Source organism: Salmo salar, chromosome 12, assembly GCF_965601325.2.
Source record: "Salmo salar chromosome 12, fSalSal1, whole genome shotgun sequence".
Classification (NCBI taxonomy): Eukaryota; Metazoa; Chordata; class Actinopteri; order Salmoniformes; family Salmonidae; genus Salmo; species Salmo salar.
The window spans coordinates 9,299,857-9,360,426 of NC_138302.1; the positions used below are offsets into that span (position 1 = coordinate 9,299,857).

General features: G+C 43.7%; 3 protein-coding genes across 6 annotated transcripts; all 3 read left to right on the plus strand.

The window, feature by feature from the left end:
- Positions 1-3,124: 3,124 nt before the first annotated feature.
- Positions 3,125-12,576, plus strand: LOC123725399 (uncharacterized). Its single transcript, XM_082958403.1, has 5 exons — positions 3,125-3,170; positions 3,734-3,832; positions 5,580-5,918; positions 8,982-9,194; positions 10,042-12,576. Exons 1-5 carry the CDS (start codon positions 3,125-3,127, stop codon positions 11,124-11,126), a joined length of 1,782 nt encoding a protein of 593 aa, XP_082814529.1. The 3' UTR covers positions 11,127-12,576.
- A 619-nt stretch (positions 12,577-13,195) lies between these two features.
- On the plus strand, positions 13,196-25,189 carry LOC123725400 (uncharacterized). 2 transcript variants are annotated; one of them, XM_045690615.1, is made up of 10 exons: positions 13,196-13,272; positions 13,691-13,888; positions 14,469-14,525; positions 15,541-15,597; positions 15,746-15,991; positions 16,990-17,076; positions 17,509-17,592; positions 23,296-23,432; positions 23,590-23,823; positions 24,021-25,189. In XM_045690615.1, the coding sequence occupies exons 2-10, from the start codon at positions 13,702-13,704 to the stop codon at positions 24,456-24,458; spliced, it is 1,527 nt and encodes a 508-aa protein (XP_045546571.1). In that variant the 5' UTR covers positions 13,196-13,272; positions 13,691-13,701; the 3' UTR covers positions 24,459-25,189. The 2 variants fall into 2 exon arrangements, with proteins under 2 accessions (XP_045546571.1, XP_045546573.1); XM_045690617.1 differs by having other exon boundaries at positions 13,197-13,272; positions 13,731-13,888.
- A 9,638-nt stretch (positions 25,190-34,827) lies between these two features.
- LOC106595424 (vascular cell adhesion protein 1) lies at positions 34,828-42,909 on the plus strand. Of its 3 annotated transcripts, none has more exons than XM_045690620.2 (6): positions 34,828-35,164; positions 36,940-37,108; positions 37,286-37,338; positions 37,440-37,787; positions 38,100-38,366; positions 41,861-42,909. In XM_045690620.2, exons 1-6 carry the CDS (start codon positions 35,107-35,109, stop codon positions 41,929-41,931), a joined length of 966 nt encoding a protein of 321 aa, XP_045546576.1. In that variant the 5' UTR covers positions 34,828-35,106; the 3' UTR covers positions 41,932-42,909. The 3 variants fall into 3 exon arrangements, with proteins under 3 accessions (XP_045546576.1, XP_045546574.1, XP_045546577.1); XM_045690618.2 differs by having other exon boundaries at positions 34,833-35,164; positions 37,259-37,338; XM_045690621.2 differs by lacking the exon at positions 34,828-35,164 and adding an exon at positions 35,840-35,857 and having other exon boundaries at positions 37,259-37,338.
- Positions 42,910-60,570: the final 17,661 nt, after the last annotated feature.

Consider the following 60,570-nt stretch of genomic DNA (forward strand, 5'->3'; position numbering starts at 1 on the left):
CAGAACTACACTCTCTTCTACCATTGTCTTAAATATATTTAATGGTCTCGTTGCAAAAGCTAAATTGTCGCAAGGGAACTTTTATTTATTTATTTTATTTCACCTTTATTTAACCCGGGTAGCAAAGATTATAGCAAACACCACTGAAACGGAATTGGTGCTCGCTAGCTTTGCAAATTCAGCTATTGTTGGAAGCCAGCCAATATGAAACAAACTATTAAAATTACAAAAGGTTGCAGCATATGTTGTGTAAATGGTGAACTCATACAGCTGTCAACTCTTGTCATTTTAATCCGTTTCACATTTGCTAGATACCTTTTAGATTGAAGCCCAAATAGAATGATAGAAGATAAGATGATAGAAGCCCATCTCCTACTGTAAATAACCTACACACGGGTGTGTGTGTGTGTGTGTAGCCAGCCAGGTAGGAAAATGGCAGAAAAATAAAAGACAGACATCAGAGTATTTTTCAATACACCAAAACGCAAAGTAAGAACCCTAGTAGCATAATATCTCAAAGACTAGTTGATAAAATGTTCATAAGAAAGAAATTTAATTCTAATGGAAATGTTTCACAATGATGTCATTAGGCAGAGCAGGCAACAGATGGCACACAGACAGCAGAGTTGGGGACAGATATGCAGGGACAGACTGGCAGAGACAGGGAGTTTCAGGTAAGTTTGTTGAGTCTTTGTTTGGCAACATTATGAAAGGTTCTAAAATTTTTTGACTTGTAAAATAGGAACATAATTGGAAAATGCCATGGATACCCCCACTCTCAACTTAAACTGGTGACTGAACTAAGATTTGGTAAAGGCAATGGTATTGCTGTTGTGATTAGTTGTGTAGTTTTGGGTACCGGTAGTTAAGAGTAAGAGTATGGCAAACACCTTATTTCTTTGGTTCCTCAATATACATTTACCATATTACAATGTAGGCTATGTGTTACAGCACTACTTTTGGTGTCCCCCTCAGGAATTGCTCGTGAGAAAATTTCATGTAATTGTCCCCTCCAAAGTTGATATCAGATTTTTGCCCCTGTTCTTATGTACCATACGGTCAAACTGCTCCCACAACAGCTCAATAGGGTTGAGATCCGGTGACTGTGCTGGCCACTCCGTTATAGACAGAATACCAGCTGACTGCTTCTTCCCTAAATAGTTATTGCATAGTTTGGAGCTGTGCTTTGGGTAATTGTCCTGTTGTTGGAGGAAATTGGCTCCAATTAAGCGCCGTCCACAGGGTATGGCATGGTGTTGCAATATTGAGTGATAACCTTCCTTCTTCAAGATCCCTTTAACCCTGTACAAATCTCCCACTTTACCACCACCAAAGCACCCCCAGACCATCACATTGCCTCCACCATGCTTCACAGATAGCGTCAAGAACTCCTCCAGCATCTTTTCATTTTTCTGCGTCTCACAAATGTTCTCCTTTGTGATCCGAATATCTCAAACTTAGATTTGTCTGTCCATAACACTTTTTTTTTCCAATTTTCCTCTGTCCAGTGTCTGTGTTCTTTTGCCCATCTTAATCATTTATTTTTATTGGTCAGTCTGAGATATGGCTTTTTCTTTGCAACTCTGCCTAGAAGGCCAGCATCCCGAGTCGCCTCTTCACTGTTGATGTTGAGACTGGTGTTTTGCGAGTACTATTTAATGAAGCTGCCAGTAGAGGACTTGTGAGGCGTCTGTTTCTCTACCTAGACACTCTAATGTACTTGTCCTCTTGCTCAGTTGTGCACCGGGGCCTCCCACTCCTCTTTCTATTTTGGTTAGAGACAGTTTGTGCTGTTCTGTGAAGGGAGTAGTGCACAGTGTTGTACGAGATCTTCAGTTTCTTGGCAATTTCTCACATGGAAAAGCCTTCATTTCTCGGAACAAGAATAGACTGACGAGTTTCAGAAGAAAGTTCTTTGTTTCTGGCCATTTTGAGCCTGTTATCAAACCCACAAATGCTGATGCTCCAGATACTCAACTAGTCTAAAGAAGGCCAGTTTTATTGCCTCTTTAAATAGCACAACCGTTTTCAGCTGTGCTAACATAATTGCAAAAGGGTTTTCTAATGATCAATTAGCCTTTTTAAAATGATAAACTTGGATTAGCTAACACAGCGTTCCAAGGGAACACAGGAGTGATGGTTGCTGATATGGGCCTCTGTACGCCTATGAAGATATCCCATTACAAATCAGCCGTTTCCAGCTACAATAGTCATTTACAACATTAACAATGTCTACACTGTATTTCTGATACATTTTAATGGATAAATATTTTTTGCTTTTCTTTCAAAAACAAGTACCTTTCTAAGTGATCCCAAACTGTTGAACGGTAGTGTGTATGCATATTATATATGTTTTTCTGTTCGTTTATTTCATTTCTGAGCAACACTTAGATTTACATTTTTTGATTCAGACACTTTTTTTCTAAATAGAAAAAAAGCATCCAGTCCACTTCATACCATGTCTGAACTGGGTTCTGGCTGCAGTGTTCAGACCATGTCTGAACTGGGTTCTGGCTGCAGTGTTCGTACCATGTCTGAACTGGGTTCTGGCTGCCGTGTTCATACCATGTCTTAACTGGGTTCTGGCTGCAGTGTTGCAGCCCAGACAAGCTCACAACAGGGTCCAGAGATGGCATCAGTGAAGCTGGAAGACTGCAGTCAAACACTGGAACTCAATGTGATTGTCAAAGAGGAGGAGGAGGAGAGAGAAATCGAGGAGGAGGAGGAAGGCGGGGGGGGGGGAGGAGGAGGAGGAGGAGGAAGAAGAGGAGGAGGAAGATAATGACATTGACTCTGGTGAGTCCAGGTTGGCTACACCAGTATTTTGGTTACATCATAGTCCTTACAGTCCAGATCTAGGTTCAGAAAGTATTTAAAAACGTTCAAATACTTTCAGTGTTTGCTTGAGCCTACCTGAAGTGTCACCTAGTTAAGCGGGTTGATGGTCATTTTTGAGACTATTCTGTTGGTTCAAATGGACCATGCACATATTGATTCCAATCAAGCACAGACTGATTTTAAATTCGAATTGAACCCATGTCTACTATTGTCTAGTGTGGCACACACAGCATGTGTAGTCCAAAAATAACCCCTAAGGCCCTGTTTTGACGTTGTTCAAGTAGATATGGAAGAAGAGGAGGACCAGGGAGAAAGAGGTGCAGCTAACCCAGGTAATACATTACAATAGAAAGAGAACTAACCCAGGTAACACATTACAATAGAAAGAGAATAGAGTAAAGCCTATTATTATTATTATTACTATTATTACTATTACTATTATTACTATTATTATTATCATTATTATTATTATTACTTTTACTATTATTACTATTACTATTATTATTAGTATTAGTATTATTACTATATTATTATTACTATTATTATTATTATTATTACTTTTACTATTACTATTACTATTATTATTATCATTATTATTATTATTACTTTTACTATTATTACTATTACTATTATTATTAGTATTAGTATTATTACTATATTATTATTACTATTATTATTATTATTATTACTTTTACTATTACTATTACTATTATTACTATTATTATTATTACTATTATTATTACTATTATTATTATTACTATTATTACTAGTATTATTATTACTATTATTATTACTATTATTATTACTACTACTACTATTATTATTATGTGAAGATCTATTATAAAGTGTTTTAATGAACATTGTGTTCCAGTCTTATTGGTTTGATGTTTTACAGGGCTTGTTATTGTTAAAAGAGAAGAGGAGGAGGAGGAGGAGAGGGACAGAGAGAAGAAGGATGAAGCGGAGGAGGAAGGTGTGGATAGGACCAAGCCAGGTAATCACTGATCAGAACATGCATCCAGAGGAGGGGGTGGGGGGTGGAGAGGAGGAGGAAGGTATAGATGGAACCAAGCCAGGTATTTATTTAAACACATGAAACTACCAATTCATATACACATTAATATACAATAAACACATTAAACTACCCATTAATATACAATAAACACATTCAACTACCCATTCATATACACATTCATATACAATAAATCCATTAAACTACCCATTCATATACATATTAATATACAATAAACACATTAAACTCCACATTCATATACACATTAATATGCAATGTGCTGTACCCACACACTTCAAGATGTGCAACTGGATGTGCAACTGGGTCCTGTACTTTGACGGGCCGCCCCTAGGTAACAACATTTCCACCTCGCTGATCCTCAACACTGGGGCACCACAAGGGTGCGTTCTCAGCCCTCTCCTGTACTCCCTGTTCACCCATGACTGCGTGGCCATGCACGCCTCCAACTCAATCATCAAGTTTGCAGACGACACTACAGTGGTAGGCTTGATTACCAACAACGACGAGACGGCCTACAGGGAGGAGGTGAGGCCCTCGGAGTGTGGTGTCAGGAAAATAACCTCACACTCAATGTCAACAAAACAAAGGAGATGATCGTGTACTTCAGGAAACTGCAGAGGGAGCACCCCCCTTTCCACATTGACAGGACAGCAGTGGAGAAAGTGGAAAGTTAAGTTCCTCGGCGTACACATCACGGACAAACTGAAATGGTCCACCCACACAGACAGCGTGGTGAAGAAGGCGCAACAGCACCTCTTCAACCTCAGGAGGCTGAAGAAATTTGCCTTGTCACCTAAAACCCCCACAAACTTCTACAGATGTACAATCGAGAGCATCCTGTCGGGCTGTATCACAGCCTGGTACGGCAGCTGCTCCTCCCATAACCAGAAGGCTCTCCAGAGGGTAGTGAGGTCTGCACAACACATCACCGGGGGCAAACTACCTGCCCTCCAGCACACCTACAGCACCCGATGTCACAGGAAGGCCAAAAAGATCATCAAGGACAACAACCACCCGAGCCACTGCCTGTTCACCCCGCTATCATCCAGAAGGCGAGGTCAGTACAGGTGCATCAAAGCTGGGACTGAGAGACTGAAAAACAGCTTCTATCTCAAGGCCAGCAGACTGTTAAACAGCCATCACTAACATGGAGAGACTGCTACCAACATACAGACTCAAATCACTGACCACTTTAATAAATTGATTTAATAATGTTATCACTAGTCACTTTAAATAATGCCACTTTTATATGTTTACATATCCTACATTACTCATCTCATATGTATATACTGTATTTCATGCCATCTATTGCATCTTTCCTATGCCGCACGGCCATCGCGCATCCATATATTTATATATACATATTCTTATTCTATCCCCTTACATTGTGTGTGTGTATAAGGTAGTCGTTGTGAATTTGTTAGATTACTTGTTAGATATTACTGCACTGTCGTAACTAGAAGCACAAGCATTTCGCTACACTCGCATTGACATCTGCTAACCATGTGTATGTGACAAATAAAATGTGATTTTATTTAAACACATTCAACTACCCATTCATATACACATTAATATACAATAAACCCATTAAAAGACCCATTCATATACATTTATATACACGTTATTATACACAACAATACACGAAAAGAAAAACAAAATTATAAAAAAGACATTCAGTAAAACGGTCCCCCTAACAACCATCTGAAAGGCCCTAGAGGGTCCCCTAACAACCGTCTGAAAGGCCCTAGAGGGTCCCCTAACAACCGTCTGAAAGGCCCTAGAGGGTCCCCTAACAACCGTCTGAAAGGCCCTAGAGGGTCCCCTAACAACCATCTGAAAGGCCCTAGAGGGTCCCCTAACAACCGTCTGAAAGGCCCTAGAGGGTCCCCTAACAACCATCTGAAAGGCCCTAGAGGGTCCCCTAACAACCATCTGAAAGGCCCTAGAGGGTCCCCTAACAACCATCTGAAAGGCCCTAGAGGGTCCCCTAACAACCGTCTGAAAGGCCCTAGAGGGTCCCCTAACAACCGTCTGAAAGGCCCTAGAGGCACCAATTCCTACAATTTTAAAGTGCATTGTAGATCATTCCACACTGAAGTGCAAAAAAACTGAAAGCAGATCTACCCAACTCAGGGGATATCGAAGGGATCTCCAGAGAGTAGCCATCTCTGAGCCCGGGTCCGGTAGCCCGTACATCTATAGGTTAACAATTAGGTAAGGTACGGCGGAAATGTATGCAATAGGCTTTTTTATAGACAAAAGAGCACAATGCATCGATCTACGAGACTTCAAGGTGGGCCAGCCTGCATTCTGATACAAAATGCAATGTGTGCTGAACCTATCGGCCGTAATAAATTGCAACGCATCATGATAAACCACATCCAATGACTTCAATACAGTGGCAGCTGCATTCAGATAGACAATATCCGCCATAGTCAATATACCTGGAATGAATGTTGACTAAATGATTTGTTTTCTGCTATTAAATGAAAGACAGGACCAGTTCCTATAGAAGAAGCAGGTTTTTTTTTAAAAACTTTTTTAATTTATTTTTTAATATTATTAATTAACTAATTCATCAACATACTTTTTGAAAAGATCGCTTTTCATCCATCCAGATGGACAGACATGTATAGGCGGGGACACGATCAGTGAGAGCACCATCCAAAGTACTTATGCATAAATCATCATATATCATTTTGTCGTGATTTGGAAAATGTACATATACTTGGTTTTACCTGCATTAAGTTTCAGTTCAACAAAGGCTTTCTGTAGAGCAATGGAGACAGATTGAAGCTCTGACAGAGCCTGGTCAGCTACGTAGGCAACAGCATACACCACAGTGTCATCTGCGTACAAGTGAAAGATAAAATTTTAAGATAGTGAGAGAAAATAAAACGGACCAAGAATGGATCCCTCCGGGAAACCCTTTATGTCCAGAACCTGATTTAACACCATCAGTAAATACACACTGTGTTCTGAGGGGTATCCTACGAAGCAAGCAACTCTAGGTTTTCTAAAGCTAACCGGGCTTCAGTTAGCTTGACATCCCATCTTAGGCTTCATCCGTACTACGACGGCGGATATTTCTCACCTGCCTGCCGCTAACTCCACCAGGCGAACATGGCTTGTCGAATTCTTCATTGAGACAATGCTGAAACGTCAATCCGTGGGCAAATCAGTGCCATGTTCAAATTAGAGACGAAAATCATAATGAAGGAAAAGTTATCTTGGAGATTCAGCAGGCTGAGGTGTGAAATAAGCTTTTAGAAGTATCTTCTTCATTGTTTTACTTTGCTGTGTTTATTGTTATTGTTAAAATAATTATATAATAATAAATGTTTATTTTAGTTTCTAAATGCATTGTGTCATTACTAAATCATGTGATGGGTATTTTTTTTTAATTGTAAGGATAGAGTTGGCCTGCTTGGGAACAGGTTAGTTCTGAAGGATTCATTCAGGATAGAGTTGGCCTGCCCGGGAGCAGGTTAGTTCTGAAGGATTCATTCAGGATAGAGTTGGCCTGCTTGGGACCAGGTTAGTTCTGCTTGGGACCAGGTTAGTTCTGAAGGATTCATTCAGGATAGAGTTGGCCTGCTTGGGAGCAGGTTAGTTCTGAAGGATTCGCTGCCATAGAACTGACTAAAAGGTGAGCCACATTCATACGACTGGTTATCCTTTTAAATCATTTTCAAACCAGCTACATGCAGCCTGGTCCAGGCTTCAGAATAAGTCGTGTAGTATTTAGTAGTATTTATTGGGACCCCCAATTTGGAAATAAAACGAAACAAATAAAATACATGATATACATAAAATATACATAAAACGACATAACACTACATAATCTCCTGCCTCTGCCTCACGCTTCAGAAACAGGAGATGCCTCCTGTCCTATGAGCCGTTCCGGCTTGTACAAGCCAAGGCTTGTGGAAGGCTACTTACCTACATACAGTGCTTTCGCAAAGTATTCAGACCACTTGACTTTTCCCACATTTTGTTACGCTACAGCTTTATTCTAAAATAGATTAAACAAATGAAAAAATCCTCATCAATCTACACACAACACCCCATAATGACGAAGCGAAAACAGGTTTTCAGAAATGTTTGCAAATGTATTAAAAATGAAAACAGAGACCCTTTGCTATGAGACTCGACATTGAGCTCAGGTGCATCCTGATTCCATTGATCAACCTTGAGATGTTTCTACAACTAGATTGGAGTCCACCTGTGGTAAATTAAATTGATTGGACATGATTTGGATAGGCACACGCCTGTCTATATAAGGTCTCACAGTTGACAGTGCATGTCAGAGCAAAAACCAAGCCATGAGGTCAAAAGAATGGTCCTTAGAGCTGTCAGGACTGTGTCACGACACAGATATGGGGAAGGGTTTCCTAGAGCTGGCCACCTGGCCAAACTGAGCAATCGGGGGAGACTGGCCTTGGTCAGGGAGGTGACCAAGAACCCGATGGTCACTCTGACAGAGCTCCAGAGTTCCTCTGTGGAGATGGGAGAACCTTCCACAAGGACAACCATCTCTGCAGCACTCCACCAATCAGGCCTTTATGGTAGAGTAGCCAGACAGAAGCCACTTCTCAGTAAAAGGTACATGACATCCAAAAGGCACCTAAAGGACTCAGACCATAAGAAACAAGATTATCTGGTCTGATGAAACTAAGATTGAACTCTTTGGCCTGAATGCCAAGCGTCACGTCTGGAGGAAACCTGGCACCATCCCTATGGTGAAGCATGGTGGTGGCAGCATCATGCTGTGGGGATGTTTTTCAGCGGCCGGGACTGGGGCGAAGGTTCGCCTTCCAACAGGACAACGACCTTAAGCACACAGCCAAGACAACACAGGAGTGGGTTTGGGACAAGTCTCTGTATGTCCTTGAGTGGCCCAGCCAGAGCCAGATTTGAATATCCCAGTAATCGCTGATCAGAACATACATTTAAGAGGAGGAGGAAGGTGTGGGTAGGACCAACTCAGATCAGAATATACATTTAGGAGAAGTCAACTTCCCTTTCTACCTTTTTAGATACCGATGCATATATAGCATATAAAACAGAAAACAAGTGTTTAACCCCTGTAATGTTGCCATTGAAACAGGAGAGGGTGCCAGCTCTGACCCAGACAGCCTAGGGGACCCTGACACTGAGAGACCATATCTCTGCTACCAGTGTGGCAAGAGGTTCACTGCAGCCAGCAGCTTGAAGATACACATGATGACCCACAGCGGAGAGAAACCCCACCAGTGTTCCATTTGCGGGAAGGCCTTCCTGCGATCCTATGACCTGAGACGACACCAGGTGGTTCACAAAGGTGAGAGAAACACCTATACCCTGATGTTAAACTATTTTATTGACTATGGTACAGGTACACTATTATGTAAAACAATGAATTTGAAGATGATCTCCACTGTATGTTTGTTACCTAGCTATCCAGACAGTTTTTAAAAATAACTGCCAACATTCCATTAAAAAATTGCAGTCAATCTACAGCCATACACTGGCTGAAATCAGTTGTTGATAGGACTTAGACAAGTTGTAAATGCAAGTACTGATATTGTATCGTATAGTAACACTCACTGCTTTCCAAGAGAACACACATTGAGACATTATGGTTTGTTTACATATATTTTAGAGGCAATAATACGGAAAGTGTGTATAAAACCTGTATAAACTGTATTTATAATTATATGACCAATATTTTAGGTAGACTAATTCTATTACCCAATTTCTGATACATCACATGCCTTTTATTTTCCTGCGTCAGTTAAAGCAGGAAATGCATCACCTACTGCCATTCATTCCAATTAGACTGGGTTGGATTTCTCCCTGACCAAGATGGCTGCCATTTTCAGACCATTATGGAACTTTGAGGGTTTACAACACAGCCCCTCTAGTAATTGAGTAGGATCTCTATGGGTACAGGTACATGGTATTGTAGCAAATTTGGGGTGTATCTCCGACCAGGATGCAAACTGTGTCCAGGAGACTGTCAACCCTACAGTGATCTGAACCTCTTGACGAGGATGCTAGGTGTTGGGTTAAGGTCGCTATAGTATTTTACTGTATGTACAGTATACTGTTAAGCATGCAAGGGATGCTGTTCTCTCCTCTCTGTCCTAGCAGCGTCTCTAACCCCTATAATGTTGTCATTGAAACAGGAGAGGGTGCCAGCTCTGACACGGACAGCTCTGAGAAGCTGCACCGCTGCTCCGAGTGCGGAAAGAGGTTCCTCACAAAGACGCGGCTGAACAGACATGCGCTGATTCACAGCGGAGAGAAACCACATCAGTGCTCTGTCTGTGGGAAGTGTTTCTTACGACCCGATGACCTAAGGAGACACATGACCATCCACACCGGAGAGAAAACCAAGCACGTCTGCCATCCGTGTGGGAAGACCTTCACCTTGCTACGGCACCTCAAGATCCACCAGCGAGTCCATACAGGAGAGAAACCATACCACTGCTCCAAGTGCCCAGAGAGTTTCGCCCACCTGTTGGAGTATAGGAAGCACAGACAGACCCACCGTAAGGAGAAACCATACCACTGTGATGACTGTGGCAAGATGTTCTCCCACTTCAGAACCCTCAAGGTTCATCGTCTGATCCACACAGGAGAGAACCTCCACCACTGCTCCTACTGTGGGAAGGGCTTCACGATCAGAGGGAACCTCAACACCCACCTACTGACCCACACTAAGGAGAAACCGCATCAGTGCTCCATCTGCGGACAACGCTTCGCAAGATCCCAGTGCCTGAAAAAACACAAGCTCAAGAAGTTACACATGGAAAAGGTCCTCTACCATATCTGCAACTGCGGTAAGAGCTTCACGGATGTAGAGAAGCTGCAGACGCACGCAAGGACGCACTTGAAGAACCTTGAGAAGAGGTTCTGCTGCTCATACTGCGGCCGGACGTTCGTACGGGCTGGTGACCTTCAAAGCCACCAGAGAACACACACGGGAGAGAAACCGTATGTCTGCACTATATGCGGGACCCGTTTCGCCCAGTCTGGGAACCTGAGAGTGCACCAGATCACGCACACTAAAGAGAGGCCGTACCCTTGTACTGTCTGTGATAAGGGGTTCACCACACCGGGGAGTCTGAAGGTGCACATGAGGCTCCATACAGGGGAGAAGCCTTATGTCTGTAGCCTGTGTGGGAAAGGGTTCCATGTACCCAAATTGCTTAAGAAACACCAGGAGCATCACACAAGCGAGATGACAGCCTCCTTGGACATGACATAGGAAAAGCCTACAATTTGTCTGGAGGACCTTTATTTTGGAAAACACATGTCCTCAATGAGACCAGTGGCCAGTACTTTATTCACTGAGTCCTATCCTTTCTCAATTCATCTTTCCTCGATTATCTCGCATCCTCTCTCCTCACCTCCTCAACTATATTGGAGGAGAATATCTAAAGTCCCTCCCCTCAGACCTTCTCCTCCAATGAGTTTTGAGAAGAAGCTGAGGTGAGAGAATACAAGGACTCGAGGACTGAGGAATTGAGAAAAAAAATCCAGGTTTCAATGGCCAAAGGATTGCTGGTGGTTTCTCTGCTGCTCTCATTAACACTAGCGTCGCTGGGCCTCGGGCACGTACCAGTGGAACGTCTACATTTGAAACAGTCTATAAATCCATTTAAGGACATGGGTTTTCAAAATAAAAGTCATCTGAAATTGTGCTCCAAACGTGCTTTCCAACATCTCACTAATCATGACTGAATTTGTAGTGCTTCATTTAGTGATACAGCCTTCATAAAGCTTCTCTAGATTAACTCCATATATGAAGACAGTAATGATATATAATGTGTTACATCATGTGTTGCCCTCTATAGGTAGCCTAGTGGTTAGAGCCTGGTGGTTAGAGCCTGGTGGTTAGAGCCTGGTGATTAGAGCCTGGTGGTTAGAGCCTGGTGGTTAGAGCCTGGTGGTTAGAGCCTGGTGGTTAGAGCCTGGTGGTTAGAGCCTGGTGGTTAGAGCCTGGTGGTTAGAGCCTGGTGGTTAGAGCCTAGTGGTTAGAGCCTAGTGATTAGAGCATTGGGCCAGTAACTGAAAGGTTGCTGGATCGAATCCCTGAGCTGACAAGGTAAAAATCTGTCATTCTGCCCCTGAGCAAGGCAGTTAACCCACTGTTCCCTGGGCGCCGTGGATGTCGATTATGGCAGCCCCCCGCACCTCTCTGATTCAGAGGGGTTGGGTTAAATGCGGAGGACACATTTCAGTTGAAGGAATTCAGTTGTACAACTGACTAGGTATCCCCCTTTCCATTATAGCCATTATGGTTATTATTTGACCCTGCTGGTCATCTTTGAACGTTTGAACATCTTGAATAACGATCTGTCCTTAATGGTCACATGGACTCTTACATCTCTATCTGGCACAGCCAGAAGAGGTCTGGTCACGCCTCGGTGCCTGGTTCCTCTCTACCCAGCACAGCCAGAAGAGGACTGGCCACCCATCAGAGCCTGCTTCCTCTCTAGGTTTCTTCCTAGGTTTCTGCCTTTCTAGGGAGCTTTTCCTAGTCCCTTTGCTTCTGCCTCTGCATTGCTTGCTGTTTGGGGTTTTAGGCTGGGTATCTGCAGAGCACTTTGTGACACCTGCTGATGTAAAAAGGGCTTTATAACATACATATGATTTGATATGACACGATGTGAACATGTCAGTATATGTCATGACAATAAATGCTAACTATGTGATGTGTTGTTCTTTGTTTGGGGTTCTCTGAGGGGCGGGTTCCCACACGCAGATTAAGCCTAGCCCTAAAAAGACATTCTCAATGGAGAATTTATAGTGGAAGTGCTTTTTAGTCCAGAACTAGGCTTGATCTGTGTCTGGGAAACTGCCCCAGAGACATTTAACATGTGGAGTGTATAAATGCTAAAATAAAATTAATTCATCTTGGTGGCAATTTTGGGGATTATTTCGGTTGTCCAAGATGAGGCCTATCCAGCAGTACAATTATCCTTAAAAATGAAGACATTTAAAAATGTTGCGCTTACCAATTAGTTTAGACACACTCATTTTCTAGAAACGTGTTAGATTTAAATGAAAAGTCATGGAGAAGTCCTGCCTAATTGCGCCTGTAAATCGCTCTGGATAAGAGCATCTGCTAAATGTATCTCCTATTTACACCAATACACATTGAATAGTGTACTGCTCTACCGACTAGTAGGCCGTCATTGTAAATAATAATTTGTTCTTAACTGACTTGCCTAGTTAAATAAAGGTTACATACAAATAAATAATAATAAAACAATCCAGAGTGAGAGAAGCGCAATGACTGCGCATACTTGATGCTCGTGAACAAACCTTTTTCCTCATACAGGCGGAAGTTTACAGTTGGATTCCCCGACCCTCCTCCATGCCAAATAATTGAAGAAAACCTATCCCAGGTAATCTTTATAACGTTGAAATGTGAACCCAACATGCTATATCAGTGTTTAAGCTACTACCCGACGTATCGGCAACGGTAGCGAATGCTAGCCGCTGTGTAGAACGACTACCAGCCAGGGAAGCGTCAAGTCGAGCTAGCTAGGTTGCGTCTATGGCTTTTTTCACGTTCTCCACCTAGTCAGTAGCCACAGCCCATGTATAAGCTACAACATGTGAAGGCTATTCCCGTCTCAGTAACTAGCTAACCTTAACTAGATCAGTGACCGTTGTTGTTTTTGCTCCAATGTTCTGCAAGCAGTGAACTAGCAAGTGTAGACTCATATCTGATACAATAACGATGTTAGATAGCTAGACGTCAGTATGTTTTCTGAATAGATCGATCGATCACATATCGCCAATGTCCTCTTCATATTTAAGACTGTGGCACCATGTCTGATCCGGAATCCCCGGATTCTAGTGATCCAGTCCCGAGAAGCTCCCTGCGAGGTCCAGAGATGGCGTCAGGGAAGCTGGAGGACTGCAGTCAAACACTGGAACTCAGTGTGGCTGTCAAAGATGATGATGGTAATGACGAGGAGGAGGCTGATGAAGAGGATAGCGATGCTGTAGACTATGGTAAGTTCAGGTGTTGAGTCAAGTCAATATTGGGCTACAATAAACTCTACTGTGCTGTGTAGCCTATTCATAGCCTGACTGCCAGTCTGTTTCCCTTATCTTGCCAACTCCTTATGGAGTGTGATTTGACAGGAGCGCAGAAACAGACTGGCAGTCAGGCTAGCTTATTCATAGTGCTGATGGTCTTTCATCATCACTACTGTCTGTTTTCAGTCAGGCTAGTCTATTCATAGTGATGGTACTTTTATCAGTACTACTGTCTGTTTTCAGTCAGGCTAGTCTATTCATAGTGATGGTACTTTCATCAGTACGACTGTCTGTTTTCAGTCAGGCTAGTCTATTCATAGTGATGGTACTTTCATCAGTACGACTGTATGTTTTCAGTCAGGCTAGTCTATTCATAGTGATGGTACTTTCATCAGTACGACTGTATGTTTTCAGTCAGGCTAGTCTATTCATAGTGATGGTACTTTCATCAGTACGACTGTCTGTTTTCAGTCAGGCTAGTCTATTCATAGTGATGGTACTTTCATCATCACTACAGTCTGTTTTCAGTACAGTATCGTGTGTTCTCCACCAGGGCATAACGTTGTGAAAGTGGACATGGATGAGGAGGAAGGAGAAGCAGTGAAGTCGGGTGAGTAGTACAGTAGCTAGCTAGAATGGGTGGGGAGAGAGTCCTCTGGGTAGTAGCAGGACAGTAGCTAGCTAGAATGGGTGGGGAGAGAGTCCTCTGGGTAGTAGCAGGACAGTAGCTAGCTAGAATGGGTGGGGAGAGAGTCCTCTGGGTAGTAGCAGGACAGTAGCTAGCTAGAATGGGTGGGAGAGAGTCCTCTGGGTAGTAGCAGGACAGTAGCTAGCTAGAATGGGTGGGGAGAGAGTCCTCTGGGTAGTAGCAGGACAGTAGCTAGCTAGAATGGGTGGGGAGAGAGTCCTCTGGGTAGTAGCAGGACAGTAGCTAGCTAGAATGGGTGGGGAGAGAGTCCTCTGGGTAGTAGCAGGACAGTAGCTAGCTAGAATGGGTGGGGGAGAGTCCTCTGGGTAGTAGCAGGACAGTAGCTAGCTAGAATGGGTGGGGGAGAGTCCTCTGGGTAGTAGCAGGACAGTAGCTAGCTAGAATGGGTGGGGAGAGAGTCCTCTGGGTAGTAGCAGGACAGTAGCTAGCTAGAATGGGTGGGGAGAGAGTCCTCTGGGTAGTAGCAGGACAGTAGCTAGCTAGAATGGGTGGGGAGAGAGTCCTCTGGGTAGTAGCAGGACAGTAGCTAGCTAGAATGGGTGGGGAGAGAGTCCTCTGGGTAGTAGCAGGACAGTAGCTAGCTAGAATGGGTGGGGAGAGAGTCCTCTGGGTAGTAGCAGGACAGTAGCTAGCTAGAATGGGTGGGAGAGAGTCCTCTGGGTAGTAGCAGGACAGTAGCTAGCTAGAATGGGTGTGGAGAGAGTCCTCTGGGTGCCTAACCTTCTGCACTCATTATTATACACTCCTGGTTACCCATGTCTATATCAAACACTGATTGACAGAAATAATAAACATCAGCAGACACTCAGGCCCCCGGTGGCCTGGTGGCCTGGTTGCCTGGTTGCCTGTGCTGGACTGTTGTAGAGGTTCTGATGGATATTATCTGTTCTATTCATGTGAATCTGTGTTTTAACAGGGCTTTCTATTAAAAGAGATGCAGAGGAGGGAGGTGGCGGGGATGAGACCAACTCAGGTAATCACAGACCACAATAACCATTCATGGGGATGATAAAAGCTTTGGTTGTATCCACTTTGATAGTTTATAGTGTTAGGTAAGAGAACATTGATCTTAAGAGATACACCCGGTCTCCTACAGTATATAACCTGTAGTGTTGTCACAGAAACAGGAGAGGGCGCCAACTCCGACACAGACAGTTTCGATGGGGAGAATGAACAGAGTTTGAACGCTCAGAGTGCAGTGGAGAAGCCACACCCCTGCTCCCAGTGTGGCAAGACCTTCATCACCGTGGGGAGCCTGAAGAGGCACACACAGACCCACAGCGGAGAGAAACCCCATCAGTGCTCCGTCTGCGGGAAATGTTTCTCACGCTCAGACGACATGAAGAGACACCTCACCATCCACACAGGTTATTGTGAACAATGATTATTATATTTCAGTATTTGGCATAGACTATTACAAGATAGAATATAGCTGTAAGCAGCCATGGTGGTGCTCAAGCCTTATTGCACCACAGCGCCAATTTCAGGACAACTTGGATGAGCTACTTCTGTACATCTGACCATGCCTGCCATAACATAACATCACAACTCAACATCCTCCAGACCATGCCTGCCATAGCATCACAACTCAACATCCACCAGACCATGCCTGCCAATTATCACAACTCAACATCCACCAGACCATGCCTGCCGTATCATCACAACTCAACATCCACCAGACCATGCCTGCCGTAGCATCACAACTCAACATCCACCAGATCATGCCTGCCAATTATCACAACTCAACATCCACCAGACCATGCCTGCCAATTATCACAACTCAACATCCACCAGACCATGCCTGCCAATTATCACAACTCAACATCCACCAGACCATGCCTGCCAATTATCACAACTCAACATCCACCAGACCATGCCTGCCAATTATCACAACTCAACATCCACCAGACCATGCCTGCCAATTATCACAACTCAACATCCACCAGACCATGCCTGCCAATTATCACAACTCAACATCCGCCTGCCATAACATCACAACTCAACATCCACCAGATCATGAAGTATGCTTCTGATGGATTTGGGACCATTTTTTAGTGACGTCAACTACTTCTCTAAGTAGAGGTGCTGTGAAGTGTAGAGGTCTTCTCATGTCAATGCTAAATAAATCTGTATCCACACAGGAGAGAGGGTCAGTCACATTTTAAAAGTTGTATGTATTATTATTATTATTATAGTAAGAGATGTGTGGTACATGCTTACCTATCTATTGGGGGGGCTGAATCAAAAATATGTCTAGCAATGGGAAATATCACTTAAAGGTATTATTTTAGATTACAAAATGTTCAAATCGATATATGGGTGCTCTTGATCGACTTATCAGTCAGTACCTGTAACTCATCCCTAGGAGAGAGGGTGAGCCATGTCTGTCACCAGTGTGGGAAGACTTTCACCAGTCTGGGAGGGCTGAAGAAACACCAGATGACCCACACAGGTGTAGTGCTCCTTCTTCCAGGTGTATAGAGGATGATGTCATGGGATGTTGTTGTTGATGATGAGGGGGCAGCAGGTAGCCTAGTGGTTAGAGTGTTGGGCCAGTAACCAAAATGGTTGCTGGATTGAATCCCCGAGCTGACACGGTAAAAATCTGTCGTTCTGCCTCTGAACAAGGCAGTTAACCCACTGTTCCCCGGTAGGCCGTCATTGTAAATAAGAATTTGTTCTTAACTGACTTGTATGTTACCTTTATTTAACTAGGCATTATGTTAATGATAGTATGATGTAATGTATTATAACAGATATTGACATTATAATTGCCTAGAAAAGTTATCAGTCTCTCAAAACTCTCTTTGAGTGGGCCTCAATGTGGTTTTTAAATCTGTTATTTGTGACATTGAAACGTTCTGTTTGTCCGTCTATCTATCAGGAGAGAAGCCGTTCCAGTGTTCAGAGTGTGGGAAAGGTTTCACTGCGCAGGGTAACCTCAAGATCCACCAGCGTATCCACACAGGTCAATTATATAATATATTTAATATAATATATGCCGTTTTACCTCTCAGGTTTATATCTCTCAGAAAGACACTAAACGTTTTGTACCGGCTTTTAACTGAAAATGTGTTTATGTTCATCTTGTATATGTTTTGCATTGGCATCATTGGTATGTGTTCTGTGTAGAGTTCTCATTCTCAGCCCGAACCCGACGGTTTCAGGCTTGCCGTTTTGTGTTAAGGGGGGAGAACCCAATGGAAGTCTGCCTACCTTGTCAGCCCACTACGTTTCTCTCTCAGCCGCAGCAGTTGCCAGGATTCCAGTATTGGCTGGGCCAGAGAAATTTGTGGCCATGATGAAACTTAATTTTTTCGGGATGATTTGAAATGTTTCAAATCGCGATAGGAATAGGCCTGAGTGCACTCGGGAGAATGATGATCCGCGAGACCGCGACAGGCAGAGCATCTTGGTATCAGGAGAAGCCCATATTCCAGTGGTATCTGTTAAAACCTCTCTTGGGTATGTGGGACGTGACCGTCCCACCTGCGGGACACACTCCCAACAGCCAGTGAAATAGCAGGGTGGCAAATTCAAAACAACAAAATCTCATAATTCAAATTTCTCAAACATACGACTATTTTACACCATTTTAAAGATACACCTCTCCTTAATCCAACCACATTGTCCGATTTCAAAAAGGCTTTACAGCGAAAGCAAAACATTAGATTATGTTAGGACAGCACCTAAACAAGAAAAGCCACACAGCCATTTTCCTAGCAAGGAGAGGCGTCACAAAAACCAGAAATACAGCTAAAATTAAGCACTAACCTTTGACGATCTTCATCAGATGACACTCATAGGACATTATGTTACACAATACATGTATGTTTTGTTCGATCAAGTTCATATTTATATCCAAAAACAGCATTTTACATTGGCGCGTGATGTTCAGAAAATGTTTGCCTCCCAAAACTTCCGGTGAATGTGCACATTAATTTACAGAAATACTCATCATAAACGTTGACAAAATATATAACAATTATTTAAAGAATTATAGATACACTACTTCTTAATGCAACCGCTGTGTCAGATTTCAAAATAACTTTACGGAGAAAGCACATTGTTCAATATTCTGAGTACAGAGCTCAGCCATCAATGCAAGCTATACAGCTACCCGCCAAGTCATGGCATCAACAAAACTCTAAATTAGTGTTATAAATCTTTCCTTACCTTTGCTGATCCTCGGCGGAATGCACTCGCAGGACTCCCACAAGAAATGTTTATTTGTTCGGTAAAGTCCATAATTTATGTCCAAATACCTCTGTTTTGTTGGCGCGTCCAGAACACTATTCCAAAGGCACGATGCGGGAGCGCAAATCAATAGACGAAAAGCTCAAAAGTTCCATTACCGTTTCTAGAAACATGTCAAACGATGTTTACAAATCAATCCTTAGGGTGTTTTTAACATAAATAATCGATAATATTCCAACCAGACAATAGCGTATTCATACCAGAAGAAAAAAAAAAAATGCTATCCATGCGTGAATGTGCATGAAGTAACTACATGACCTCAGACAGTCCACTGCTTGAACCGGCTGTTATTCCCTCAAAATTCACCATAGAAGCCTCAAACAACTTTCTAAAGACTGTTGACATCTAGTGGAAGCCTTAGGAAGTGCAAAATGACCCCTAAGTCACTGTAGTTTGGAAAGGGAATACATTTAAAAAAAACTATAGCCTCAGATTTTCAACTTCCTGGTTGGATTTTTCTCAGGTTTTTGCCTCCCATATGAGTTCTGTTATACTCACAGACATCATTTAAACAGTTTTAGAAACATCAGTGTGTTCTCTATCCGAATCTACTAATAATATGCATATTCTAGTTTCTGGGCTCGAGTAGTAGGCAGTTTAATTTGGGTACGTTTTTCATCCGGCCGTGAAAATACTGCCCCCTACCCAAGAGAGGTTAACACTGATACATCCTACCAAAATACACCCTGTGACTGCCCTGCTAAAGAGCCTCGCTGGACCTGGTAAACTATCCGAAGTAGCTAACTATCCAATTGTTTACTAATCAAACATGCGTTGAAAACACAGGGTTTTTAATCAAATAGATGTTTGGCAGAAAAATCGAGAAAAATCAAGGCTCCCTTTTGTTATTTCATTTCAAAATAAAATGCGTGAATGCTGTGCAATGACATGAATGAATGGTTGATTATATTGAAGTTGCGTTAAGACAGATAAAACGGGACGTACTCTCACAGCTCCATGGTGGATAGATTATACATAGAAACCAATTTAGTCAAAATGGATTCAATTGGTTAATTTTCTCACCCATCTACCCATAATGACAAAGTGAAAACATATTTTTCCAAATGTATTGAAAATGAAATGCAGAAATATCTAATTTACATAAGTATTCACACCTTGAGTCAATACATGTTAGAATCACCTTTGGCAGTGATTAGAGCTGCGAGTCTTTCTGGGTAAGTCTCTCAGAGCTTTGCACACCTGGATTGTACAATATTTGCACATTATTATTTTTTAAATTCTTCAAGCTCTGTCAAGTTTGTTGTTGATCATTGCTAGACAGCCGTTTTCAAGCCAATTTAAGTCAAAACTTTAACTGTGTTTTAGGTTATTGTCCTGCTGAAAGGTGAATTTATCTCCCAGTGTCTGTTGGAAAGCACACTGAACCAGTTTTCCTCTGGGATTTTGCCTGTGCTTAGCTCTATTCCTTTTCTTTTTATCCTAAAAAAACTCCCCAGTCCTTGCCGATAACAGGCATACCCATAACATGATACAGCCACCACAATACTTGAAAATATGGAGAGTGGTACTCAGTGATGTGTTGTGTTGGATTTGCCCCAAATATAACGCTTTGTATTCAGGACATAAAGTTCATTTCAGTTTTACTTTAGTGTCTTATTGCAAACAGGATGCATGTTTTAGAATATATTTATTCATTACAGGCTCCCTTCTTTTCACTCTGTCATTTCTCAGTTTTCTCCTTTCACAGCCATTAAACTCTGGAACTGTTTTAAAGTCACCATTGGCCTCATGTTGAAATCCCTGAGTGGTTTCCTTCCTCACAGGCGTCCTTCCTAACTCAGTTGCCGGAATCTTTGTAGTGACTGGGTGTATTGATACACCATCCAAAGCGTAATTGATAGCTTCACAAGGCTCAAAGGGATATTCAATGTAGGCTTTTTTTTACATTTTTACCCATCTACCATCTGCTATACGAGGCATTGGAAAACCTCCCTGGTCTTTGTGGTTGAATTTGTGTTTTAAATTCACTGCTCAACTGAAGGACCTTACAGATAATTGTATTTGTGGGATACAGAGATGAGGTAGTCGTTCAAAAATCATTTTAAACACTATTATTGCACACACATTGAGACTTGTTAAACACATTAACTTGTTTTACTCCTGAACTTATTTAGGCCAAAACAAAGTGTTTAAATACTTATTTACTCAAGACATTTCAGCTTTTCATTTTGTATTAATTTGTAATGTCTAAAAACATAATTCCACTTTGACATTATGGGGTATTGTGTGTAGACCAGTGACACAAAATCTCAATTGAATCTATTTTAAATTCAAGCTGTAACAACATTTTGGAAAAGGTCAAGGGTTGTGAATACTTTCTGAAGGCACTGTACAGACAGCGATTCGGTTGAATAAAATCTCATTGACTGATTATCAGACAAGACACAGGCGTTTGGTTGGGAGGAGGACCGGCTGCTACGCCAGAGAAGAGCAGAATCCACTTGTTAAGCTACACGCTGGCAAAATTTTGTTAAAGCAATGCGGTGGCGCTGTCCTAATCAAGTCGGTGCTGAAATTATCATCTCGGTGACCACACATGACTATTGCTTTAAATTAGTATAACGGTTGGATATGACATTGGGAGTTTCAGTATAAGCAAGTACAGTTGAAGTCGGAAGTTTACATACACCTTAGCCAAATACATTTAAACTCAGTTTTTCACAATTCCTGACATTTAATCCTAGTAAAAAATACCTGTCTTAGGTCAGTTAAGATCACCACTTTATTTTAAAAATGTGAAATGTCAGAATAAGCTTTTATTTCTTTCAACACATTGCCAGTGGGTCAGAAGTTTACATACACTCAATTAGTATTTGGTAGCATTGCCTTTAAATTGTTTAACTTGGGTCAAATGTTTCGGGTAGCCTTCCACAGGCTTCCCACAATAAGTTGGGTGAATTTTGGCATATTCCTCCTGACAGAGCTGGTGTAACTGAGTCAGATTTGTAGGCCTCCTTGCTCGCACACGCTTTTTCAGTTCTGCCCACAAATGTTCTATAGGATTGAGGTTAAGGCTTTGTGATGGCCACTTTGTTGTCCTTGAGCCAATTTGCCACAACTTTGGAAGTATGCTTGGGGTAATTGTCCATTTGGAAGACCCATTTGTGACCAAGCTTTAACTTCCTGACTGATGTCTTGAGATGTTGCTTCAATATATTCACATAATTTTCTTTCCTCATGATGACATCTATTTTGTGAAGTGCACCAGTCCCTCCTGTAGCAAAACACCCCATAACATGATGCTGCCACCCCCGTGCTTCAGGGTTGGGATGGTGTTCTTTGGCTTGCAAGCTCCCCCTTTTTCCTCCAAACATAACAATGGTCATTATGGCCAAACAGTTCTATTTTTGTTTCATCAGAGCAGAGGACATTTCTCCAAAAAGTATGATCTTTGTCCCCATGTGCAGTTGCAAACTGTAGTCTGGATTTTTTATGGCGGTTTTGGAACAGTGGCTTCTTCCTTGCTGAGCGGCCTTTCAGGTAATGTCAATATAGGACTCGTTTTACTGTGGATATAGATAGTTTTGTACCTGTTTCCTCCAGCATCTTCACAAGGTCCTTTTGCTGCTGTTCTGGGATTGATTAGCACTTTTCGCACCAAAGTAAGTTCATCTCTAGGAGACAGAACGCGTCTCCTTCCTGAGGGGTATGAAGGCTGCGTGGTCCCATGGTGTTTATACTTGCATACTATTATTTGTACAGATAAACGTGGTACCCTCAGGCGTTCGGATATTGCTCCCAAGGATGAACCAGCCTTGTGGAGATCTACCATTTTTTTCTGAGGTCTTGGCTGATTTCTTTTGATTTTCCCATGATGTCAAGCAAAGAGGCACTGAGTTTGAAGGTAGGCCTTGAAATACATCCACAGGTACACCTCCAATTGACTCAAATGATGTCAATTAGCCTATCAGAAGCTTCTAAAGCCATGACATTTTCTGGAATTTTCCAAGCTGTTTAAAGGCACAGTCAACTTAGTGTATGTAAACTTCTGACCCACTGGAATTGTGATACAGTGAAATAATCTGTCTGTAAACAATTGTTGTAACATTTACTTGTCATGCACAAAGTAGATGTCCTAACCGACTTGCCAAAACTATAGTTTGTTAACAAGAAATTTGTGGAGTGGTTGAAAAACTAGTTTTAATGACTCCAAACGGTGTATGTAAACTTCCGACTTCGACTGTATTTGATACATGCCTTCAATTGCATTAGCTTATTTTATTGCAATATTATTTTTTAACATTAAGTTTATTATAACTAAGCGCAGAGAGAGAAACTCCCCTATCTGTTTCCTCATCTCCTCACTCCGTTGCTGCCTGCTTCCACCTCGTTGTTCTCAACACCAGTTTAAATCAATATAAACTTTATAAAAAAATAGTTATTCTATTCACAGGGGAGAAACCGTACCAGTGCTCCCAGTGTCAGAAAAGCTTCTCCCGGCTGGCCCACTATAAAGACCACCAGCAGACTCACCGGGAGGAGAAACCGTACCACTGCAATGACTGTGGGAAAAGCTTCTCCTACTTCAAGGTTCGTTGTTGTTTTACTGTCTTAATTTATCTATTTACTCCTCGTCTACTGTTTTTTGTTTTATCTTTCTCACGTTTTATTGATTTATGTATGGGAAGCACTTTGCACTGCATTTTGTTGTAAGTAATGATCTAAATGAAGTTTGATTTGATACAAGTCGCTCAAGTGCCACCAGATGATCCATAAAGGGGAGAACCTTCACCACTGCTCCGTATGCGGTAAAGGGTTCGCCATTCGCGGCAACCTGAAGACCCATCTGCAGACACACACCAAGGAGAAACCACACCAATGCTCCGAGTGCGGGAAACAGTTCTCCCGAGCCCACGACCTGAAGAAACACAAGCTGCTCCACACGGGGCAGAAGACCTACCACATTTGCCAGTGTGGCAAGGTGCGTGTCAATTCAAGTTACATTATGTAGCTTTGTGTACGAACCAACAGATTTCAGATAGAAATGCGAGTTATAGATTTGCCATTCTCTTTGAAAACAAGTCTTATAAGCGGTAGATCCGTTATATGTGCAATATTTCTATGCCTCCCCTCCATTTTTGTTTTTGTGTCTTTTTGTTTATCTGTCTCCAATCTAAGAGCTTCACGGAGCTGGGGAACCTGCGGACCCACCAGAGAACCCACACCGGAGAGAAACCATTCTGCTGTTCCTTCTGCGGCCGAACCTTCTTGCGCGCTGGAGACCTGAAGAGCCACCAGCGGACACACACCGGAGAGAAACCATTCATCTGCACCATATGTGGGACCAGTTTTGCCCAATCTGGCAACCTGAAAGTGCATCAGATCACACACACTAAAGAGAGGCCGTACCCTTGTACTGTCTGTGATAAGGGGTTCACCACACCGGGGAGTCTGAAGCTACACATGAGGACACATACAGGGGAGCGGCCGTTCCTGTGTAGCGCGTGTGGGAAAGGGTTCACGGCGTCAGGGCAGTTGAAGAGGCACCAAGAGTGTCACATGAGAGACACTGTCCAATCATCTCCTAGTGAAGACACGAGGGTGGCTTCAAAATAAGAGCACTGGAAACGTGCCATTGTGTGTCTGAACTGTGATCATGATGGGAGGTTTTACTGCTTCATGATGTCCCTAATGGGACACCATTCACTATGGGCTCTGGTCAAATGGGACACCATTCCCAATGGGCTCTGGTCAAATGGGACACCATTCCCAATGGGCTCTGGTCAAAAGGACTGCACTATAAAGGGAGTAGGGTACCATTCAGGACTGACACTATTTCTCCCTTTTGCAGAACGTCAGTTGTTTACTCTATGAGCTCAATTATGAGCTTTTAAAGTGTCAGAGAATGTGATGTTTGACAAAAAATTGTATTCTGAGTCCTGAATGACACCCAATTTAGTGCACTACGTTTGACCAGGGCCCATAGGGTTCTGGCCAAAAGTAGTGCACTATATAGGGAATAGGGTGCCATTTGGGACCCTATGTGAATGTGATGGTCTTAATGGTAAAAGGTCTGTCATGTCATCTACCCATTAGAATGTACACGATCTGATATTGATCATATAATATGATTCCCAAATGGCACCCCTATTCCCTATATAGTGCACTAATGTTGATCAGAGCCTAAAGTAGTGCACTATATAGGGAATAGGGTGCCATTAGGGACGTAAATAGTGTATACTATACTACAGTACTAATGAACACATTCTCTGGTAAAACACAGTTTACATATTTGTCTCTTTATTATGAGTATTGGATCTCATTTTAATAAATAACATTAAAGTATACTAATGCGTTTCATCCTGTGAAAACTTAGTTTGAAAGAATTAAGTTCCCCTATTGCCCTGCAGGTGGTGCCATTGTGTCACATTCACAATGCAGCCAGTAGTTTCCCCCATCGTCCTGTAGGTGGTGGTATTGGGTCACATTCACAATGCAGCCAGTAGTTTCCCCCATCGTCCTGTAGGTGGTGGTATTGGGTCACATTCACAATGCAGCCAGTAGTTTCCCCCATCGTCCTGTAGGTGGTGGTATTGGGTCACATTCACAATGCAGCCAGTAGTTTCCCCCATCGTCCTGTAGGTGGTGGTATTGGGTCACATTCACAATGCAGCCAGTAGTTTCCCCCATCGTCCTGTAGGTGGTGGTATTGGGTCACATTCACAATGCAGCCAGTAGTTTCCCCCATTGTCCTGTAGGTGGTGGTATTGGGTCACATTCACAATGCAGCCAGTAGTTTCCCCCATCGTCCTGTAGGTGGTGGTATTGGGTCACATTCACAATGCAGCCAGTGAAGTTTGTTGTGTTTTTAGCCCATAGCGCTCTGTAGTGCACTATATTTACATTTGAGTCATTTAGCAGACGCTCTTATCCAGAGCGACTTACAGTAGTGAATGCATACATTTCATTTCATGCATTTTTCTTTTTGTACTGGCCCCCCGTGGGAATCGAACCAGTGTGCCATTTGTTATGTAGACTTAGTGTGAAACTAAAGGGAGGGACTAAGGTGTGTTTCCTACTGATAAGGAACTCTTCCTCAGAGTAAACATGTATTACCCCCTAAAAAACAGGTGGGTTATAACAAAGAATGGACAAAATTAGTCATACCAAAAACTGTAAACAAAATGGGCAGTGTTGGGGAACTTCATGTAATTCAAATAGTAATTTAACTACACGGAACAAAAATATAAACGCAACCATTTCAAAGATTTTACTGAGTTTAAGTTCATATAAGGAAATCAGTCAATTGAAATAAATGAATTAGGTCCTAATCTATGGATTTCACATGATTGGGAATACAGATATGCATCTGTTGGTCACAGATACCTTTAAAAAAAAAGGTAGAGGCATGGATCAGAAAACCAGTCAGTATCTGGAGGGACCACAATTTTCCTCATGCAGTGCGACACATCTCCTTCACATAGGGTTGATCAGGCTGGTGATTGTGGCCTGTGGGATATTGTCCCACTCGTCTTTAATGGCCAGTTGCTGGATATTGGCGGGAGCTGGAACACGCTGTTGTGCCTGTCGATCCAGAGCATCCCAAACATGCTCAATGGGTGACAATGAGTATGCAGGCCATGGAGGAACTGGGACATGTTCAGCTTCCAGGAATTGTGTACAGACCTTTGTGACATGGGGCCGTGCATTATCATGCTGAAACATGAGGTGATGGAGGCAGATGAGTGACACAACAGTGAGCCTCAGGATCTCGTCACGGTATTTCTGTTCATCAAAATTGCCATCGATAAAATGCAATTGTGTTCATTGTCCGTAGCTTATGCCTGCCCATACCATAACTCCACCACCACCATGGTGCACTCAATTCACAACGTTGACATCAGCAAACTGCTCACCCACACGACACCATACGAAAGGTCTGCGGTTATGAGGCCAGTTGGACGTACTGCCAATGTTCCAAAATGACATTGGAGAAAGAACTCTGGTGAACATTCCAACAGTAAACAGGACAATTGCACTCTCCCTCAAAATTTGAGACGTCTGTGGCCTTTTATTGTCCCCAGCACAAGGTGCACCTGTGTAATGATCGTGCTGTTTAATCAGTTACTTGATATGCCACACCTGTCAGGTGAGTGGATTATCTTGGCAAAGGAGAAATGCTCACTAACAGGGATGTAAAACAATGTGTGCACAACATTTAGAGAAATAAGCTTTTTTGTGCATATGGAACATTTCTGGGATATTTTATTTCAGCTTATGAAACCAACACTTTACATGTTGTGTTTATAGTTTTGTTCAGTGTACATTAGCTTGGTAGTTGAACTAAATTCAAATCTAGCGAAAGAACCGTCACCGACTCCTTCCCTGGAGTCTCATATTACAGGAGTTTCCCCCTGAAAACAGACATGTCCGTGGTAAGGACAACTTGGTTGCTGAATGTCAAGGGTGGGCAGTCGATCCGTTTTGTGTTTAGCCTGTGTGTAGCCTTGGCTCGCAATTTATTTTCACTGCACGTTTTGGAGATGAGTTTTGTTTTGGTTGCGATCGTTCCAAGGGGACGAGATTATTAGGGGCGACAGGTAGCCTAGTGGTTAGAGCGTATTTTTATTTATTTTATTATTTTTATTATTATTATTATATATTTTTTGCCATGTTTACCCTGGAGAAGGCGCCGCATTTACGTTGATTATGTTGTGCGATGGAAGTTGTTTTCTGTTGGTGGTGCGCAAACGTGTCCAACAAAAATATAGGATATATTAGTTGTCTCAAGGGGGAAGGTGTTACAGGCTTTGGGTTTTCCATTTATGTTTTGAGGTTGGACTTTTAGCACGTAGGGCGCGCCGATTGGCGTCACCTCGTGTGTGTTACAACCACACCTGTCCTGGCTCGTCCATCTCGTTAGTGGGAAGGTGTTTCACCTGTGCTGGCCCTGGTGATATTTAAAAACGACTGGGCCAGTGGTCTTGAGAGATGTGGAGGGTCAACACCTTTAGTTTGCGCTCCCGCTTTGATATCTAGATAAAGATTCATTTGTCTGATCTGCCCAGTTTGTTTTGCTTCCTGTCTTTCAGTTTGGGTTTTTATTTTGTTTGCCTCTTGGGAAAATTGAGTGTGTGTCTTTTTAGGTTCTAGTTGTTGTTGCTAGTCAACTTTCAGTGGACACCCCCATGAGTGTCTTTCAGAACCCCTCCTGTTTCGTTTTGGTTGTTGTCAGTGACTCTGTTCCCCTTCTGTTTGAGTGATATTCTTTGTTTTTTTTTGCTGGGGAACGTTACAAAATGGGTTTCAGTAGTGTTTTCAGTTAATTACTTTTGGCATGTCGCTAACTACTGGAACTACACAAAATATGGGTGAAGTAGACAATCTCTTCCTTTTATCAGACCTGCCCGAATCCTCACTTGAAACATTCATTTTTGTGTATTAAGCTAAATTACACATTCTGTTAACATTTGACCCCCAAAGTGATCTACTCTTGCAATATGTAGTCTAACATTTCAGATTTAGTTATGGTAATTATGAAGTAGTTTAATGATGTAGTTTCGTGCTTTTTTTCTCTCAAAGTCACTGAGTAAACTTTGTTTCTCAAGGGTAGCTTTAGTGTACAGTAGCCTAACTTCCAGTGTTCAGTAATTGGTAGCTTGGTAAACTATATTTTCAGAGTAGCTTTCCCAAAGCTGAAAATGCGGTCTCTGCTTTGCACTATGCCAGCTTTTCGCAAACTCGGCCCTGGGGTCCCTAAGGGGGGTATTTGGAGTTTTGCCCGCATCAAGCTTTGATTATTTGAATCAGCTGTGTAGTGCTAGGGCAAAAACCAAGGTAACACTTTATTTGGATAGTCCATCTGTAGATGCTCAACAGAATATCAGTAACATTTCCACTATCTACTAGATCTAACGTAACCTTAACCCTTATCCTGACCCTAAACTTACCCCTTACCCTTACCATAACCCTTATCCTGACCCTAAACTTACCCTTACCATAACCCTTATTCTAACCCTAAACTTACCCTTACCATAACCCTTATTCTAACCCTAAACTTACCCTTATTCTAACCCTAACCTTGGCCAGCAGTTGCTTATGAACAGATTGTTTGTTGATAGTATGACCAACTGTAGAGGATCTATAGATAGTGCAGATTTGCTATCCAATAAAGTGTGACCAAAATGATCCCCCTCTGGGGAATGCTGCACACAGCAATATAAGGAGATAGATTGGGGTTGAGGCCTTGTGATAGACTAGTGTCCTGTCCAGGGGGTGTAGTGTACATCAAGCTGCCTCACTACAGAAACAGGAGATGGACTAGTGTCCTGTCCAGGGGGTGTACTGGTACATCAAGCTGCCTCACACTACAGAAACAGGAGATGGACTAGTGTCCTGTCCAGGGGGTGTACTGGTACATCAAGCTGCCTCACTACAGAAACAGGAGATGGACTAGTGTCCTGTCCAGGGGGTGTACTGGTACATCAAGCTGCCTCACTACAGAAACAGGAGATGGACTAGTGTCCTGTCCAGGGGGTGTACTGGTACATCAAGCTGCCTCACTACAGAAACAGGAGATGGACTAGTGTCCTGTCCAGGGGGTGTACTGGTACATCAAGCTGCCTCACTACAGAAACAGGAGATGGACTAGTGTCCTGTCCAGGGGATGTACTGGTACATCAAGCTGCCTCACTTCAGGAACAGGACACAGGCGCCTACTCTATAAGCTGTTCCAGTTCACACAACCCAAGACTAGTGCATGGCTGCTTACTTACTCAGGAAGGGAGAGGTGGGAGGGAAAGAGAGGTGGGAGGGAAAGAGGGGTGGGAGGGAAAGAGGGGTGGGAGAGCGGCATGGAAGGCAGAGAGAGTGGGCAGATATTGTTGGGGAAGGAGTGGCGAGTGAGATTGGAAAAGTTTGAGAAGAGAGGAGGTGGCGGGTGGAGAGTATGAGTGTGGAATATGTGTGTGGCTATTTCTGGGTGTACACAGTTTAAAGTGGTTTCAGATTTCTCATCCTACGTCACACAGGCTCAGAATATAATACTGTGTCCGTGAGAAGCAGGGCTATTGCTCAATGCAAGCCATTTCAATATACACACCGTGTATACACACCACACATCGATGTATAAGCGGAGATGTCGGTCGGAACCAGTACCAGAACCTCGCAGGGCCGCTAAGCAGGGAACTTCAGAATTAAGAGGTTTTAATTCCTATTGGAATCCAGCCAGAGTGGGGATTTAAATCCTATTGGAATCCAGCCAGTGAGGATTTAATTCCTATTGGAATCCAGCCAGAGTGGGGATTTAAATCCTATTGGAATCCAGCCAGAGTGGGGATTTAAATTCTATTGGAATCCAGCCAGAGTGGGGATTTAAATCCTATTGGAATTCAGCCAGAGTGAGGATTTCATTCTTATTGGAATTCAGCCAGAGTGAGGATTTAATTCCTATTGGAATCCAGCCAGTGAGGATTTAATTCCTATTGGAATCCAGCCAGTGAGGATTTAATTCCTATTGGAATCCAGCCAGAGTGAGGATTTAAATCCTATTGCAATCCAGCCAGAGTGGGGATCTACAATACTTCTACATTGTTAGAGTATTGGTACAAAGCAAAAAAAACGCTCTGATCCTGCCTGTTACCAACATGCTCCTCTTAAGAATAAAGCAACACAGTTTATAAAGTTACTCTCCCACTTCATCTATTGTATAGTTCCAGTTCCGTGGTGTTATATCTAGCCTAGCTGTAGAAGAACGCACATCTGCACAGTTTCACATTGTACATCACTCTGTCGTTTAATGACATGTGCCATTCATCCGTAAAGCAGCACACTGTCGTAAACCATAACAACGTACAGTATGACGTACAGCACGTCGTACCATACATAACACGTGGGTTATAACAGTCGGACATAAACTGGTGGATGGAAGCAATGGCTAACGTGTTTTGAGGAAGCTAAACGACGTGTCTTGTTATTAATGTTTGAATCTACTTTTCCAGCTTGCTTTATTTCAACGGCTGGCCTCATTTCATTGTTTAGTGGTTGATGAGCACCCTGGGACGTTTTATCCCTACATTTCCTTCATACAGCTGAGTTTGAAAATGATTATATATATATAGTCGACATGATAACTTTTCAGCTAGCTAGCTAGAAGACGTGGTAAACAATGAAATGAACACACATCAGTCCAATCAAAGTAACCGGAGAAAATACGTCGATGGCTGATGACCTCAAGCCTGATTGGACGGGCACTGACCATGTAACTATGGCAGCACCCGAGAAGTCGCCTGTTTTTGTTTGCTAACTGATATGACACCAGTGGGAGGAAGTGTGATGCCAAATTGTCTGGTATGTTGACAATAAAGATTAAACGCTGCCAGTTCTGTAGTCTTAATGAGACTGACATAAAATCATGTGATACCAAAGAGATTGTTAGGGTTCTATTTTCAAGACAGTGAGCATTTCATCACGATATTGTGACACGAATGAATGGCAGAATTATATGTACATTACATTTACATTTAAGTCATTTAGCAGACGCTCTTATCCAGAGCGACTTACAAATTGGTGCATTCACCTTATGATATCCAGTGGAACAACCACTTTACAATAGTGCATCTAAATCTTTTAAGGGGGGGGGGGGAGGTTAGAAGGATTACTTGATCCTATCCTAGGTATTCCTTAAAGAGGTGGGGTTTCAGGTGTCTCCGGAAGGTGGTGATTGACTCCGCTGTCCTGGCGTCGTGAGGGAGCTTGTTCCACCATTGGGGTGTCAGAGCAGCGAACAGTTTTGACTGGGCTGAGCGGGAACTGTGCTTCCTCAGAGGTAGGGGGGCCAGCAGGCCAGAGGTGGATGAACGCAGTGCCCTTGTTTGGGTGTAGGGCCTAATCAGAGCCTGAAGGTATGGAGGTGCCGTTCCCTTCACAGCTCCGTAGGCAATCACCATGGTCTTGTAGCGGATGCGAGCTTCAACTGGAAGCCAGTGGAGAGAGCGGAGGAGCGGGGTGACGTGAGAGAACTTGGGAAGGTTGAACACCAGACGGGCTGCGGCGTTCTGGATGAGTTGTAGGGGTTTAATGGCACAGGCAGTGAGCCCAGCCAACAGCGAGTTGCAGTAATCCAGACGGGAGATGACAAGTGCCTGGATTAGGACCTGCGCCGCTTCCTGTGTGAGGCAGGGTCGTACTCTGCGAATGTTGTAGAGCATGAACCTACAGGATCGGGTCACCGCCTTGATGTTAGTGGAGAACGACAGGGTGTTGTCCAGGATCACGCCAAGGTTCTTAGCACTCTGGGAGAAGGACACAAGGGTGATGGCCACCTCAACCGTGATGGCGAGATCATGGAACGGGCAGTCCTTCCCCGGGAGGAAGAGCAGCTCCGTCTTGCCGAGGTTCAGCTTGAGGTGGTGATCCGTCATCCACACTGATATGTCTGACAGACATGCAGAGATGCGATTCGCCGCCTGGTTATCAGAAGGGGGAAAGGAGAAGATTAATTGTGTGTCGTCTGCATAGCAATGATAGGAGAGACCATGTGAGGATATGACAGAGCCAAGTGACTTGGTGTATAGCGAGAATAGGAGAGGGCCTAGAACAGAGCCCTGGGGGACACCAGTGGTGAGAGCGCATGGTGCAGAGACAGATTCTCGCCACGCCACCTGGTAGAAGCGACCTGTCAGGTAGGACGCAATCCAAGCGTGGGCCGCGCCGGAGATGCCCAACTCGGAGAGGAGGATCTGATGGTTCACAGTATCAAAGGCAGCAGATAGGTCTAGAAGGATGAGAGCAGAGGAGAGAGAGTTAGCTTTAGCAGTGCGGAGACCCTCCGTGACACAGAGAAGAGCAGTCTCAGTTGAATGCCCAGTCTTGAAACCTGACTGATTAGGATCAAGAAGGTCATTCTGAGAGAGATAGCAGGAGAGCTGGCCAAGGACGGCACGTTCAAGAGTTTTGGAGAGAAAAGAAAGAAGGGATACTGGTCTGTAGTTGTTGACATCGGAGGGATCGAGTGTAGGTTTTTTCAGAAGGGGTGCAACTCTCGCTCTCTTGAAGACGGAAGGGACTTAGCCAGCGGTCAAGGATGAGTTGATGAGCGAGGTGAGGTAGGGGAGAAGGTCTCCGGAAATGGTCTGGAGAAGAGAGGAGGGGATAGGGTCAAGTGTGCAGGTTGTTGGGCGGCCGGCCGTCACAAGACGCGAGATTTCATCTGGAGAGAGAGGGGAGAAAGAGGTCAAAGCACAGGGTAGGCCAGTGTGAGCAGGACCAGCGGTGTCGTTTGACTTAGCAAACGAGGATCGGATGTACTTACTCTTACTCTCTATCCTTTATCCCTCTTGCTCTTTATCTCTCTTACTCTCTATCCTTTCTCTCTTACAATAGCTTATAGGGGGATATACAGGGCTTGAGGTACCGGGACGCATGAGAAAAAAAGTGTCAATCACAAAGTAGCAGCGCAGCAGCGTAAACAGCCAAGTAGCATACTATATATGGTGGTGAAACGGACAGCGCTCTTCAAGTAGCCTACTATATATGGTGGTGAAACGGACAGCGCTCTTCAAGGTGCTGATTCCTTCAAACTATTTTAGATGTCACGCCCGTCATACGCATAGCCAATACCAGGAGTAGTCAAATCTGACCCTACGAGGTCCGGAGCCTGCTGGTTTTCTGTTCTATCTAATTATTGATTGCACACACCAGGTGTCCCAGGTGTAAAGCAGTCCCTGATTAGAGGGGAACAATGAAAAAAAGTACAGTGGAACTGGCTTCAAGATCCAGAGTTGAGTTTGAGGGGCCTGTAGTATCCCAACCTACTCTAGTATAGCTTACACAAGTCCGAATTTCTTATAGCCTAATTCTTGAGACATCAATGTACAGAAACACGTTTAGACGTCACTGCAGAACACGGGCCATATGCATATGAACACATACTCTGCTGTGGACCAAGAAATCAATGTAACAGTAGAACAAATATCACAATATCGGAATATAACTTCAAATAAAATAAATGAATGTAGGCTACAGCAGAACACACATATGAGGATATATAGGCCTCCATATGTTATAATATGAAGCACATTCACCTTAACTTCACAGTACAGAATTGTGTTCCTGTGTTAGTTTTCTAAACCTCCCACAATGACTTCCCCCATGTCAAGTCCATTTAACTCCTGACAGTCAATTTATTGTGGCTGTGACATTTATCCTCTTTGTTAGTCTGTTCGAAAGACTTCATTTTGAGTGTTGACTATAAGCTGGATGTACTCTTTAGCTTTGTCTACAGTGCTTGCTGCCACTAAATGCACCTTGGTTAGGGCATGTTCAATTTCTTGCTCAAAGCCATGAGAGGGCCTGTGACTGTGACGTTTAGCCTCTTGTAAGGCTGTCAGGAAGACTGTATATTTTTTTCTCTCTGTCAGATCTAATCAACTTCCTGCCCTGCAGTTTCACTTCCTCTGTTTAGCTCCCCAGCGACCGGACGAACATGCCCGTTACCATGGAGAGACCGTGAACTTAATTGATCAGGGAATATGAGAATATATTAATAGAATGTGCTTTTCAGGGTTTCAGAGAGAGAAGCACCAATGATACTTTCATTCTGGTTTTGATTGATTAAAGTAACACCTCTAACCTAAACAACACTTGATTATAGACTACTGTCCTTATTTGTCTCTCTCTCTCTGTGTTATCTATCTCTCAGATAGATTGGGCACCAGTGTCAATGATAGAATTATGTTTATGACAATGCAGATGTTGGTTGACTGGTTAATATATCTGCCCTCCCACCTATAGCCTCTATCCTCTCCACCCCGCCCTCTATCCTCTCCACCCCGCCCTCTATCCTCTCCACCCCTGCCCTCTATCCTCTCCACCCCTGCCCTCTATCCTCTCCACCCCTGCCCTCTATCCTCTCCACCCCTGCCCTCTATCCTCTCCACCCCCGCCCTCTATCCTCTCCACCCCCGCCCTCTATCCTCTCCTATTGTCCCATACAATCTATACTCTTATTTATGCTTTGGGCGAGTGCACTGCAGTTCTCCCTCGAGTTCGTGACCCCGACTATGAATACCAGTGCTGTAGATAATAGAAGACAGAGAGAGAGAGAGGCGGAAGAGGAGGGGTCGTTGGGGTGTTTTCCAGTAAAGAATACTTACGTTCAACGGTCTTCTGCAAAGCAGAAGTGCGAGCGCATTTCTTCTTCAACTCGTCTGACAGAATAGCGGAATACTTCACCGAGGGACGTTCGTTGATAGTTAGATGGAAAATGGAGATTGTAATTGGTCTACTTCTTTCATCATTGTCTCTGTATTGTGACTTCATCGGTAAGTTAGACTTCGGTCTAATTCCACAACTCTGTGACAAGTGCGGAATTAAGTTGAGTTTGATAGTTTAGGTATTTTTCTGTTTCGTTACCTTAAATATATTTTAGTACTGTGCATTTGATTAAGTATTGTAGATAACTAATGACTGACAGTGAATGGTTGAATTCTTCCCACCATTGTTCAATGACGTACTAAATTCCATGTGTGTGTACGTGTTAGTGGTGCGCGGGTCAGCTGTTTGTTCACCCGCACCCGCCCGCAACCGCTAATAACCCGTCCACAGCAACCCGACTATATGTGATAAAGTGAAAGTCTGAGGTCTGCACCCAACCCTAACCCGCAAATATAGAAAATATGCTATAGGCTACAGTCAAAGACGGCGTAACGATATTTGACAGGGGGAGTAGGATTTTTTTTAAACCTGATTTAGATATAAATTATAATTTCCGACATTTTGGTAGGCTATTTGTTAGTCAACTAATCTATAATTACATTAATGTAGCTTCTCTTTTGTCATTATATGTTGACCTAGAACACCAAATAAACCCTTGATCAACATAATGTAATAGATCGATAGAATGAACACTTCAATCTAGTTGACATCTGTAAAGTTTTCTGTTTTCTTTCGCAGAGCGAAGACGTTTAGAGACCGGCGAGAAAATACAATAACGCAACTGTCACGGGTGTCATAGGGTAAAGACCAAGACGCAGCGGGAAAATATATACTCATCTTCTTTTTATTTGGTGAAGAAGGAAAACACAAACGAACTAGCCAGTCTTGTCAGGCACACAGCTAAACAAGCACAATCTCCCACAAAAACCCATGAAAAACAAACTCCTAATTATAGGACCATCAATCAGAGGCAACAATAACCAGCTGCCTCCAATTGAAGGTCCAACCCCAATTAACTACACATAGAAATACAAAAGACTAGATAGAACATAGAAAATATACTAACATAGAACATAGACTAACAAACCCCGAACCACATAAACCAAACACCCCTCTACCTAAATACTCAGCCCAAACCACATGAAACAAACACCCCCTGCCACGTCCTGACCAAACTATAATAACAAATAACCCATATTACTGGTCAGGACGTGACAGCAACAACAACAAAAAAACGGGAAAGATTTTCAGTGCAAAATGTCCAAATGACATCAGTTTGACCGGTTGTAAGGAGAAAGAAAGCTGTGAAAATGAAACCCAATGTGTTTCTAATAAGATTGCAGTTCGGCTTCGATGCGTATTTTATGTGGTTGAAATACTATCAGGTTTTATGATGTTTAATGATAAAGATATCACCTCTACAGATGGTATCTAACTGAGCATTGTATTCTCTCAAGATGTAGATCTAAAGAAATCATATTTCTCCACACCTGTTCCCAAGTCCACATTTTGTCTACATTTGGTGTATCATTTTACTGCAAGAAATGTTTAGTTCTGCAAGAGTTAATAGTAAGGCTAAGTGAGAAGTTATAGACCTACCAACAGATTTCCGTTTCCATGTAACCCATCTAAACAGTAAGCTACAGTTCCTTAACATGCCATAGCCCCATTTGAAGTCCCGTCTTGTGACTGTCGGATTTATACAGCGTCTCCTAATCATCAATCTCTTTTACCACTTTACCACTTCTTTTCCAAATATTACTTTTCTGGCCCTCCCTTCTCTTTATTTTCATCTTGCAGATACATGAACGTTAGACAATAATATCGTCCTGTTTTTTTTAATGAAAAGCAATAAAGTTTTAACTTGACCTTTGTCTTCCAGATGCTGAGTGCCTGGTGATCAGTCCTGCCAGGCTGGTGGTGAAGTATGGAGACCCAGCCTCCTCTAACTGCAGCTCAGATACCCCTGTAGAGATGGGCTGGGAAGCCACCCAGGGAGGGACAGGTCTAACAGACAAGGAGGTGAAGTTTCTAAACTGGAGGGTGGACAGGTAAGAGAGGCAGACACAGCTGAGACCTTTAAAACTCGTTAAAAAAGGCTTCAATAGCCTTTAATTAATGGTTTTACTGGTATTTTAGACCATTCTGGCTTCTATTTTTCATTGATTTATTTTAACTGCACTTTAAATATTTCATGACAGTGTGAATGACTGGAATAACAAACCTAGGTGCTACACAGAGGGAGGCCAGTGTCAGAAACAGCTGGACATCACAGTTTATAGTGAGTAACGTCTCTCTCTTATCTTCTCTGGTGTTTCAGAATGTATTCTTAGTATGGCTCTGCACTGTTAAATCACTGTGTGTGTTTCCATTCCTCCACAGAGCTTCCAGACAGCGTCTCCATCAGCTATAGGAAGTACCCGGATCCGATGGTTGAGAAGCATCAGTACCAGCTACAGTGTCTTGTCCAGAACATCGCTCCTATTGAGACACTCAGGGTGACCTTCTACAAAGTCAATACCACTGGTGAACAGACAGAATTAGACACACAACATAAATCCAAGGACAACATCAAGACACCAGAGAATGGGGCCTATACTCTGGACTTCACCCCGAGTAGAGATGATGACGGGGCCCAGTTGTGGTGTTCAGCCATGTTGGATCTGGGACCAGAGGGACCCCAACCTCCTCCTGTGATGGAATCAGACCGCCTCAACATCAACGTGCTCTGTGAGTCCATCTGCTTCTCTGTCTCCACACATTTAGTACAACTGTTAGTTAGATACCAGACGAGTCATGACGTTGACTGATGTTGTTTTCACTTCATATTCTCTCATTAATCAACTTGTTTCTCATCTCTTTCTCTATCTCCTATGAATCTTTCTCCCTCATTCTCACTCTCTCTCTCGTTCTCTCTCCCTCCCCCTCTCAACCTCTCTCATTCTCTTTCTCACACTCATTCCCTCTCCCTTCCTCTCCTTCTCTCTCCATCTCTCTCTGTCTCTCTCTCTCTCTCTCCCTCCTCTCCCCCCTCTCTTCTAGACAAGCCTCTGATCAATATGAGTCCTGGATGTTTCTCCATGAACATCACAGAGGGCGACACCCAATCACTGGCATGTAGTGCAAAGGGTAACCCCGCCCCCTCCTACGATTGGTTGCGCCCCCAATCCGCCCCCGCCCCCAACACCACAGAAGGTAGATCCGTAGTGACCATCACCAACATGGCCAAGTCTCACTCTGGAGAGTACACCTGCATCGCCAGAAATCACCTGGGAAACAGCACCTGTACTGTTAACGTGGAGGTCACAGGTGAGATGGATGGATGGATGATTGGTTGGATGTTTGGTTGGCAGGTAGGTTGACAGATTCGTCCGTCGGTCTCAGTCGGGGGTCGTTCAGGGTCGTTCGGGGGTAGTTCAGGGTCGTTTGAGGGTCGTTCGGGGTCAGTTGGGCGAGAAGATCCATTTTTTTTTAAATTCAACAATAGAATTCACACCTCGTATAATGAAAACCTCTCCCCTGTGTGACCGTGCTCTCCTCGTCATGAAAACCTCTCCCCTATGTGACCGCGCTCTCCTTGTATCATTAAAAATTGTCCCCTGTGTGACCGTGCTCTCCTCGTCATGAAAACCTCCCCTGTGTGACCGCGCTCTCCTTGTATCATTAAAAATTGTCCCCTGTGTGACCGTGCTCTCCTCGTCATGAAAACCTCTCCCCTATGTGACCGCGCTCTCCTTGTATCATTAAAAATTGTCCCCTGTGTGACCGTGCTCTCCTCGTCATGAAAACCTCTCCCGTGTGACCTTGCTCTCCTCGTACAATGGAAACATCTCCCCTGTGTGACCGCGCTCTCCTCGTCATGAAAACCTCTCCCCTATGTGACCGCGCTCTCCTTGTATCATTAAAAATTGTCCCCTGTGTGACCGTGTTCTGCTCATCATGAAAACCTCTCCCCTATGTGACCGCGCTCTCCTTGTATCATTAAAAATTGTCCCCTGTGTGACTGTGCTCTCCTCGTCATGAAAAGCTCATCTCTGGAATTGAGGAGGAGCATCCCAACATGGAAACACTAACGCCGAATAAAAGCCCCATAGCTCCAATGTGATATCAACTTTCACATAATCATTGGTGTTACTCAATACAAGCGTTGTGATTTTGACATTCCAGGTGTGTTTATGTTATTTGAAACCCGACACAGCTCATTACTATACGATGTGTCTATTCTATAGTTGAATTGTGAATAATTCTCCCCCCCACATACAGCTAACATAGGGCAGGGCTCTCCAACTCTGTTCCTGGAGAGCTACCGTCCTGTAGGTTTTAACTCCAACTCTGTTCGTGGAGAGATACCCTCCTGTAGGTTTTAACTCCAACCCTGTTCCTGGAGAGATACCATCCTGTAGGTTTATACTCCAACCCTGTTCCTGGAGAGCTACCCTCCTGTAGGTTTATACTCCAACCCTGTTCCTGGAGAGATACCCTCCTGTAGGTTTATACTCCAACCCTGTTCCTGGAGAGCTATCCTCCTGTAGGTTTATACTCCAACCCTGTTCCTGGAGAGATACCGTCCTGTAGGTTTTAACTCCAGCCCAGTTGTAACTAACCTGGATTCATCTTATCAACCAGCTAATTACTAGAATCAGGTGTGCTAAATTAGGGTTGGCATGAACCTACAGGAGGGTAGCTCTCCAGGAACAGAGTTGGAGATAAAACCTACAGGATGGTAGCTCTCCAGGAACAGGGTTGGAGTTAAAACCTACAGGAGGGTATCTCGTCCAGGAACAGAGTTGGAGATAAAACCTACAGGATGGTAGCTCTCCAGGAACAGGGTTGGAGTATAAACCTACAGGACGGTATCTCTCCAGGAACAGGGTTGGAGATAAAACCTACAGGACGGTAGCTCTCCAGGAACAGAGTTGGAGTATAAACCTACAGGACGGTATCTCTCCAGGAACAGAGTTGGAGTATAAACCTACAGGACGGTAGCTCTCCAGGAACAGGGTTGGAGTATAAACCTACAGGAGGGTATCTCTCCAGGAACAGAGTCTGGAGTATAAACCTACAGGACGGTAGCTCTCCAGGAACAGGGTTGGAGTATAAACCTACAGGAGGGTATCTCTCCAGGAACAGAGTTGGAGTATAAAACCTACAGGAGGGTATCTCTCCAGGAACAGAGTTGGAGAGCCCTAGAGGGAAAATAGAGAAGGTCATGTTAACCTGGAGTTCTGTTCAGTAGACATGAAACAGAAAAAGACACTGATGTAGCCTCTGATAGGGCAGCACTAAACACTGATGTAGTCTCTGAAAGGGCAGCACTAACACTGATGTAGTCTCTGAAAGGGCAGCACTAACACTGATGTAGTCTCTGATAGGGCAGCATTAACACTGATGTAGCCTCTGATAGGGCAGCATAAACACTGATGTAGCCTCTGATAGGGCAGCACTAACACTGATGTTGCCTCTGAAAGGGCAGCACTAACACTGATGTAGTCTCTGAAAGGGCAGCACTAACACTGATGTAGCCTCTGAAAGGGCAGCACTGACACTGATGTAGTCTCTGAAAGGGCAGCACTGACACTGATGTAGCCTCTGAAAGGGCAGCACTAACACTGATGTAGCCTCTGAAAGGGCAGCACTAACACTGATGTAGCCTCTGAAAGGGCAGCACTAACACTGATGTAGTCTCTGAAAGGGCAGCACTGACACTGATGTAGCCTCTGAAAGGGCAGCACTAACACTGATGTAGCCTCTGAAAGGGCAGCACTAACACTGATGTAGCCTCTGAAAGGGCAGCACTAACACTGATGTAGTCTCTGATAGGGCAGCATTAACACTGATGTAGTCTCTGAAAGGGCAGCACTAAACACTGATGTAGTCTCTGAAAGGGCAGCACTAAACACTGATGTAGTCTCTGAAAGGGCAGCACTAAACATTGATGTAGTCTCTGAAAGGGCAGCACTAACACTGATGTAGCCTCTGAAAGGGCAGCACTAACACTGATGTAGTCTCTGATAGGGCATCACTAAACACTGATGTAGCCTCTGATAGGGCAGCACTAACACTGATGTAGCCTCTGAAAGGGCAGCACTAACACTGATGTAGTCTCTGAAAGGGCAGCACTAACACTGATGTAGTCTCTGAAAGGGCAGCACTAACACTGATGTAGTCTCTGAAAGGGCAGCACTAACACTGATGTAGTCTCTGAAAGGGCAGCACTAACACTGATGTAGTCTCTGAAAGGGCAGCACTAACACTGATGTAGCCTCTGAAAGGGCAGCACTAACACTGATGTAGCCTCTGAAAGGGCAGCACTAACACTGATGTAGCCTCTGAAAGGGCAGCACTAACACTGATGTAGCCTCTGAAAGGGCAGCACTAACACTGATGTAGTCTCTGATAGGGCAGCACTAACACTGATGTAGTCTCTGATAGGGCAGTACTAAACACTGATGTAGTCTCTGAAGGATGCAATGCTCATTTCCCCTCTCTATTCCTTTAAACTTTGGGGTGGTTGTCTTGGTAACGGTAGGTAATGTGCAAAAACACTTCAGAGTAAAACAAATCTAATCTGAGTGTCCATGTATATGGAGGATGGGAATTGTATCATTACTGAGATCCACATATGAATGTGGTATAAATCAAAACTCTAAAGGTAGGACTCGTGTCGGACTCGTGTCGTTTTTTTTATGTTTACACATTGGGGGAAAATATCAGATATATATCAGACATGCCAAATTATTGGCATAAGATCAGAATTGGGCTGCCTGTGTAAACGCAGCCTAAACGTATGTTTCCCTCCTCAGGAGCTTCCTGTCAGGCTGCTGGAAGTGCCATGGTGGCTGTGCTGCTCCTCCAGCTGATTCATTGGCTGTAAGACCACTTCCTGAACCCACTGATTGGCTGAATACATGTGATAATTTTTTTACAACTGTGAGTGGGGGCTGTCTGTCCACTTTCTGCTAACTATTGATTCATTATTTTATTGATTGATTGATTTATTGATCGATAACCATGCCTACAATACTTTGATAATATTACCTTGTAACTTTATGATTTTGCCTTATATACAGAACCAGTCAAATGTTTGGACCCACCTACACATTCAATGGTTTTTCTTTATTTGTACTATTTTCTACATTGTAGATAGTGTGCACAGCTCTCATCAAGGCAAAGGGTGGCTACTTTGAAGAATCTAAAATATATTTTGATTTGTTGAACACTTCTTGGTTACTACATGATTCCATATGTGCTATTTCATAGTTTTGATGTCTTCACTATTATTCTACAATGTAGAAAATAGTAAAAATAAAGAAATACCCTGGAATAGTAGGTGTGTCGAAACTTTCGATTGATACTGTATATGTGTGTGTGTGTGTGTGTGTGTATGTATGTATGTATGTATGTGTGTATATATATATATATGAAATGAATTAAATCCATTATATATGTATATGGATTTAATTCATTTTACAAATTGTATTGCCTGCATTTTATTTCACTATCTCTGACCATTCGTGATCTTAGTCAGCTATGACACATAATACTTAATTTCACATTTCCTTATTAAGTTATGGTGTCAGATAAAATACAGTGAACTAGACTTTGTTAATATACAAATGGCGTTGGTCCAGGTGAGGATTTTTTCTGCACTAGTGTGTCAATAGCAGGACATCTTTGACTCTAGATTACACCGACTTAACCTACTTTACATTGTTTGCGAGATCAGACATGATATCATTCTAATCCGAGTGTTCATTTTAGGCAGTTGTTTTCATTTCAGCGCGTCTAATTTGTAAACATTTCAACTGTATTAAATTATAACTTTTTTCAATTCCATAAAACATTAACATGATCTTGTGATGTAAGAGTCGAGACCGTGACGAAGCTTTAGAGTTCTTATCGATTCAACGGTAAAACAATGTGTTCCATTGGTCCCATTTCAGCCATTATTGGGGTCATATGCATATGAACACACACTCTGCTGTGGGGCTTTACAACACATCAATGTAACACACATTCTGCTGTGGGGCTTTACAACACATCAATGTAACACACATTCTGCTGTGGGGCTTTACAACACATCAATGTAACACACATTCTGCTGTGGGGCTTTACAACACATCAATGTAACACACATTCTGCTGTGGGGCTTTACAACACATCAATGTAACACACATTCTGCTGTGGGGCTTTACAACACATCAATGTAACACACATTCTGCTGTGGGGCTTTACAACACATCAATGTAACACACATTCTGCTGTGGGGCTTTACAACACATCAATGTAACACACATTCTGCTGTGGGGCTTTACAACACATCAATGTAACAGTAGAACAAATATCACAATATCGGAATATAACTTCAAATAAAATAAATGAATGTAGGCTACAGCAGAACACACATATGAGGATATATAGGCCTCCATATGTTATAATATGAAGCACATTCACCTTAACTTCACAGTACACAACAAGTTTGTAAAGGAAAAATATAAATCCTACCTTTTTTAGTTTTCAAAACCTCCCACAACGGATCTTCCCAAGTCAAGTCCATTTAACTCCTGACAGTCAATTTGTTGCTCAAAGCCGTTAGAGGGCCTGTGGCTGTCACGTTTAGTCTCTTGTAAGGCTGTTCGAAAGACTGAGTCAATGTTTTCATTTTGAGTGTTAACTATAAGCTGGATGTACTCTTTAGCCTTGTCTATAAGGCTTGCTGCCACTAAATGCACCTTGGTTTGGGCATGTTCAAAACCCCTTTTTTCCTGAGGCATCTGTGTGGACATTAGTGGTACTGTACGTTCCACCCATTCTTCTGTTAGTTTAATCCCTCCAGTCTTTCCTAGACCCCAAACTCCCTACCGTTTTAACATGTTGTACAGCCCAGCTCTGAATTCTCTATGACAAAGCTAGGGGTTATACATTTAATTGTTCTTGAACTGAGCCTCCATCCACATTGTACCTGCTCTGAGCACTTCGTCGCCACCTGGGCGGCGGGAGAAATAACGAGGAAGCAACATGATTTAACTCTGATCGCTTTTATTAGAATGTTTACAGCGCCAACAGTGAAACAGTGAATGAATCATGCCGTGAGAGGAACTGGATCCAGTTCTGGCAGTAGTGACAGTGTAGATGTTTCAGCTGCTGGTCTCGGAGGGAGTAACAAAGGTTTTTCTCTGACTTTTTTGGTAAAAATTCCAAACTAATGACTGCAAGACTTCCAAAGAGATAATCAACATTTTATTGTTTTCTAATCTACTTGGCAATACACCGCTTTATGGTGATTTGGTAACTTGTTTTGGGTTTGCAGAGCCAACGCGGATGGAGTCACTCCTCTTCCTGTTTCTCTCATATGGTAATATACAATACCCTACATAGTGCACTACTTCTGGCCAGGGCTCCGACCAGGGCTCTGACCAAAAGTAGTGCACTATGTAGGAAATAGTGGCATTTGGGGCAAAGACATCATGTCAAGGACATGGCAGCTTTCCCTTAGATGAGCCAACATCCTGGGCTGCAGGTAGTCATTCAGGAGAAAAATCCTGCAGGAATCTTGCAGATAGTCCTCAAATAAATCCTGCAGGATTTTATCCTGAATGACTAACTACAGGATTCCTACAGGAATCGTCCTACAGCAAAATGACCCCACAATCCTGTGGGATATCCTGTAGATTCCTGCAGGTAATTCCACAAGATTTTCAGGGCCATTTTCCTGTAGGACAACTTGCCGGATCCCTTCCTCGTCCTTCATAGAGAATTTACTGTAGGACAATACACATGTTTTCAAAAGAATGGACAGAAAGCACAAGATATCAGACTGCATGGCAATTTTATTATTCAATGCCGCAACAAAGGATGAGTTTGATTGGTCCATTTCAGCTTCAGCTCTACATAAAATATTATTCCTAGGAGAATCACCTGAATGGCTGTCCAGTGTTGCTGCCTGTCAGTCTCACTGTTGTTCATAGACTCGGCCTTAACTGGGGAGGAGGGGACAGAGATTCTTAACTGGGGAGGAGAGGACAGAGATTCTTAACTGGGGAGGAGAGGACAGAGATTCTTAACTGGGGGAGGAGAGGACAGAGATTCTTAACTGGGGAGGAGAGGACAGAGATTCTTAACTGGGGAGGAGAGGACAGAGATTCTTAACTGGGGAGGAGAGGACAGAGATTCTTAACTGGGGAGGAGAGGACAGAGATTCTTAACTGGGGGAGGAGAGGACAGAGATTCTTAACTGGGGAGGAGAGGACAGAGATTCTTAACTGGGGAGGAGAGGACAGAGATTCTAAACTGGGGAGGAGAGGAGAGAGATGAGAGGATTTAATGGCAGAAACTCTGTCTGTAATCAGAGAGTCCACGATATAACAGCTGAAACTGTGTGTTGTGTTCCCTTTGCCTGCATGGCTGTCCAGTGTTACTGACTGTGTTAGTCAGTCTCACTGTTGTTCATAGGCTCGGTCATAACTGGGGAGGAGAGGAAAGAGATGAGGGCAGAGTTCACAGGATGTAACAGCAGAAACTGTGTGTGTGTGTGTGTGTGTGTGTGTGTGTGTGTGTGTGTGGTGTGTGTGTGTGTGTGTGTGTGTGTGTGTGTGTGTGTGTGTGTGTGTGTGTGTGTGTGTGTGTGTGTGTGTGTGTGTGTGTGTGTGTGTTAGATGAGGAACAGTGACAAAGGAAATCAGAAGTAACAGTTAGGTCATACTTACCAGAATAGTACGAACTATCATAAATCCACCTCAATGAAATGGGTCGTAACTCGGAACAGAAACAAACATGATCGTTGTTAAACATCGTTATGAAGCCCAAGTATGTGGTATTACTGATAGGCTATCAACTCAGTCTAGACAATCATATTATATTAAACATGTTACAAAAGAACACAACTTCCTTTTTACTTTTATTGATATTCTCCTAATAGCAGTACTGTATCTCTGCTGAATGTCATGTCTTTCTGCTATTAGCAGTACTGTATGTCATGTCTTTCTGCTATTAGCAGTACTGTATCTCTGCTGAATGTCATGTCTTTCTGTTATTAGCAGTACTGTATCTCTGCTGTATGTCATGTCTTTCTGCTATTAGCAGTACTGTATCTCTGCTGTATGTCATGTCTTTCTGTTATTAGCAGTACTGTATCTCTGCTGTATGTCATGTCTTTCTCCTGTTAGCAGTACTGTATCTCTGCTGTATGTCATGTCTTTCTCCTGTTAGCAGTACTGTATCTCTGCTGTATGTCATGTCTTTCTCCTGTTAGCAGTACTGTATCTCTGCTGAATGTCATGTCTTTCTGCTATTAGCAGTACTGTATCTCTGCTGTATGTCATGTCTTTCTGCTATTAGCAGTACTGTATCTCTGCTGTATGTCATGTCTTTCTGCTATTAGCAGTACTGTATCTCTGCTGTATGTCATGTCTTTCTGCTATTAGCAGTACTGTATCTCTGCTGTATGTCATGTCTTTCTGCTATTAGCAGTACTGTATCTCTGCTGTATGTCATGTCTTTCTGCTCTTAGCACTACTGTATCTCTGCTGTATGTCATGTCTTTCTGCTATTAGCAGTACTGTATCTCTGCTGTATGTCATGTCTTTCTGCTATTAGCAGTACTGTATCTCTGCTGTATGTCATGTCTTTCTGCTATTAGCAGTACTGTATCTCTGCTGTATGTCATGTCTTTCTGCTATTAGCAGTACTGTATCTCTGCTGTATGTCATGTCTTTCTGCTATTAGCAGTACTGTATGTCATGTCTTTCTGCTATTAGCAGTACTGTATGTCTGCTGTATGTCATGTCTTAATGCTATTAGCAGTACTGTATCTCTGCTGTGTGTCATGTCTTTCTGCTATTAGCAGTACTGTATGTCATGTCTTTCTGCTATTAGCAGTACTGTATCTCTGCTGTATGTCATGTCTTTCTGCTATTAGCAGTACTGTATCTCTGCTGTGTGTCATGTCTTTCTGCTATTAGCAGTACTGTATGTCATGTCTTTCTGCTATTAGCAGTACTGTATCTCTGCTGTATGTCATGTCTTTCTCCTGTTAGCAGTACTGTATCTCTGCTGTATGTCATGTCTTTCTGCTATTAGCAGTACTGTATGTCATGTCTTTCTGCTATTAGCAGTACTGTATCTCTGCTGTATGTCATGTCTTTCTGCTATTAGCAGTACTGTATCTCTGCTGTATGTCATGTCTTTCTGCTATTAGCAGTACTGTATCTCTGCTGTATGTCATGTCTTTCTGCTATTAGCAGTACTGTATGTCATGTCTTTCTGCTATTAGCAGTACTGTATGTCTGCTGTATGTCATGTCTTAATGCTATTAGCAGTACTGTATCTCTGCTGTGTGTCATGTCTTTCTGCTATTAGCAGTACTGTATGTCATGTCTTTCTGCTATTAGCAGTACTGTATCTCTGCTGTATGTCATGTCTTTCTGCTATTAGCAGTACTGTATCTCTGCTGTGTGTCATGTCTTTCTGCTATTAGCAGTACTGTATGTCATGTCTTTCTGCTATTAGCAGTACTGTATCTCTGCTGTATGTCATGTCTTTCTCCTGTTAGCAGTACTGTATCTCTGCTGTATGTCATGTCTTTCTGCTATTAGCAGTACTGTATGTCATGTCTTTCTGCTATTAGCAGTACTGTATCTCTGCTGTATGTCATGTCTTTCTGCTATTAGCAGTACTGTATCTCTGCTGTATGTCATGTCTTTCTGCTATTAGCAGTACTGTATCTCTGCTGTATGTCATGTCTTTCTGCTATTAGCAGTACTGTATGTCATGTCTTTCTGCTATTAGCAGTACTGTATCTCTGCTGTATGTCATGTCTTTCTGCTATTAGCAGTACTGTATATCTGCTGTATGTCATGTCTTTCTGCTATTAGCAGTACTGTATCTCTGCTGTATGTCATGTCTTTCTGCTATTAGCAGTACTGTATGTCATGTCTTTCTGCTATTAGCAGTACTGTATCTCTGCTGTATGTCATGTCTTTCTGCTATTAGCAGTACTGTATGTCTGCTGTATGTCATGTCTTAATGCTATTAGCAGTACTGTATCTCTGCGGTATGTCATGTCTTTCTCCTGTTAGCAGTACTGTATGTCATGTCTTTCTGCTATTAGCAGTACTGTATCTCTGCTGTATGTCATGTCTTAATGCTATTAGCAGTATTGAATCTCGGCTGTATGTCATGTCTTAATGCTATTAGCAGTATTGAATCTCTGCTGTATGTCATGTCTTTCTCCTGTTAGCAGTACTGTATGTCATGTCTTTCTGCTATTAGCAGTACTGTATCTCTGCTGTATGTCATGTCTTTCTCCTGTTAGCAGTACTGTATGTCATGTCTTTCTCCTATTAGCAGTACTGTATCTCTGCTCTATGTCATGTCTTTCTCCTATTAGCAGTACTGTATCTCTGCTCTATGTCATGTCTTTCTCCTATTAGCAGTACTGTAGCTCTGCAATACGTCATGTCTTTCTCCTATTAGCAGTACTGTAGCTCTGCTCTATGACTTTCGTCTTACTGTGTGTCTATTCCTTCTCTGTCTGTCACGTCTCTGTTTGTCCCGTCTCTGTTTGTCCCGTCTCTGTTTGTCCCGTCTCTGTCTGTCCCGTCTCTGTCTGTCCCGTCTCTGTCTGTCACGTCTCTGTTTGTCACGTCTCTGTCTGTCACGTCTCTGTCTGTCACGTCTCTGTCTGTCACGTCTCTGTTTGTCACGTCTCTGTCTGTCACGTCTCTGTCTGTCACGTCTCTGTCTGTCACGTCTGTTTGTCACGTCTCTGTCTGTCCCGTCTCTGTCTGTCACGTCTGTTTGTCACGTCTCTGTCTGTCCCGTCTCTGTCTGTCACGTCTCTGTCTGTCACGTCTCTGTCTGTCACGTCTCTGTTTGTCACGTCTCTGTTTGTCACGTCTCTGTCACGTCTGTTTGTCCCGTCTCTGTTTGTCCCGTCTCTGTCTGTCCCACGTCTGTCTGTCACGTCTCTGTCTGTCACGTCTCTGTCTGTCACGTCTCTGTCTGTCACGTCTGTCTGTCACGTCTGTCTGTCACGTCTGTCTGTCACGTCTGTCTGTCACGTCTGTTTGTCCCGTCTCTGTCACGTCTCTGTTTGTCCCGTCTCTGTTTGTCCCGTCTCTGTTTGTCCCGTCTCTGTTTGTCCCGTCTCTGTCTGTCACGTCTCTGTCACGTCTCTGTCTGTCCCGTCTCTGTCTGTCACGTCTCTGTCACGTCTGTTTGTCCCGTCTCTGTCACGTCTCTGTTTGTCCCGTCTCTGTTTGTCCCGTCTCTGTTTGTCACGTCTCTGTCTGTCACGTCTCTGTCACGTCTCTGTCTGTCCCGTCTCTGTCTGTCACGTCTCTGTTTGTCCCGTCTCTGTTTGTCCCGTCTCTGTCTGTCACGTCTCTGTCTGTCACGTCTCTGTTTGTCACGTCTCTGTTTGTCCCGTCTCTGTTTGTCACGTCTCTGTTTGTCACGTCTCTGTTTGTCACGTCTCTGTTTGTCACGTCTCTGTCTGTCCCGTCTCTGTCTGTCCCGTCTCTCTCTGTCCCGTCTCTCTCTGTCACGTCTCTGTTTGTCACGTCTCTGTCACGTCTGTTTGTCCCGTCTCTGTCACGTCTCTGTCACGTCTCTGTCTGTCCCGTCTCTGTTTGTCCCGTCTCTGTTTGTCACGTCTCTGTTTGTCACGTCTCTGTTTGTCACGTCTCTGTTTGTCACGTCTCTGTCTGTCACGTCTCATGTTTGTCACGTCTCTGTCTGTCCCGTCTCTCTCTGTCCCGTCTCAGTCTGTCCCGTCTCTGTTTGTCCCGTCTCTGTTTGTCCCGTCTATGTTTGTCCCGTCTCTGTTTGTCCCGTCTCTGTTTGTCACGTCTCTGTCTGTCCCGTCTCTCTCTGTCCCGTCTCTGTCTGTCCCGTCTCTGTTTGTCCCGTCTCTGTTTGTCCCGTCTCTGTTTGTCCCGTCTATGTTTGTCACGTCTCTGTCTGTCCCGTCTCTGTCTGTCACGTCTCTGTCTGTCCCGTCTCTGTCTGTCCCGTCTCTGTCTGTCACGTCTCTGTCTGTCCCGTCTCTGTCTGTCGCGTCTCTGTCCTGTCCCGTCTCTGTCTGTCCCGTCTCTGTCTGTCCCGTCTCTGTCTGTCACGTCTCTGTCTGTCACGTCTCTGTCGCGTCTCTGTCTGTCCCGTCTCTGTCTGTCCCGTCTCTGTCTGTCCCGTCTCTGTCTGTCACGTCTCTGTCTGTCACGTCTCTGTCTGTCCCGTCTCTGTTTGTCCCGTCTCTGTTTGTCACGTCTCTGTCTGTCCCGTCTCTGTTTGTCACGTCTCTGTTTGTCACGTCTCTGTCTGTCACGTCTCTGTCTGTCCCGTCTCTGTTTGTCCCGTCTCTGTCTGTCACGTCTCTGTTTGTCACGTCTCTGTCTGTCACGTCTCTGTCTGTCCCGTCTCTGTTTGTCCCGTCTCTGTTTGTCCCGTCTCTGTTTGTCCCGTCTCTGTTTGTCACGTCTCTGTTTGTCCCGTCTCTGTCGCGTCTCTGTTTGTCCCGTCTCTGTTTGTCCCGTCTCTGTCTGTCCCGTCTCGGTCTGTCCCGTCTCTGTCTGTCACGTCTCTGTCTGTCCCGTCTCTGTTTGTCCCGTCTCTGTTTGTCCCGTCTCTGTTTGTCACGTCTCTGTTTGTCACGTCTCTGTTTGTCCCGTCTCTGTTTGTCCCGTCTCTGTTTGTCCCGTCTCTTTTTCTCCCGTCTCTGTTTGTCCCGTCTCTGTCTGTCACGTCTCTGTCTGTCCCGTCTCTGTCTGTCCCGTCTCTGTCTGTCACGTCTCTGTCTGTCACGTCTCTGTTTGTCCCGTCTCTGTCGCGTCTCTGTTTGTCACGTCTCTGTCTGTCCCGTCTCTGTTTGTCCCGTCTCTGTTTGTCCCGTCTCTGTTTGTCCCGTCTCTGTTTGTCCCGTCTCTGTTTGTCCCGTCTCTGTTTGTCCCGTCTCTGTTTGTCCCGTCTCTGTCTGTCCCGTCTCTGTCTGTCCCGTCTCTGTCTGTCCCGTCTCTGTCTGTCCCGTCTCTGTTTGTCCCGTCTCTGTTTGTCCCGTCTCTGTTTGTCCCGTCTCTGTTTGTCCCGTCTCTGTTTGTCACGTCTCTGTCTGTCACGTCTCTGTTTGTCCCGTCTCTGTCTGTCCCGTCTCTGTCTGTCCCGTCTCTGTTTGTCCCGTCTCTGTTTGTCCCGTCTCTGTTTGTCCCGTCTCTGTTTGTCCCGTCTCTGTGTCAAGCATGTAAAACCTGTCAATGTTTTAGCATGCAACTATTAAAACAAAGTAGGCCAACTAACTGTTTTCAAGTGGTGTGTCATATTCGTTGTCAATCTATGATAAGCAGGCCGCTGTTTGAAGAGTTCCCATTCCACTTTTTTGGCGTCATCCTTTACAATAAAATGCTGTCACACTGCACCCTTTTTCGACATTTTGAATCGTATCATCAAGTATGTACTGGTAGGTAAGTCTTAGGCTACAATTATGCTCACAATTCGGAAAACACATTTGTTATAAAATAATATTTTTATTAGTGTTGCGATGTTATTGTATACAAAGCATTATAAACTGAGTGGTTCAAGCCCTGATTGCTGATTGGCTGACAGCCGTGGTATATCAGACCGTATACCATAGGTATGACAAAACATTTATTTTTACTGTGCTAATTATGTTGGTAACCAGTTTATAATAGTAATAAAGCACCTCAGGGTTTGTGATATATGGCCTATATACCACGGCTACGGGCTGTGTTCTATTTTCTTCTTTTATTTATCTAAATGTTTTAAAAAACATTTTACTTCAGTTTATTTTAGTAAATATTTTCTTAGCACTTATTTTTCTTAAAAAGGCATTGTTGGTTAAGGGCTTGTAAGTAAGCATTTCACTGTAAGTCTATATACCTGTTGTATTCGGCGCATGTGACAAATAACATTTGATTTTATCCAGGCACTCTGCGTTGGGTCATGCTTAAGAACAGCCCTTAGCAGTGGTATATTGGCCATATACCACACACCCTCGTGCCTTATTGCTTAATCATAAAATGTGTGGTTTGCATCACTTAACACCTGGTGTTAAATATAAGCAACATGCATTTTGAGTGGCTATGCTTCGCCAAAAGTGTATATTTTTCTTAGAAAATGTACCCAGGCATCTCTGGACATCTAATGAGCATTTTGCATGCATTGAATTTCGAAACACCTGTTTGACCACGTACGAGGCTGTTTCGGAGAAGCAGAACTGCCTTGTTTGACAACCTGCAAAGGCGTTCAATTTAGACTGACGATTTTTGTGGCCGATCTCTTACAAAGATCGGCCACTAGATGGTGGCAAAACAGTTTATCTCTACGATCTCGTCTAAGAGAACTGTGTTTTTTTAATGTTTTGATCGGCTACAGGCACGTTACCAGGTGTTTAAAGATACTTACTTGCATTTGATTTCACTATCTCAGACCATTCTTGATCTTAGTCAGCTAACACTTATAATACATTTCCTTATTATCTTGTGGAGTCCGATACAATGAACTAGACTTTGTCAATATGTAAATGACAGTCTAATTATGGGTCCAGGCGAGTTTTTTTCCCGCACCACATTCATGAACACATTCCCTGGTAAACACCGTTGACTTTTTATTATCTTTATTGGATCTGATTTTAATGAATAACTAATGTATCCTACTAAGGGATTTCGTACTTCAGCCTTCTATTTAGGGGGGCAGGTAGCCTAGTGGTTAAAGCGTCGGACCAGTAATTGAAATGTTCCTATTTCGAATACTCGAGTCGACAAGATGAAAAATCGACGTGTCTTTGAGCAAGGCACTTAACACTAATTGCTCCAGGGTCACTGTTGATAATGGCAGACCCTGGCCATGACCTCACTCTCAGAGGGTGTCTCAGGGAGAGTTGGGATATGCAATTTTCAACACGACAAATATAAGCTTCTTTTTTTAAAATCTATGTAAAAACGTTTTTTTTATATATAATGTAGTTTCCCCTATTGTTCTGTAGGTAGTGCTATTGTGTCACATTCACAATGCAGTTAGTGGAGTTTAGTGTGTTATTAGCCCATAGTGCTCTGGTGGAAGGTATGGCATTATAGAGAGAAAAGGAGCCAGTCAAGAGGATTTGGACACAGCCAAGGGTGGTCAGTACCAAAGCCAAGGGTGCTCAATAAAAAAAGCCAAGGGTGCTCAGTACCAAAGCCAAGGGTGCTCAGTACCAAAGCCAAGGGTGCTCAGTACCAAAGCCAAGGGTGCTCAGTACCAAAGCCAAGGGTGCTCAGTACCAAAGCCAAGGGTGCTCAGTACCAAAGCCAAGGGCGCTCAGTACCAAAGCCAAGGGCGCTCAGTACCAAAGCCAAGGGCGCTCAGTACCAAAGCCAAGGGCGCTTAGTACAAAGCCAAGCGTGCTTAGTACAAAGCCAAGCGTGCTTAGTACAAAGCCAAGGATGCGTAGTACCAAAGCCAAGGGTGCTCAGTACCAAAGCCAAGGTTGCTCAGTACTAAAGCCAAGGGTGCTCAGTACCAAAGCCAAGGTTGCTCAGTACTAAAGCCAAGGGTGCTCAGTACCAAAGCCAAGGGTGCTCAGTACCAAAGCCAAGGGTAGTCAGTACCAAAGCCAAGGTTGCTCAGTAAAAAGGCCAAGGGTAGTCAGTAACTCTCCCCTCCTCTGAGTTAACACTTTATTTAACTAGGCAAGTCAGTTAAGAACAAATTCTTATTTACAATGACGGTCTACCGGGGAACAGTGAGTTAACTGCCTTGTTCAGGGGCAGAAAGACAGATTTTTACCTTGTCCGCTCGAGGATTCGATCCAGCAACCTTTTGGTTACTGGCCCAACGTTAACCCCCAAAAGTAATTATTTATCACCAGAGGGCCATAAACAAGGGTGCTCAGTAAATGTAAAAATTGTATAAAAATTATATATATATATATATATATATATATCAAATCAAAGTTTCTTTGTCACGTGCAACCTTACAGTGAAATTCTTACTTACAGGCTCTAACCAACAGTGCAAAAAAGGTATTAGGTGAACAATAGGTATGTAAAGAAATATAAACAACAGTAAAAAGACAGTGAAAAATAACAGTAGCGAGGCAATAACTGTAGCAAGGCTACATACAAGGAACAGGTTAGTCAGTCTGATTGAGGTAGTATGTACATGTAGACATGGTTAAAGTGACTATGCATATATGATGAACAGAGAGTACCAGTAGCAGTAGCGTAAAAGAGGGGTTGGCGGGTGGTGGGTGGGACACAATGCAGATAGCCCGGTTAGCCAATGTGCGGGAGCACTGGTTTGTCAGGCCAACTGAGGTAGTATGAATGTATCGTTAAAGTGACTATGCATATATGATAAACAGAGAGTAGCAGCAGCTTAAAAGAGAGGTTGGGGGGGGCACACAATGCAAATTGTCCGGGTAGCCATTTGATTACCTGTTCAGGAGTCTTATGGCTTGGGGGTAAAAACTGTTGAGAAGCCTTTTTGTCCTAGACTTGGCACTCCAGTACTGCTTGCCATGCGGTAGTAGAGAGAACAGTCTATGACTGGGGTGGCTGGGGTCCTTGACAATTTTTAGGGCCTTCCTCTGACACCGCCTGGTGTAGAGGTCCTGGATGGCAGGCAGCTTAGCCCCAGTGATGTACTGGACCGTACGCACTACCCTCTGTAGTGCCTTGCAGTCAGAGGCCGAGCTATTGCCATACCAGGCAGTGATGCAACCAGTCAGGATGCTCTCGATGGTGCTGCTGTAGAACCTTTTGAGGATCTGAGGTCCCATGCCAAATCTTTTTAGTTTCCTGAGGGGGAATAGGCTTTGTTGTTCCCTCTTCACGACTGTCTTGGTGTGTTTGGACCATTCTAGTTTGTTGGTGATGTGGACACCAAGGAACCTGAAGCTCTCAACCTGCTCCACTACAGCCCCGTCGATGAGAATGGGGGCGTGCTCGGTCCTCCTTTTCCTGTAGTCCACAATCATCTCCTTAGTCTTGGTTACGTTGAGGGAGAGGTTGTTATTCTGGCACCACCTGGCCAGTTCTCTGACCTCCTCCCTATAGGCTGTCTCGTCGTTGTCGGTGATCAGGCCTACCACTGTTGTGTCGTCTGCAAACTTAATGATGGTGTTGGAGTCGTGCCTGGCCATGCAGTCGTGGATGAACAGGGAGTACGGGGGGGACTGTGCACGCACCCCTGGGTGGCTCCAGTGTTGAGGATCAGCGTGGCAGATGTGTTGCTACCTACCCTCACCACCTGGGGGCGGCCCGTCAGGAAGACCAGAATCCAGTTGCAGAGGGAGGTGTTTAGTCCCAGGGTCCTTAGCTTAGTGATGAGCTTTGAGGGCACTATGGTGTTGAACGCTGAGCTGTAGTCAATGAACAGCATTCTTACATAGGTGTTCCTTTTGTCCAGGTGGGAAAGGGCAGTGTGGAGTGCAATAGAGATTGCATCATCTGTGGATCTGTTTGGGCTGTATGCAAATTGGAGTGGGTCTAGGGTTTCTGGGATAATGGTGTTGATGTGAGCCATTACCAGCCTTTCAAAGCACTTCATGGCTACGGACGTGAGTGCTACGGGTCTATAGTCATTTAGGCAGGTTGCTTTTGTGTTCTTGGGCACAGGGACTATGGTGGTCTGCTTGAAACATGTTGGTATTACAGACTCAATCAGGGACATGTTGAAAATGTCAGTTAAGACACCTACCAGTTGGTCAGCACATGCCCTGGTAATCCGTCTGGCCCCGCAGCCTTGTGAATGTTGACCTGTTTAAAGATCTTACTCACGTCGGCTAGGGAGAGCATGATCACACAGTCGTCTGGAACAGCTGATGCTCTCATGCATGCCTCCGTGTTGCTTGCCTCGAAGTGAGCATAGAAGTGATTTAGCTCGTCTGGTAGGCCTGTGTCACTGGGCAGCTCGCGTCTGTGCTTCCCTTTGTAGTCTGTAACATAAGAAAAGCATCTGAGCTGGTGTAGTACGATTCAATCTTAGCCCTGTATTGACTCTTTGCCTGTTTGATGGTTCGTCGCAGGGCATAGCAGGATTTCTTATAAGCTTCTGGGTTAGAGTCCTGCACCTTGAAAGCGGCGGCTTTACCCTTTAGCTCAGTGCGAATGTTGCCTGTAATCCATGGCTTCTGGTTGGGGTATGTATGTACCTACAGTGACTGTGGGGACGGCATCCTCAATGCACTTATTGATAAAGCTAGTGACTGATGTGGTGTACTCAATGCCATCGGAAGAATCCCGGGACATGTTCCAGTCCGTGATAGCAAAACAGTCCTGTAGTTTAGCGTTTTTATTTATTTTTATTTCACCTTTATTTAACCAGGTAGGCAAGTTGAGAACATGTTCTCATTTACAACTGCGACCTGGCCAAGATAAAGCAAAGCAGTTCGATACATACAACAACACAGAGTTACACATGGAGTAAAACAAACATACAGTCAAACATACAGCATCTGCTTCATCTGACCACTTTTTTACAGACCGAGTCACTGGTGCTTCCTACTTTAATTTTAGCTTGTAAGCAGGAATCAGGAGGATAGAGTTGTGGTCGGATTTACCAAATGGAGGGCGAGGGAGAGCTTTGTACGTGTCTCTGTGTGGAGTACAGGTGATCTAGAATTTTTTACATATATCACAAACCCCGGAGGTGCCTATTATAAACTAGTTACCAACGTAATTACAGAAGTAAATACAAATGTTTTGTTATATACTGGTATATGGTCTGATATACTACGGCTGTCAACCAATCAGCATTCAGGGCTCGAACCATCCTGATTATTATATGTCAGCTGACATAATGGGTGTGTTTCGTAAATTGCTTCCAGTGTTGCCTCAGACTGCGTTCTTGGCAGTTCTTAAAATTCAGAGCAGATTGTAATTTCATAAATTCTGCGAGTTTCGCTCTCAGAGCGTTCAGAGTGCACACTGGCAGAGGAATAGGGTTGATCCGAGCATTCTGACCTTACAACCGCGGTCAAGTACACAAGCTAACGTTGGCTAGCTTCTTCCAGACACAAACGAGGGAACACCTCACTGACCATTTTACTCGCCTTAGCAGAGCTGGTTAGGCTGTTTTCATGTTATCTAAAGCGTTAGTGACTGTAACTGTGCTGCTAGCAACAATTTAATTACGCTTTTTTTTGCCGAGGTTTACTGACACCGGTCATATTCAACCGGTGTTGAGCGTTCGTAAATTCATCAGTTATTTTGCGCTCTGGCACACTCAGATGAGAGCTCTGAAATCGGAGTTTGTGGTAAGGTCAAAATAACAATTAGCGGGCTCGTTTTTTTTTAATGATCAGACAGTGAAACTAAAATTGATGTGTAGCTAGCTGTTGAGGATTTTATTTATTTCCCAATTAATTTGGTGATCAAGCTGAAACTGTGTTTCCCAAGTCGTTGCTCATGCCGCGTTCAAAACACCCCGGGGCTCGCAACTGGGAACTCGGGAACCTCAACTTCTGTATTAAAAACAACTGGGAACTCGGAAATCTCCAACTTCTGTATTAAAAACAACTGGGAACTCGGAAATCTCCAACTTCTGTATTAAAAACAACTGGGAACTCGGAAGAAAAAAAACGAGCTCAGACTGGGAAAAATCGATTTGAACGGTCATCCAACATGGGAACTCTGGCCTCTTTCAGATCTGAAGATCCCAGTTGTATTTTCCCCAGATTTCAAAAGGCTTTAAATACAAGGTCAGGTGTCTTATCTTAAACGCAAAAATATGGATCTTGAAAGGGAAATGTTTTTGTGGATGTAGGAGTTTTGTATCGCCGGGTGTTATTCATCAACTTCCACGAGAAATATAAGCCTTAAAATAATATATACTGCTCAAAAAAATAAAGGGAACACTAAAATAACACATCCTAGATCTGAATGAATGAAATAATATTATTAAATAATTTTTCTTTACATAGTTGAATGTGCTGACAACAAAATCACACAAAAATAATCAATGGAAATCCAATTTATCAACCCATGGAGGTCTGGATTTGGAGTCACACTCAAAATTAAAGTGGAAAACCACACTACAGGCTGATCCAACTTTGATGTAATGTCCTTAAAACAAGTCAAAATGAGGCTCAGTAGTGTGTGTGGCCTCCACGTGCCTGTATGATCTCCCTACAACGCCTGGGCATGTTCCTGATGAGGTGGCGGATGGTCTCCTGAGGGATCTCCTCCCAGACCTGGACTAAAGCATCCGCCAACTCCTGGACAGTCTGTGGTGCAACGTGGCGTTGGTGGATGTAGCGAGACATGATGTCCCAGATTGCTCAATTGGATTCAGGTCTGGGGAACGGGCGGGCCAGTCCATAGCATCAATGCCTTCCTCTTGCAGGAACTGCTGACACACTCCAGCCACATGAGGTCTAGCATTGTCTTGCATTAGGAGGAACCCAGGGCCAACCGCACCAGCATATGGTCTCACAAGGGGTCTGAGGATCTCATCTCGGTACCTAATTGCAGTCAGGCTACCTCTGGCGAGCACATGGAGGGCTGTGCGGCCCCCCAAAGAAATGCCACCCCACACCATGACTGACCCACCACCAAACCGGTCATGCTGTAGGATGTTGCAGGCAGCAGAACGTTCTCCACGGCGTCTCCAGACTCTGTCACGTCTGTCACGTGCTCAGTGTGAACCTGCTTTCATCTGTGAAGAGCACAGGGCGCCAGTGGCGAATTTGCCAATCTTGGTGTTCTCTGGCAAATGCCAAACGTCCTGCACGGTGTTGGGCTGTAAGCACAACCCCCACCTGTGGACGTCGGGCCCTCATACCACCCTCATGGAGTCTGTTTCTGACCGTTTGAGCAGACACATGCACATTTGTGGCCTGCTGGAGGTCATTTTACAGGGCTCTGGCAGTGCTCCTCCTGCTCCTCCTTGCACAAAGGCGGAGGTAGCGGTCCTGCTGCTGGGTTGTTGCCCTCCTACGGCCTCCTCCACGTCTCCTGATGTACTGGCCTGTCTCCTGGTAGCGCCTCCATGCTCTGGACACTACGCTGACAGACACAGCAAACCTTCTTGGCACAGCACACATTGATGTGCCATCCTGGATGAGCTGCACTACCTGAGCCACTTGTGTGGGTTGTAGACTCCGTCTCATGCTACCACTAGAGTGAAAGCACCGCCAGCATTCAAAAGTGACCAAAACATCAGCCAGGAAGCATAGGAACTGAGAAGTGGTCTGTGGTCACCACCACAGATCTTGCTAATTGCCTATAATTTCCACCTGTTGTCTATTCCATTTGCACAACAGCATGTGAAATGTATTGTCAATCAGTGTTGCTTCCTAAGTGGACAGTTTGATTTCACAGAAGGGTGATTGACTTGGAGTTACATTGTGTTGTTTAAGTGTTCCCTTTATTTTTTTGAGCAGTGTATTTTAGTACTTTATGTATTTACTATTTTAAATGAAAAAATTGGAAAGCCTGTGTTACGTGGTACAGAGTGAAATAGAATATAATTTGGAGTCAAAAGGTTCTGAGTTGATCTGGCCTCTATGCCCTTTTCCCTCCTTTCAAATTCTTTAAGAATGTATCTTCCTTCCTTCCTTCCTTCCTCCCTCGCGTTAAACTAGTCACTCATTTCACATGGTATGATTGGTGAATACTAGGGAGGGGTTGCTTCAACAGGTTCTCTCTCTGTGTGTGGTGTGTGTGTGTGTGTGTAACATGTGGTTGATTAACATTCAGACAAACATTAGACAATAATATCGTCCTGTTTTTTTTTATGAAAAGCAATAAAGTTTTAACTTGACCTTGGTCTTCCAGATGCTGAGTGCCTGGTGATCAGTCCTGCCAGGCTGGTGGTGAAGTATAGAGACCCAGCCTCCTCTAACTGCAGCTCAGATACCCCTGTAGAGATGGGCTGGGAAGCCACCCAGGGAGGGACGGGTCTAACAGACAAGGAGGTGAAGTTTCTAAACTGGAGGGTGGACAGGTAAGACAGACAGACACAGCTGAGACTTTTTAAAACCCACCTTTTTAGCCTTTAAAGTGGCAAACAGTGGCAGCTGGCTACTTTGTTGATGTTTGAACTTAAACTGTGTTATTGCCTTTATTTGCTATTTTAAATGCACTTTAAATGAAGTTGGTTATTGTTTCAACTAAGGATTGCTGCTTTAAATAAAATGTAATGTGATTTGACAGTGTGAATGACTGGAATAACAAACCTAAGTGCTACACAGGAGGCCAGTGTCAGAAACAGCTGGACATCAGTTTATAGTGAGTGACGTCTCTCTCTTATCTTCTCTGGTGTTTCTGAATGTATTCTTAGTATGGCTCTGCACTGTTAAATCACTGTGTTTGTTTCCATTCCTCCACAGAGTTTCCAGACAGTGTGTCTATGACAGGCCCCTCAGGTCCGATGGTTGAGTGGAAAGAGTACGAGTTTAAGTTGAATACATGTGATTATTTTCCAACCCCCTCCCACTGTGGCTGTCTGTCCACTTTCTGCTAACTATTGATTTATAATTGTCAGGTATATGCAGGGAGTCAGGAAGCAGGTGCAGAAGG

Coding starts and splice junctions, on each gene's coding strand:
- LOC123725399 (XM_082958403.1), top strand. CDS start 3,125: ATGGAAGAAGAGGAGGACCAGGGAGAAAGAGGTGCAGCTAACCCAG. Junction 3,171..3,733: donor AAGAGGTGCAGCTAACCCAG/GTAATACATTAC, acceptor GATGTTTTACAG/GGCTTGTTATTGTTAAAAGA. Junction 5,919..8,981: donor CCGTCTGAAAGGCCCTAGAG/GCACCAATTCCT, acceptor CCATTGAAACAG/GAGAGGGTGCCAGCTCTGAC.
- LOC123725400 (XM_045690615.1), top strand. CDS start 13,702: ATGTCTGATCCGGAATCCCCGGATTCTAGTGATCCAGTCCCGAGAAGC. Junction 13,889..14,468: donor TAGCGATGCTGTAGACTATG/GTAAGTTCAGGT, acceptor GTTCTCCACCAG/GGCATAACGTTGTGAAAGTG. Junction 23,433..23,589: donor AAAGCTTCTCCTACTTCAAG/GTTCGTTGTTGT, acceptor ATTTGATACAAG/TCGCTCAAGTGCCACCAGAT.
- LOC106595424 (XM_045690618.2), top strand. CDS start 35,107: ATGGAGATTGTAATTGGTCTACTTCTTTCATCATTGTCTCTGTATTGT. Junction 37,788..38,099: donor CCTCAACATCAACGTGCTCT/GTGAGTCCATCT, acceptor CCTCTCTTCTAG/ACAAGCCTCTGATCAATATG. Junction 38,367..41,860: donor TGTTAACGTGGAGGTCACAG/GTGAGATGGATG, acceptor TTCCCTCCTCAG/GAGCTTCCTGTCAGGCTGCT.